The sequence below is a fragment of the Thunnus albacares genome, chromosome 23, assembly GCF_914725855.1.
Source record: "Thunnus albacares chromosome 23, fThuAlb1.1, whole genome shotgun sequence".
NCBI lineage: Eukaryota > Metazoa > Chordata > Actinopteri > Scombriformes > Scombridae > Thunnus > Thunnus albacares.
In genome coordinates, this window is record NC_058128.1 from 24,056,371 (window position 1) to 24,128,459 (window position 72,089).

The 72,089-nt window shown below is 38.7% G+C and overlaps 1 long non-coding RNA gene across 1 annotated transcript; it reads left to right on the forward strand.

Annotated features, from left to right (window-relative positions):
- Positions 1–30,760: 30,760 nt before the first annotated feature.
- On the forward strand, positions 30,761–46,984 carry LOC122975558. The gene is made up of 4 exons (XR_006400702.1): positions 30,761–30,835; positions 44,921–44,927; positions 45,878–45,881; positions 46,973–46,984. It is a non-coding gene; the product is annotated as an uncharacterized LOC122975558 (long non-coding RNA).
- The last annotated feature ends 25,105 nt before the right edge of the window (positions 46,985–72,089 follow it).

Genomic DNA, 72,089 nt, shown 5'->3' on the forward strand with positions numbered 1-72,089 from the left:
CCAGGATGAATGAGATGTGCTCTGAAAGATTAGGCTCGTGCCAGAACTTGCTAACAGGATTAACAGCCGATGTGCTGAGCAGCTATTTTCCAGGATGAAGTGAAATAACTACTATATGAACATGCTCACCCCAACCTCTCATGTTTTCTTGTATCGCAACATCCTTCATCATAGGAACACTGCAAAGAACAAAGAAGTTGCTGAACAGTTCAAGAAGCTATCAGTTTAATTCCAATGGGAAAATGACAATGGGTAACTTGCTTTTTAAGTAATCCATGTGTTTTTAAGCTTATCAGGAGCTTAGTGATTCCTTTTTCTGCATTGTCCTGTCTGTCAGCCTTACAGACCAATATCAGTGGACTGGCAATTGTGTTCCCATCTGAATTTGGTAATTTGGTCTGAAGTTGCTTTTGAACCAAACAGGAGATTGTGGGGACAACAATCATTCATTGTTCATGCTTTGCATTGTGATCTGGATTGATTTTGCCTTGTAGACAGTGTCACTGACTCTAAATTGAAGGAGTCACTGATGACTCGTGAGGCAGTAACAATTATCTAGGATGTGACTGCTAGTAAGTGTTGTTGGGGAGGCCGTCTGAGACAATGATACTTGAACATAGCAGCCAAAGTAGATGATCACAGGTAACAACTTGGTTTGGTGTCAACATTAACATATGCATAGCTAGGGATAACATTACATGACTGCTTTGTTTTGGAATATCATGTCTCATTTGAATAGGAACGTGCAGGTACTAGTAAAGCAGGGACAGCAGGAGAGGCAGGTAGAGCCACAGTATCTCAGGTGAGATCTTACAATGGCTCAGTGATTATAGCCAACAGTGTGAGGTCATTACTTTGTGGTGAGGTAAGCTTTTATATTTGTAAGGTGTCTACATTATGTATCATTTTATCTGTAGGAAGCAAACAGTCAATCAGATGTTCAAATGTGTTTCTATTAAATTGACACAAACAAGCTTCACTTAGAGACAAAGCCTAAAAGGTCCTGCATACTATCAGTCTATTGTCTCTAATATCCAGATCAATATTAGATGTTTTATATTGTATAACAAATGAATGGACTCTGTAGATTATGCAAGTAAATGTGTATAATGAAGTTAAACTAATGCATGAAGCCCTGGTCACTGCAGTTCAACTTCCACATCTTTGACACATTTTCCTACTTTAGTTGCTCTTGTATGAATGTCTTGTGTGTACATTTGTGTGTGTGTACAATAATGTTACTTTTTAGTTCAAACTTTACTCATAATCCATATTTCTGAGGGGTTAGGGGGTATTCTCCTCTGGCAAGATTTTTTTCTAAATTTAAAACAGTTTTCACTTAAAAACTATTACTAAAAGAATGAAGCTTGTGTAATTTTATGAATTTATTATTATCAAATCCACTGAATTATGAATTTGACCATTCACAACTGTGTCTCTGAGAGTATCTCTGTTGTGAACTTGACAGGTATGCTTGGACAAATGGTTTGTTGTTTACACCAGTGTTGTAGTACTTGAGTCCAGGACTTTCACGCGTCTTAAAACTTAAGTCCTGATTTTAAGGACTTAAGTCGGACTATAACTACATTGGCTGCGTTCATCGTAATGAAGCAATGTGTCACCAACAGTATGCAACAGTATGTCTCTTTTATGTGTTTTTAATAGCTTCTAGACAACAGAAGAGCTCTATGGTCCAGATTTATAATCAATATCAGGCTTTGGCTCCAGACAGTACCTGTTCGTAGGATGCTGGTTTGGTGTCCTCAGTGGAGTTATTAATAGCACAATCACAGTGTAAGGAACAACTGAGTGACCACGAAGTTGTGCTCACAATGAGAGTAACTACAGACTCCCCAATCAGCTTTGTCCACTGACAGTTCCAATACAATTTATTCAAACAAGATGGCTGCATCCTCAACAATTTTAACCAAAAGGTAGGAAGGAAACGTTACTCTGCTCAGTTTTGCTGTGGACAGAAAGAAAGAAGAAAAAAAGGAAAAATATGAAGTTGCAGATGGCTGAAAGATGTAAATCTGTCTGTTCTGCAGTGAAGTTGAAGTGAAGTTTTATATCTCAGCAGTTTAATTCAAGCTCACTACACTTAATAACTTTTGACAGCAGCAATTTGGGAAATGGAACAGTGGAACTGCTCAACTGCAGACAGCCAAGCAAAATTTCTGACCTGCCAGATATCAGGCTGTACAGTATCTGTCCAGCTTTACTCTAGAGTCAAAAAAGCCTTGTCTAAAGCCTGAAGCTGAGGGTCCCTGGTGGGGATACTTGTCAAAAGACCCGCACAAGTTGTTGCAACTTGTCAACCTGTTAACTATCACTGGACTAATCACAGGAGTGTTGATTCTAATAACTTGATCATGATTTGGACTGTTAACTTGCCAAAGAAGGAAGCAAATCAAAGGATGATAAACCTGGATTCAAAACAAAACCCATTGCTATGTTCTCCACTTATCAATAACTCCACTTGCCGTTCTGGATGTCGTGACTCACATTTGGAGGAAACTCAGTGTTGACTTTAGCATGCAAAGCTTCTTGCATGCAATGTTAAAAAAATTAAGCTGTTGCTAAAACAGAATGATGAAGTATGACTATAGTAAAACACTGCTTTCATACGTCATCCTCTTAAATTCCCTTTGTTTGTTAGCATCACAGAGGCGATTGATACAATATCAGGTGCTTGTGTTTCAAACTAAATACTTGCTGAAGACGTACTGCAACAATGGATTGATGCATAAACACACAATATGTAATTTCTGCTGCTAGTGGTCTCTCAATCAAAACAATAACAAATGATGGAGTGTGATTACAGTGTAAAGAGGGATCGAAGCGAGGGATCATGGGAGTTGTTGTCTTCATTGTTATACAACCAGCGTCTTTGGGTTAGAATTACTCTAGTGTTCATTGTTCAAGGCGTTTTTACCGGGAGCTGAATTATCCACAGAGGTCTCCCCCTCTCCAAAACAAACGGACTCAATGACTAAAACACTGAATAAAGACACTGTTTAGTGGGCACAGGACATCCGGTAGGGGCTGCTAGCTGAGCTGCTGAATTATAGGCAGAGGTCTCCTCTCCAAAAACAAGCGTATATGGGGATTAAAACCAGTAAAAATACTGAATAAAGCTGTTTCACGTAAAAAATCAATGTTTCTCCAACAATGTTCGGCGAACACCGGACTTCTGTGAGGGGCTGCTAGCTGAGCTGCTGCTAACGTTTGCTCAGCTTGTTTCTATGATAACTTAAGATCCAGATGTCCAATGACTAAAATCCTTCATCCGGTTAAAAGATATAGTTAAAAATGACCAAGATCTAAAAAGTTTATCATAAAAATGTGGCTTAAAACTGAATAAAAGTCAATTTATAACAGTTTCTGTCAAACAACCATGTACCATGATCTTGTACATGTATATCTTTGGTAGACGCCATTGTAGCAAACAGCCGCAATGCCAATGTATTATTTTGTCAGTGTATGATCTTTGGTAGACACAATTGTAGCGGACAAACACAACACCGACATATATGCTCTTTGGTAGAGGTGGTATGACGCCATTGACAGGCGACCAAATGAAACAGACCATTACCTTGATTAAAATTACAGAATTCTCTGGGTTTGAAAATTGTTGGAGACATTTGGGATAATGTAAGTACACAACTCAACAAAATATATAATATGGGTCTAGGTGTTTTCAGACACTTTATTTAGTTGCATATTATAGCTTTAAAATATAAATAATTTATTTCAAATAAACACTCTCCAACCAAAAGCTGCACAGAAAATAATATTTAATGTGGTTAAAGCAGAAAAGTCGGTAAATCAGTCTGCATTGATCTGTAAAAGAATGTAGGTTATTCTTACACTATCTGCTGTCCACAGCTGTTTATACTGTATGAGAAGCTTCTTCTTTAGTTCATTAAATCCCTGCAGCATCTGAAGGAAGCAGGACTGTTATGTTGATAAACCCTGCTACGGCTGCCACAGTATAACCACACACACCTCTACACACATCAGACTGGTCGGTTATAACTCAATATTCTGAAGGAGATGTCAGGTTAGCAGGACTCATCAGCCTCTTTTCCAACTTTCCTTTTTGCAAAAGTAGTGTCTCATGTTTTATCCTTGAAACACATTACAATGCAAAGCTATTGTGTAACATAACTATGTGACCTTGTCTACAAGGTGACATACATTAGAATTATTGCTGAAGAGCGTCGGTCTGATGTCTTCATATAAATGGCTTTACCAAATCAGTTTCTTTATCGTTTATTTCTATCATTATTATAGTAACTAACTGATGAAAAAACTATTCCATCTGTCTTTTGGTGCAGATTTGTGGTGATGTGTATTCACGTCATAATGCTCTGAACCATCCAGACATTTCCTGACGTAAAGCTTTCTGTTGTTGTTTTTGTTGAGCAGTCGTTATCATGTTTAAATGTGATTGGCACAATTGTTTCAGAGCTATGAGAGCAGTGATGTGACTGGCTGAGAGAGTATTTAATAATCACCATACCTGCTGATATTCACCTTCACCTTTTGCACATTGCGCTGCTGCACATGCATGAACCACAATAGCACGTGCTCATGAAGACGCCTGCACAGTCCGTATGCCTAAGGCATTTTGCATTTATTATTCAAATTTAAACTGAGGGTGCAAAATATTAAACTGAGGGTTCAATGCAAGCTTTTGCACCCTTGTAGAACCGGGCCTGGCCACTGAGGAGAAAAATTTACAGACATTTACAAAAAAATAAAGCAAGATGTCATTGCTTGGGATAGATGATCCATCAATAAAGAGGCTGTTGTCTGATTTTACATATTTTTGTTACTTACGTAACCTAGTCTATAGCTAATCCTGTAGTAAGTGGACAGGTTAGACTATAATATCACTACCATTCAGACACATCGCCAGTGTGCTATAGAATGGCAATCTGGTTGCCATGGTAATGGATAACGTCCGACTATTAACCACTGCCCCATTCTCTACTTGAAAAAGAACGTTAATGTTAAACAAGAAGACTGGCTGGAGTGGAGCTTTAAAGTCTGGACGCAACAAACTGACCCTGACATGTTTGTTTTCTGAAACATGGTTATCGAACAAAGTTAAAATGCTGATATTTGTCTTGATAACTATAGAGTTTTTCAATGTGGTCGGCCTACAAAGGTTTTGCCATTTTTGTGAAAAGTTGTTTGTCTCTGTCATTACCTCTGTTTCTAAGCCGAAATGTTTTGAACTATTGGTCGTAAGCGTTCGTCTGGGGAAAAGTAATACTGGAAAGGTACGAGTTATTGGATTTTATTGTTCACCCTCTGCACTGCCGCAAGCCCACTCTTCAGCTACTCCACGCTATATTCACCCAGCCATCAGCCAAGCTCCACCATACTTCTCCTCTACAGCCTGCCTGCCCCTCGCCATCACCAGCCCCCCTCCCTTCTTCCCTCCACAACCAGTTTTGCTCATTAAAACCATCCCATCTTATCCATTCCTCTCTGTTGCCGTGTCTGCTTTTGGGTCCAAAACAACCTTAGCCTTAATATTCAGAACTTCTTATCCTGGGTGATATGAACATTAACTGGTTAACTAACACTTCTGATAATCTAAAAAACATCTGCAATGGATTCAATCTCACACAGTTTATTTCTTCCCCTACTTGGCCAGATCCAAAAAATGTAGAAAAGGCCACACTTCTAGATATTATTTTAACCAACAGACCTCAACATTATTAATCTAGTGGTGTTTTAAACACTCTTTTACACTTTTACATCTTTGTTTGATTTGTAGTACAGTAATATTGGATTTACCACTGCAATTCCTGATCCACACTGGGCCTTAGATTATTTTATGAGGTAATTTAATTCCAGGTATGTGCCTTTTGAGAAATTCAGAGTCAAAAACAAGAACAACACTCGGTTTTGTTCAGAGAGCACAAACAACTAAATCATCCTCAGATTGGCAATATTTTCGTCTACAACGTAATAGGTGTCTCGCTGTTATTCGAAATGTCAAATCATTTTATGTCTCTGCACTATCTGAAAGAAAGGGAAATCTGGCAATTTTTTGGAAAACGGTTAAATCATTGTCACATAATTCTTCTTCATCTTTACCCATTGAAATTTTTTAAGCCTCTACTACTATCTCAGTTGGAAGGAAAATATGTGATGTATTCAATGAACGCTTTATTTCTTCAGGTTATTTATTTGAAAATGCTGGATTTCCTCCCAATGTATCTGATCATAGTGCACCTTGCCAGACAAACAAATTAGGCACTCAGACCTTTTCAAAAAAGCCTTTTACGAATCATGAAAAAAAAGGCCACTGGGGCTGATCAGTTAGAATAAAGGCTTTTTTTATTAGCTGCTCCATTGCTGGTTGAATGCTTAAATTATATTTTAATCTGACTGTGGTGACAGAAAACACACCTGATCTTTGGAAGACAGCCTACATCCTACTTTTGAATGAAGGTGGTCAGAACTGACTAAGTCCTTAAAAGCAAAACTGGCATTCATTTACAGAAATAAGGCTTGTGTTACCCAGAATTGCAGAAAGCAAATTGTTCAGTCAACCGTTTTATGTGTTATGGACTATGGTGATGTAATTTATATGCACTCTCCTGCCTCTACTCTTAAACCTCTCTATGCAGTCTGTCATTCCGCCCTTAGGTTCATAACTAGAGGAGGCTTTAGATGGCTTCATTGTATTTTATATGAGAAGGTTGGGTGGCAGTCGTTGGCAGTGAGAAGGGAACAGCACTGCATTCTATTTATTTACAAAGCATTTATTGGAAAACTTCCTAGGTATCTCAAATGTCTTTTTCACTATAGATCATTGTCACACTGCACTAGGTCCCAAGACTATTTGTCCTCGAAAATCATCATGTTAGTACTGAGATTGGGAAGCTGGCTTTAAAATACTGTTCTCCACACAAGTGGAACAAACTGCAGAGGCCTGTAAAATTAGACAAACTAATCCCTTTTAATCAATTTAAATCTCTTTTGACTAACATAGAGCAGTGTGAATGCATATTTTTGAATTGATGTTGTCCCTTACGTTAATGTCTTTGGCCTGTTGTATAATCCGTTAATACTGTAATTTTTGTGTGCTTTTATTGTTATAATATGCACTTTGTTACATTGTTTCTATTGCTCTTATATATGATTTGTTGTTTATGTATACTGTAACTTTCCTGTGCTTTTATATGTACTGTACTCAGGGCATCCTTGTAAAAGAGAGCTTGCTCTCAATGGCCCTCCCTGTTTAAAAAAAGCAGCAATTGTAATTACATTCGCTCCCCACACTGATGCATGAGGGCTACTATACCATGACTAGAGCCAGTGTCAGGGATCCAATGTCTTCTCACAACAGTTAAGCCTGCTAAGTCTCTCAGTGCTTAGAGCCACCCCAGTGTCAAATCAACAAGTGTTCCAAGGGCTCTGGTTGTCTGTTTTAGCCACTTTCTGTAAGGGAGCAACTCTACAGACTTTGCTCGAAGGAATAACTTAAAATGCATAGCATTGAAACAATGCTAACCAGTACTATGTTGTTGTTGATATAGTCCAATGGCACCTTTTTACACGAAACAAACATCTAACACACACAGCAATTCATAAAACTACATACAGCACACGACATCTCTGTTCAGGTAACATGATGTCGTAAAGCACTGTCCCACCTCACACCCTCCCACTCTCAGGCACTAAGGGTGATGACGTCATTCAACATGTGCAAGCATTCAGTGTTTATGGCAGGACATTGGAAATAGGCATACTTCTTCTATCTGTGTGATGAGTCCAGTGTGTGCTACAAGCATCAAGTCAAATGTTCAGCATTAAGTCACAAGGGCTGATGTGTGTTGCACTTTAAAGTTAATTTTACATTCACATTTAAATTTATGTCAACTTTGTTCATTTGGCAGGAACTTTTGTCCAGGTTGAGGTACAAACCAAGCCATGGTAAATCAAGGAGATGCCTTCAGGAATAAGTGTCTCAACACTCACTTCTACAGTACATTCCACTCGACACAAGTGCCAAAGGGCTCACAGCATGAAGTAACATGTATGTGCAAATAACTACAGTGTAACTAAGAAAAAATGTCTCTATCTCTAAAGAACATATTAGGAGAGTAAGTGCTCCCAGAAGAGGAGTCTTCAAGCAATTTTTGAAGACAGAAAGGGAGTCTGCTGACTGAATCCTAACTCGTTCCATCACCACTAGTCATGTGGAATACTACTCATCCTGGTAAAACAGTTGGGATCTGGAAGAAGTTTATGAAGTCTTTGAAAATAAACGAGATGATGTCATTAGGGTTATCTGGCTTGAGCTTGGCGACCTGGGGCAGGGAATGTTTAATAAAAGATGCTATCGAGTTGCATTATGGGAGGTGTAGGATCCACTGTTTTTGGAACTTGACCCCTAGAAGGGACTAAAAGCCACAACATGTCCACATTTACTGCCTTGGTTTTGACATTTATTTTTAAATGTGACTCTTGCAAGTCCCTCGCAACATGAAAAAAATGAAATGAAAACAAAACAAAATCAGTGAGAAATCTAGAGCTGCAACTAAAGACTATTTTTACCATCAAATAGTCTGTCCATTATTTCCTCTACATTTTTTTGTATATGAAATGTCAGAAAATAGTGAAAAAGTGTCTCTGACCATTTCCCACAACCCAAGGTGACGTCTTCAAACATCTTGTTTTGTCCAACCAACACTCCAAAAGACCTATTCAGTTTACTGTCTTGCATGACAAAGAAAAACATCAAATCCCTACATTTGAGAGGTTGAAATCAGCACGTTTGGCATTTTCACTTTTAAAAAATGACTAAATCAATAATTTGTGAGTTGAAGATTAATTTTCTGTCAATCAACTTATTGACTAATCTTTGAAGTTCTATACAAAAGTGTTGGACTGAAACAGTCCATGGAATGTAATAAACAACACAGCATTGATTTTGCTATTCTTAGAAGCTTACCAGTAAACTGGCAAAGTTTGTCCATGTAGAGACTTTAAACTCAAACAGAGGTTGGGATTGTGCGCTACAAATATCATCTCATTTCGTTTCAGATTAGATCATGAGAAATCTTGTGCTCGGATTACATTTTGGTATGAGGGTGGTGCTAGAGGAAAGTTCATTGATGGACAGGGTTCATCCTCTGGGAAAGACTGGTTGTTTCATTTTGGTATGTTTGGTGTACAAGCATAAATTTTGGCCTAATGATAAATAAATCCAATAGAGGAAAGAAATAAATTGCTAAATCACCATTACGGCACTTTAAGCCTTTTCTTTTTGTCCGCTGAAGGTTGGCCAGTCTGGATGAGATCTCCACCTTAATGAAAGTATAATATCATGTAAATGGAAAGTGATATTTTCACACCAACAGAGAGGAAGAACACACTGTTACAGTGTGAAGAGGGCTCATGGAACTACTGGGTCACCAGTGGTCACATACAGTATTAGAGTTCTATCATTTCATCAAAAATAATGAGATTTCTGCACATGGAAACCTTTACATTTACTGCTGATTCTTCCAGAAGGACATTCAGAGAGGGAACTGTGGTTGGGTATAAATGGACTGACTGGAATCTCTCTCATTCAGTACTCATTTAAAAAGCAGCATCGGTACATGCAGGATTCTGCAATGGACCTTAATTTGTCTGTGATAGAGAACACAATACTGGATATCAATAGAGAACGTGGGCAGCTGGAGCTTTACTGGCAGATGAGTGGGTTTGTGATTGAATAGTAATCAATTTGCATTTGTGTATCAGCTCAGAAAATCTGAGTTGAAAGAAAAGCAAGAATCAGGCTCACTTCATTTGCCAAGGAAAATCTTGACAGTTCGCAGTATGTTTTATTGATGTTGGTGCAAAAACATTTTTATGATTTTACTGAAGTTTTAATTCAAGCAAATTCCTCTTGTTACTGATGTTACTGATGTCTTCATACACACAAAAAATAAAATGTTACTTTTTATAACAGATATTGCAATTCTAATGTATAAATCATCTCTACTCAAGTGTTAAAACATGTTTTTGCAAATCATAATCATAATTATAATTAAAATAAAGCATTTCTGCGGTAATGACATCTTGTTTTGGTAAAGACACAATGTTAATGGTAAATGTTAATAATGTAACTTTAACAACAGTAACAGACAAAAACAGAAGATATTACATGTGTCAAAGATAGAGATATTGCAGACTGGATTTACAGACCTGATTTTCATGTTTCAAAAATATTATGGCCTAAAGTTGATGTGGCATGAACATTAATACTAATACACTAACACAAAGCCATAACACTAACAGCATCTCACCACAACATTACATTTGTGTACCAAGTCCAGCTATTTCTCATTTCAGCCTGATAAGTAAACTCATTGCAACTTTGAGGCTTTTGGTGAATGTACAGGTAACTAATTGAAACGAGAGCAGAGTTTCTTCTACACTCAGTCAGTAAGCATCATGGGCCTTGACATCACTGTTATTGGTTCTTGCACAAGTCCAACCATACTCTCATGTGTGTACCAGATCACATCATCCTTCATTGGCCAATAAAACCTATTGACCCCAACCCTGTGCATTGTTATATATAAACTGGACTTTACATTTCACATCCCTCATTTAATCCCTGCAATTGTCACATTCTTATATTTCATGAAACTGGACTTTAGATTGTGCATTACATTCAACTTCCACTGTTACATTATTTAATTATTTATGCAAGTCACATTTAATTTTTGCCTTTGTCACTGTCATAGATTTCATACACTTCATTTCTTTGTCCATAGCACAGTCCATATTTTCTTTGTACAGTCAATATTTCATTTCAAGTTTTATATCCCATTTCAAAACTATTACTATTCTGTTCAGTAAATAGATTTTTAACAGAGAATCAACCAAAATACAAACAATCTCCAGGGTTGTGGAAATAGTAGTATAGCAGTAATGCCTTGTTAGCTGATAGGGATGTTTCTAATTTGATAACATAATAAAGTTCATAATGATAAATTATAAAAGTAAGTTTTTGTCATTTACACAAAGAGACAAATCATATATAAATATGAACATGGATTATTGTGTTGCAGGATTGCAGATAAATGTAGTATGTTGCTTATGAAACAAGATGTAAGAAGTGCATTTGTGTCTTAATTGCACATATTGTATTCTAGATGTCTATAAAAGTGTAGCCCAACAACTGACGGTCCTAAGCCAATAAAATGAGTTGTTAGGTTGTTTAAGTAATACATTTTTTCATTATTATTACTGATGAAAAAACCTACTCCATCTGTCTTTGACTGCAGATCTGTGATGTGTGTTCCTGTTGTGGTGCTCTGAACTGTCCAGACATTTCTTTGTTGAGCAGTTGTTATCATGCTTAACTGTGATTGGCTCAGCTGTTTCAGAGCTATGAGAGCAGTGATGTGACTGGCTAAGAGAGTATTCAATAATCACCACGCCTGCTGATCTATATTCACCTTCACTCAGCCCTTTTGCATGTTGGCCTGCTGCACATACATGAACCACAATAGCATGTGCCTAAGACCTACCATGCTGCACTTGTTGTGCTTGCGTGGTTAAAACAGGGCTGACTGTCTGCACATGAATTGTAGCTCCAGCAATGTGTTTACTTTGTTTATAACACCGACACACCTGCTGTCAATCAAACACAGACATGCCCGTCCATCCAGGTGAGACAAAAAGGAGCATTTTTTAAGACGTTTACTCTTCGTTTCAACAATAAGAAACAATGTAATACATTTTTAAAAATATATTGACATTATGTTTGATTGCAGGAAGGACTGGCTAAATGGCTAAATGACTTTGTGTTGGTACAAGCTAGTACAATGTGTTAATTTCCATCAAATTAACTGTGTCTGTAACACACATGCTTTATTCTTCTAGTATGAGTCTATAGTATGGACTTCCCAACATGTCCACCTAGTGATCAGCATTTAATAGTAGCAGGGACCTCAGGTGAGCCCTGCACTTCTCTCTCTGCACGGCAGCATGTCCACAGGCACTGTCTGCCACTCCTACACCCAGGAGAGAGAGCTCTCTGTCAGGCTTTGAGCTCAGCAGGAGAGCCCCCGGACGGCCTGGATGAAAGGATGAAGTCTAGCTGGCGAGATCAATCGCCCTGAGAGCAACGAAGAAAGGGCAGGAAACGCTGAGGAGAGAGAGAGAGAGAGAGAGAGAGAGAGAGAGAGAGAGAGAGAGAGAGAGAGAGAGAGAGAGAGAGAGTTGAAGAAGAGGCAGAGGCATGGAGGCGAGAGGAGACTGTGGCAGAGAGAGGCAGAGAACACTTGGGAGATATAGGATGCAAGAGAAGGGAAGAAGAACTGTAGCAGACAGAGAAGAGCAGAGAAAAATGAGCTCCTGGCAAACTAAGACTGTGCCACTTGTAGAAGCAAGAATTCAGACTAAAATACACACACGCACGCACAGAGAAGGAGAGAGAGAGAGAGAGAGAGAGAGAAAAACAAAGCCCACTAGATCCAAGCCATCAATACTTGAGACACCCACTGAAGAAAAAACGCTTTCTGCTGGAAAACAAGAAGCATTCTTCTGTGTGTAGGTCCTTAGGAAGGTACTGGATTGTGTGTGTGTGTGTGTGTGTGTGTGTGTGTGTGTGTGTGTGTGTGTGTGTGTGGAGAGGTGGTAAACAGTAAGATGAATTTATGGTGTGCATAGCTCTAACTCTTCTTATCATGTTTATCTGCTTCAGGTCAGAGCTGAATGCCGCCCTGGTGAGTCTGATGTTTGTAGGAGTTCAGTCACAAAGCTCCAAGGATCAGTGCAGCCTGTGTTTCAGAGGATTTATTAAGGTTTGTTGTTTGCATGCCAAAGATTCTTATGTAAATCTTTAAACAGGCTAACAAATATGAAGTTTTATTTTAAGAAATGTTCAGTAATTTCCTGAAACAGCTGGGTACTGTAGTTTTTAAAAAATGTTACTCAAACAGGAGGAAATAGTGCATTTGTTGGGGACTATTTTCAGCAGCGGATGAATCCACATTTGGTGTTCTAGTGAGTATATCTGGCAGCAGGATGATGTGTGTGGGACTGAGTCAAAATAAACTACAGTGTGTGTGTTTATGGTAATGAAGGAACATGTCACCCAGTCTAACGGTGCCACTATCAGGTTTTGGGTACACAAACAGTATTTGTTAGTACTTCTGCTTCTTATACTGAAGAGAAAAAATGAATTAAAAGAACAGAGGTGATGTGCATCACTAATAAACATCAATAAATCTGCTCACGTTTTTAAGTTTTCTTCAGTATCAAAGTCATCCAGTGATAGTTGTCTGAACATCCATGGTCACAGGAACAGGAAGGATAATAGCTGATTCAGCATTTTTAATGGTGCAAATTTGCCAGAATACAAACAAATATAGGCTTAAAAAACTCAAGTTGCCAACATATACCTGAATCCATAGCACATATTCCTCCTGTTTATATCCCCCAAAGCATTATGGGAACTCTAAGGAACAAAGAATGATAAGAGTGACAAAATCCATTAATATGAACTTTTTCAATATTTTGATGACATCAGTAATGCTCAGAATCTGATATTCCTGGAACACTGAGACTCTGCTCTATCCATTCATGTACAAATATGTGTCCTGTCAGACTTTGAAAAGCCCTTGGATAGAGGATGCAGATGCATTCTCTGGGACTCAAGTTGAATTAAAGGGACATTATTTGAACAAACAGCCAAAAGTCAAGCTTATAGAGAAAAAACAAGAAAGAAGTCTGAAGATGTAAACAAATACAACAGGTCAATAGTCTTTTTTATTTCAAAAGATCTGTGCCTGTAGAGTTGTTGATAACTATATGTTTTCCTGGTTCTAGCAGTTGAACAATTGATCAGTTGAGCGACAGAAAATTAATGATTGACAGATTAATCATTTTGAGCTATTTTTTAAAGAAAAAATGTAGACATGTTTTGGTTCCCACTTTTTAAATGTGTATATTTTCTAGGTTTCTTTACTCTTCTATGAAAACAAGACGTCTAAGGGATGTCACCTTGTTTTTTTTCAATTTTCATATAGAAATAGTGGAGATGCCAGAAATTTGAAAAAAAAAAGACATATAGGAGGAAAGAAGATGCATTCCCAATGATTTCCACCTCTACTGTTCTTAATGACTGTACAGATATATTTATTTGATTTAAATGACACATTCTGCTTCACTCAATGCTACCAGTTCTGCATCAGCACAATGACTTTCCTTTAAAAGCTAGCCAGAGTCTCCAATTCGCTCTCTCCCTGCCCTCTGACCCCCGCAGCCCTTGTGGTTATGTGAGGATTGGCTCTGTTACGGAGCCCAGCTCATGATCAGCAGAGCGAGATGCAAAGAAAATGAACAAGTGTTGGCCTGGAGCGACAGCAGGCAGTGCCACCGCTGCTGATGACCTTCACTGTCTGAGCCCTGCAGGCAGAGAGACAGACTACCGTCACTCTGTCTTTCACTCTCTTCACCTGAAACCTCAGATGCTTACACTGTCTCCCCTTTTCAATGTCGTCTCATCTTCATCCTTATCCTTGTTATCTCCTTTTTTCTTCTATGTTCTTTCCACCTGTTACACTCTTTTTTTCCTCCAGTGCATTCACGGTCTTTAGGACATAAATCCTTTCATTCATTTCAAAACACCTCATGGTCTTCCCTTTAGCACCACTCTTACACTTCTATCACTGATATTCCCCTTGGAAGATTTAACAATGAAAGTGAAGTGAAATAAATGAGTCATTGGCAGATAATTGGCTTACATGTGTCACTAAGCTGTTTGCATCACATCACATAGAAGGAATGGAATACATTATTCACATGAACAGACACTGAGCTCTGAGCAGAAACTAACAGCATCCAAATGTGTTCAGCAGTATTACTGACCTGTCATCTGATTGCCATACACGTCAAATCTGAACACACACACACACTTCATTCACACACTGTTAGAATTACAGTCAAATCTTCGTCTCATAATTATCAGCTTTAGTCTTTTTCTTTACTATCAAAACTAACACAGTGATTATTGAGCAACAAAACTAAAAGCTAACACAACATGACTTTTTAAGGAGCAGATGTGTAAAAAATATTATTGGCTAAAAGATTCTTCACTATAATGAAGATGATGTAGATCATTTCATGGTCAATATTCAGACATTCAGTGAGGTTCTGTTTAGTTGTGGTGGCAGGATCATGTTTTCATGTTGTACAGGTGTTGTTTTCATTTCATGATCTCACGCTGAGGTCAGCTGCTTCTAGAATCTTGGGTGACTCAGCTGTAAACAAGAAACTGATGAGCTGAAGTTCATTTAGCATCTTGCAAAATGGCCCGTAGAGCTTTTCAGATTTTTGTTAATAGCTTTCTCATTTTTGTCACTTCAAAAGAAATTTTATTTCTATGTGGACCTTCATGTACAAACTCCATTTTTTTTATTGATTTATGTAATGTATTTATGTAATGTATGATGTAATGTTTTATTGATTTATGTAATGTATTATACTATTGTAGCACATTTTTTGTCATCGGCTTTCTCTTTTTTTTTAGAACACTTCAGATCCTTTCATCTGAACCTCCTCCCATTATATTCTCAACTGCCATTTTTAAAAGAGAAATCATGCAACATGGTCCAATGACTTGTATTATATTCCCACAGTTCAAACCTCTCTTTGCTTTTCCAATCTTCATGTCCACTTGAACAACAGTTACACAGCTTTTATTTACTCAGCTAAGACTCTTTTTTTCTTCAGATGTCTTATTATATGATTAATTTTGTTATATGGCTCAAATACATTTTGTATTTTTTGTGAGCATCTAAACTCATTCATATATGAAGAGTATAAATGATAGTAGAAAACAACTGAACACTGACACTGAGGTAGACAACTTGTGAAGCAGTGCTCACTTACCTCTAGTGTAAGTCACAGATATTCATGTGTCATAAAACCTAACATTTGCCCAGGAGGAAGGATTTCAATCTAAAAACTGATGGTATGTTCTGGAAGCAGTCAGCAGTAGTGTAGTACACATGATTTGTGGTCACTTGTCTAAAACAGGAAAAAACACCACTTGGTTCTATAACGCTGGGTGTAAAGGGACTGCTGTGGATGTTATTTCTTTTATTCACCTCTGCCTCTCTGCCTTTCCCACTTCCCTTCTTCTCCTGCTGCTCTCTCATTCACTGCCATCAGCAGCAGAGTAACCAAGGAGCAGCAGCAGCGGCGTGACGCAGTCAGCTGCCTAATAAGAGGGTCAGGGAAGGGAAAGGAGAAGGCGCTGCAATTTAACACAGACCTAATTTCATTACAGCCCATCATACCGCTCTGCTCAGGCACAAGAAACACAAACGGAGCACAAGGCGAGAGAGCGACCGAGCCCCGAAACACACCATGCAACGTTTCAGCAGCTTACGCGCCTACGCAACAGGCAGGCAACTTCTGTTCAAACACACACAGAAGATAACACGTAGGAGCTTGTTATACATGAAGGGGCAGCTGGGTGAGAACAGAGCTGAAGTGCATTAAAAGGTTAAAATGATCTGCATCTTGTTTTGTTGGGCAGTGGATGCAGATTCCCTGCAGGGTGGACAATCTGTGTGCAGAGTCAGTGAATATGGGTGTAATTGGTTTGATTCACGCAATCTGCTAAACACAGATTATTACGCTAACCAAACCAGGCTGCATCAACTGGTATCTGTAACACATTTCTCTCATTTAACAAGATGCACCCTGGTAGGTGTGGCGTGTTTTTTTTAAAACCCACCAGTCTCATAAAAGGCACTGCTGCCATTTTACTCCCCTCTCCCCTGCCTCTGAAGCGGCTGACTGCAGCCTGCAGAAACACAGGCCTCTCCACATGTATGATGAAACATGTCTCTGAGAGGAGCAGATTCACAAAAAAAGCTGTGTGAGACAGCAGACAGAGGGGAGGTGTTAATGTCCTCTGTCTTTTCCTTAATTTGGCTGCGCTACAACCCCAGGATAAAATAATACAATTGTGACACAACAGGAGTCAACATGGATTTTTTTTATTGGTCATTTAGCAATTTTGTATTCTAAAAGTATTTGAATCCAACTTGAGTTTGAGTCAAATTTGATGTCCTAAAAAAAGATCTGTAGCGCGCACAGGATTCTAGAAGAAGAGCAGCAATCGTTACATGAACACTGTCTTTAAAGACGCAGTGATCAATTAGAAGTTGACGTAATACATTTAATTTGAATTGTTTTATTTGGTTTGGCTGAAAGAGTTCTGAAGAGTCCTGAAGTTCCCCTCACCTCTACAGAGCTCTTTAGCATCTTTTAGTCAGCTCATTTAATAAACTGTACACTACACCCAACAGCAGAAATACACAGTTAGAGACTAGCTGATGAACATAGTGGAGCGTTTAGCAGCTAAAAAGACAGAAACCAGAGTTAAAAGAGAATAAATATTGGATTTACATTTATTAGATGGACAAAAACATGATTGCATGCTGCATGAATGCTAACACTGTATCCTAACAGCAAGCGAACCTCCGACTTTCATGTCGCATTGCGTAACATCGGACGCTCTCTGTCCACACTGAATCCGTTAAATACACACCTCTGTTACATCATGTAAAAAAAAAAAAACACGTACCTATCAGCTGTGCACTCAAGATCAGACTGGAGACATAACCGCCCTAGTAAAAGATGGGTGAGTACTTGCTATCTTACGTTTGTGCTTTATAAACAGAAAACACACGTTTTATATTGTGATATCTAGATGTTTCTTTACTGGAAATAACATACAATATAGCCAACAGCAAACTAACTAGAAACTATCAGCTCCCTGGCATCTATTGATGCTTTACACTGTAAATATGGATAGAGCAACAATTGCATAGACAAAAGACAAAATTATTTGAATAATTTCAAAAAATCTATTCATCATTTAGCCTGAAAATGAAGACTAATCCCAAACTCAACTCTGGAGCCCGAACTGATGACTTCAATTCAGTTACAGCAATTCATGTGCAAATGTTTTGCATCTCTCTGGATGATGGAGTCAATTCTTGCAAATCACGTTTAGCACAAAAAAAGAGTGACAAAATCTGGAATGTTGACCAAGAGGCCACTTTGCCACCATACAGTATAGGTTCATGTAACACTGAATTATTAGTATAAATATTAACGCACACAATGTGATGGATCCATTCAGGACGACTGAATTCAATACACAACCACAAATGCCATTTGCCATTAACAACTGCTTTGTCTCTCTCTTTATATCGCTCATGGTTTATAGCAGTCACCTGCTCATACTGTATACTCTGTCGTTTTGCATGTTTGCTCCCAAATACAGTCATTATGTTAACAGTTTCTGAGAGTAACTGCAGAAGCGACAACAAGCCATGGCTCTACTCTCCGTGAATACAATGTTGGTGCTGCTGTTGTCCAACTGGCAACTGTACAAACAGTCCACAGCTTGCACACACAGACAGATATCTGAGAGGATATCTGCAGTATCAGGGAGGTTTATAGATTTGTATTTATAAAGAGACACAATAGAAATAGAAACACTTGTAATTGTGGTAAAACACTCCAATTCAGACTGTCTAACACTGATGTGATGATATCAGTCTCATGTCTGTGTGTTAAAGGAAAAATTTGCCACTATTTATGCAGATATCCAGTCAGTGTTGATGGTAAATGTAGTCAGTTGACAAAATAAACTCCTCAGTGCATGCTGTATTGACTGAGAAAACTGAGTCTTCCTGTTCGAGTTTTCCTGTTCGCACATGTACCAGGATGCATTGCACACGTCTCGTCCAATCGGCCACTGTTGTGGTTGTGGTGTGTTCAGCAGCAGAGCGGTCGAGTGCAGAGATACAAAGTTTCAGATACAAAGTTAATGAGCAGCATCATATTTCTTTACTGAGGCTTATTTTCATTTCATTTCATTTCCCTATGTTGTTTTGGGGTGCGTGTATATGCTGGGCATTATGGTAAGAGTGTGTGAGAACTGATTTCAAAATAAAAGCAACCTTCACATTTCACATTCATTCAGTCATTCTGCCAGTAATAAATGAATAAATAAATTTATATATATGTATGTATGTATAACAAAAATATATATATATATGTATAACAAAAATTATATATATAAAACAAAATGAAATTTATTTTTTTATAAAAATATAACTTTCACTTGCAAACTGCATTTCAGTGAAAGTTTGAGGCTTCGTCATTTCAATTGTGTGAATAATAAGCAAACTTAATAATACACACTTATTCTGGTGCAAAATAAAAGTACATTGTATTTATTTATTATACTTGGTATATTTAAATAAAAATAGGTATTTCAGTTATATTTAAACTTCACCACTGGGCTACAGTCAGACATTAAATAGCCTATTATTATTTTAAAATGATGATTAAAACATGATTTTAATTGTATTTTGAATATTAAACAGAATGGTACAATAAGCAGCCCTTGACCATAGGTAAAATAATCAAAATAGCACTTTTAGTACTCACTCAAGTCAACTAAAATAGAAAAATAAGTAAAATGTAAACACAAAACAATACTTTGCAGAACAACACAAAAGTGGAATTTTCAAATTCTGAAACTTACAAAGGCAAATAAGTTTTAAAAATAATACAATATTTAAATAAATATAAATATTCTGACTGTTTCACATTTATATTTTAACAGCACCACTATTGGAAAAACAAAAAAGTGTAACAGAGACTTGGAAACAACAGGACAACAACAGGGATGATGAAGTTGAAACAGAATTTGACTTGTAGCATTAATGTAAAATAAAATTCTCAAATGTTGACAACAAGAAGTACTAGGACATTAAATGCCGCAATCTATAAGGTTTTGTATGTGTTATGTGAAACAGAGCAGGTGGACCCAAATGCAGGAGACTGTAGGCTGAGCAAGGCTGAAAAATAACCTTTATGTTTAAGGCTCATGCAGGTCAAAGAAAAACTGAACAACACAGAACAAAGGATCCAACAAAGAATACAGCACTAAAATACTAACTGAACTAACAAGGAGATGAGGTGCAGCTGGGGAGATGGGAGAAGAAACTCAAATGAGGGGAATGAGGAGGTAAAACAGGAGAACGGGAGAGAAGCTGATAGGCTGGTGAAAACACTGGGTGAAGGGCAGGGCTAACGAAGCTGAATGCAGAGCAGCTGTGGAGGGAAAACAGGCAGTGGACCAAGCAGGCAGCTCAGGGTCTGAAAAGTGAAGCCAATGTGGAAGTGACAATATCACAGTTAATCACAGACTGTAAATGCACCGTGCTAACCAAGCTAGCAACTAGTGCTAGGGTCAGCTAAATTGCCGTCCAAATATGGTCCCTTCTGGCTCCAAAAATCCAAGATGGCAACAGTCAAATCCAAGATGGTGACGGTCAAATTGCTAAACTTGAGGCTTCGAAACAGTAGTCCACAAACCAATGGGTGACATCATGGTTACTACGTCAATATTTTTTACAGTCTATGCAGTGGACAGAGGAGGAAAAACACAGGGCAAACAGAAAACAAAAAACCCAGAGACACAATGAACACAGTCTAACTAATAAAGGCAACTTGAAATCCTTTAAGATACAACTCAAAACAGCCTATTCCAACTCCGTCCAGTCATAACATAATAAGGAGAAATGACTGAGAGTCACTGGTGGAAAGGAGAATAGCAATTCAGGAACACAGAGCCAGAAGGTGACAAGATGATGACAGTATCCCCCTCTCAAGGGACAGATTCCAGACGTCCCACCAAGCCAATCAGGCTGTGCCACTCTGGAGGTGGGCGAATAAGGCTGGGCCGCTCTGGAGGTCAGTCATTAAGGCCAGGCCACTCTGGAGGTCAGTCATTAAGGCTGGGCCACTCTGGAAATTGGTGATAAAGCCAGAGGTGAGGAAGGGCATCCAGCACTGGAGGATTCGGTTGCAGATAGGGGCAGGGTACAGGAGAGGCAGACTGCTGGAGTGCAGAGCAGGAGGCGGACAGCTGGAGATCTGGCTTGGCGGTCTGGCTGTGGGTCGGCAGAGAAGGCCAACTGATGGTCTGATCATGAGATGATCTAACACCAGCTGTTGCAATTGATTTCTCTTTGGTTTTAAGAGAATAAAATGCAAATTATACCTCCCCTGTTAGCCACTGGTGAGGTCGAAGTGTATGCAGTTCACTGTGGTGGATGATAACACTGTTTCCTCTGATGCGGGTGGGGACCACAGACACCACCATTGCTGTGTCTTACTCTTACAAGGAAGTGAGGTGCAGGTCATAAATGTAAACCAAACACAATACATATATGGTTAAACATAAGAAATCCAATATGTTTCAATTGCTTGTACCTCTCTCTCAGTTTTTTAATACATATGTTCCACCTTGTGTTTATTCTTCCATATAATAAACTTTGGAAGTTATTAGTATCACTTGAAATTGTTGGTGAATTTATTTTGGTGAATAACATAGGAGTTGAATAAATAAATGACAGTTAATCATATCTGTTCTCCTGGAGTTTGAAAACTACTTTGGGAAAGACTCTTCCAACCATTGTTAAGTGGAACACATGATGTTGACATTTCTGAGATGGAACCACGTACTCCAGCCTGTGCTTCCAAAATGTTGTCATTCTCCTCCTGCAGGGATGACCTTGGCTCAGTAGCCTCATTTAATAGTGTTTCCTTTTGTCTTTCTGTCCTGTTTTTCCTGTTTGCTTTCTTCTTTCAAAACAGTTATACAAAATTTTGTACAAGACTCACAAATTATCTGGATAAAGTTTCTTCCTGTTGTAATATATTCAGTATTTCTCAAATGATGAAGTAGCACAATATTAGTGTGAGGATGCATAAGGTTTTGGAAATACACTGAAGTAATGGATGCTGAAAAAGGTCCTTTGCAATCATATGTGTATAATGAATTTAAAAACGTTTCAGAAACTTTATTTGTAACATTATCAGTCCTGGCCAATAAAAGTATCAGGTTATTTCAAAAACATTTCCTCAGTTGATTACAAAATGTGCAATCCAAGTTTATGTTTTGATAGATACGACAGCATTACATTTACACTCTATCTTCTTGGTAGATGTTTTGAAGGGGAATTCCTTGCAGATTGCAGTTACGTACCTCCTCCTCTTCTTCTGCTGGCGCTCCTTCCAGTTTTCAAGGTTCGCTCTGAATGTCTGCATGAAGAAGTGAGAAGTTTAGATGGAAGCAGTCATTGAGAATTGACATTGCTTTGCAGAGCAGTAATAGACCAAGGCAGAGATAGATGCCATACCGTAGGACAACACTCATGTTTATAAGTCAAATCAGAATTACTTATAAGAATTGTAGAATTTATATAGTGCAAGCAATTCTTAGTGAGCCCAATTGGTGGATTTTTGCCAAATATGACACACAAACCTACTGTAACAGTGTTGAGAGAATTTGATTTACCAAGGTTGGTGTCAGTTGGTCAAGTTGTTACACATTTTAGATGGTGTTTTTTTTTTTTTTTTTTTGGAATGGATTTCTCAATTCCTTTGATAACTTTGTCGGTCCTTGAACAAAGCTGTTCAAGGCTGTCCAAAGCTGTGTTCAGTTTGTTTGATAGCAGGATAAACAAATATACAATGCATTATTTGGTTTTTCTGTTTTTTGTGTGAATTTGAAAAATGGAAGTCCATGTGCCGTTTTTGTCTTCAAATTGGCAATTGGAATTTATACGCATTTATGCATGAGGCACAACAACATAACTTTATTGATTATTTAAATTTCCCGACACAGGATCAGTTAGGATGTAATGGTAATTAATGTTCTGTGTTCTAGCCTACACATCCAAAAGATCAGCTGTTCATCACACACACACAGTCCAGGTTCATACAGTGAAACTGTATGGAGTAAAGCAGCCGCCCCCCTGATAAATCTTGAGCTCCATCAGAGCTGTTTATAAAATTTTATTTTAGAAGCTAAAAGGTTGACTGTAGTTATATATAAACTTGACAGGACAGAGGAAACTCTAAGGGAAAAAGAATTAAACTTTTAGCTTCTGAAATATTTTTTTTTGACAGCTCTGAGGGAGCTCAGCATTTATCAGGAGGACGGCTGCTTTACTCCAAACTATTTCATGAACATGGACTGTGTATGTGTGTGTGTGTGTGTGTATGTGTGTGTGTGTGTGTGTGTGTGTATGTGTATGTAACAGCTGACCTTTTGGATGTGTTAGAAGAACAAATCCATTAATTACTATTAGATCCTGACCGATCCTGTCAGCATGTCTGGAGATTTAAGTAATCAATGAAGTTACGCTGCTGTGCCTCGTACGTAAATGTGTACAGCATCTCTGCGGGGGGATCGCTGCATGTATTTCATACACTCAAAAACATTTTTTGCTGTTGTGTGTTTCTCCCGTGCACATAAAAGAGGTTGATTCATCACATCTGAAGTGTGTAAGAAGTTCTTCAGAGACTTAACAACTAAAACTTGAATTTCACCCACAGTACTCTGTTACGTAATGTAGATTAAAATTTTCTAGTAATTAAAGGTAATGCTTACTACTTTCTACACATCTCCTTGGCGTTCTTCATGATATGACGCGGGCAGCGATGGAGAATGGGCACCTCAAAATCTGCCTTTGTTGCTTTTCCATTGGCAGTGCTGTAGCAGTGGTTTATGGTATCATGCAGATTTTTCTCAGCAAATGATAAACATATAGCTTGAATTAACACCATCAACCCATCACAAACAAACATGATGGGTGACCACATACCCTTCTGTCCAGAGGTGCTTGCTACATCAGTCTGAAATACCTTCTCTTATTTTTGATGCTGCCTGATAAACAATGTCCTCCTGATATATTTCTATGCTCCTCTGAGACCACAGTAGAACACCTTTTGAGTGCAAAAACACCTTCTGGAAGACCTCATCTGGAGTGTTCTTTTTTTTTCAATCAGTATCTGCAGACTGAGAAATTCATTGCTGTGCTGACAACTTTTCTGTTGTACTTCCCAGGAGATATTATTTAACACCTGAGGAGTAGGAGCCTCATCTCTGCAGCCAGATTCCATTATGTCCTCATCTATTTTTGTTTATTTGTCTAGATACATGGCTCGGGGTAATAGTTTTTGTAAGTCTTGGCCTATTATATCTCTGTCACCCAATATTACAGGACCGGGCAGTCCTCAAATCAGCAGTAACCAAGAATAACACTAGAATTCAGTGCTTGCTTTTTTTAAATCCTAAAACCTTTGGTCTGTATCTTTTGAATGCAACTGAGCAGTACGGATGGATGGTCCAGTGCAGTCCTTTGAACCCTCTTGGTTGTCTTTGTCTTTTGATGATATTTCAGTCTTTCCAGTTAATGAAAAGGTATGATGGTTTCTGTTGGACTCTGATCCTGATAAATCTGTCTTCATCAGATGTGCCCGTCATGGTGCCCTAATGAAAATGCACAATGTTATTGCTCTGCCGTAAAATGTAATTTCTTTTTAAATTATGTTGATTACAGTAAATTAATAATATATTATATGTGTGCTTAAACTCTTTAGATTAGCCACTTTATAACTCTGCAGTGTGTTATTACTTGGCCTACATCTCAGAGTTGTCAAGTGTAATTGTACCATCACTAATTAAGTGTAATTGCACAATTGCGTAGGATATGCAAGGTTATTGTTCTTACTAAAAGGAAATAAGACAGGAAAAAGAGACAATAATACACTGCAGTTAAACATAAAAGTATTGGGTTGTTGGCGTGAGTTATTAAGTCCACTTAGAACCTACACACTTAGATATACTTGCAAAACCTGGCAATACAGCAAGGTTTTCCCCAGACATGTTGAATAGTGCAGAATCCAGTTTTTTAAAAAGTTTTTTAATAAAGGCATAAAACAGTTAAAATATGGGGTAACAGGAATGAGAGAGGTGAGAGGAAATGAGGAGAGAGAGAGAGAGAGAGATGGGGAACAACATGCAACAAAGGTCCCATGGTGAAATCAAAACGCAGACTTTGCAGCTATGTGGCATGCGTCTTCATCATTAGGCTACTGGGGTGCACCTTTTTAAAACAATTTAGCTGCACACAGGATCATTCTTTTTCTGCATGCACGCTGCCACACCGCTCACCTGAAAGCTATGCTGTCACTTGCTACCACTGATCCTACTCTTCATATATCATCCCAAAGTCCCACATCCACCCCAGCATTCACCTGTAGGCTCTACCTGAGTTACTCCTCAATCCCAAGACACCAATTATTAACAGGGTGCATATTCTACTTTCACATAATGCATTCTACAGTATGTTAGGGGGGTAACAGATATAAGTTAGTGTTCCCAGATTTCAGCAATTAACTTGATTAGTACAATGTTATTATTTATAATAGAATTAATGAAATAAACTACAAATATAAGACCCTAGATATACCACCTGATTAAGTCTCATAGTGCCCAAATAACTCCAGATATGAACTGTTTTGAATATCAAATCTTCAACAGTCATCTGAGGGGACATTTGAGGATTTGGGGTGTTATTGGGGGCTTTAACAAAAGCCAGCAGAAAAATCTTTACCGTAACTGACAATAAACCGTCTTTATCACCCTATTTACTTGTAATATTACTTAAATGCATCTCTCTTATTTGCTGTCGTCGTGTATTTTTTGCACATGACACATTGCCAATAGAAATTATATCACCAGATGTGGCTCCAGGGGGAATAAACAGAACTGAATTGAATTGAGTCATATTGGTGATGCATTTTATTTTTTTGCATTTATTTGCTGGCTGGTCTGTGGCCAGTAGCCAGCACTAATGCATGAGGTGGGAGATTATTAAAGAGACCATTACCTTCCTGTTTCTCTGGCAGACAGTTGATGAGAATCACATTTTCTATTGTGAATGGAGCCAATGACTGATCTGGGGTGAATTTCTGTTCCATAATATATTTCTCTCCTTCCTCCCCACACTGTCGTTTGCTCTCTCTGCCTCTCTTGCTCTTTATCTCCTCAGCTGCGTGCCTACTGGATATCCGATCTATTTCCCAGGCCCAATTTTAATTTCCTGTCCGCTGTCAGGTGTGGACCATCTCTCCAGCAGAGGAGGAAGAGAACACAGGGAATGAGAAAAAAAGAGACCCACAGCAGCAACTGCTGGGACTCATCCAGCTCTGATCTAACCTCATAGGGGACATTGTTAGAGTCACATCGTACATACTGTACATAGAAATATGGATGGTATAGTAATAAAAGACTGAATATAATTTGGTCATAGGAGAGAAATTGTGAATCATACATACCTCAGTAATACACTGAACAAGGTGTAGAGGTGGTGAAAAGTCAATACTGTGGGTGTGACTGATTTTTTGCTTTGTTTAAATTGTCTCTATATTACCAATTTGCATGATCAAATATATATCTGTTCTGCAAGATATTTACTCATTTTGTTTGTTTTCACATTAGCATTGTCATCATGGACATGTTAGAAACGGTAGAATTTAGCTAAGGGTGTGCCTAAATACAGCATCACAGGGCCACTAGCTTGGCTAGTGTTATCAGGGATGCACCATATATATAAGTGGCCAAAATATTATTCTTTCATAAATGAAATGAAATGAATTGTGGGGGACTGAGGATTTCACTGACTCACTGAACATTTGGACTTGTGTCTATAATATTGTAACCACACACATTAGCAACATGGTCACAACTGACATAAGAGACATCAGTTTTACAACTGACATATGGACATCTGATGTTAGCCCCACAAGCATGCTCAGTGTAACTGCTCAGAGGATAGATGAAGAGCTTGACTTGAAACAGACTATTCTGCATGTACAGGAATTCCCCGGGTCCTACACAGCAGCAGCGATATCAATCGCTTTGGAAAACATGCTTGGACAGTGGCACTTGGCAAAAAAGACACATTCCTCCATAGACTGAGCCACATGTGGCACATTGTGATAATGGACAATGCCCTTATCACAATGTGCCACATGTGGCTAAGACTACGGAAGAATGTGGGGTCAGTAGCGTGGGCTGTATGGCACACACTTTAATACTTACTGTGCATAAGGGTGTATTTAGCCAAAGTGTCTCTGACAATGTTTCCATCGGGTGATGATGGTCAGCTACTTCCAGCTTGCCAGCTGCCAGAGAAGTACAAACACAGCTGGGAATGAAAACAAATATGCTCTAACAAGACATGACTAAGCGGTGAAAGTACCTTTTGTTTGTTAGAGCAGAGATGAGCAGTAGCAGCTTATGGAGCTGATCATGAGTTGCTCACATCTCTGACACTGAATCACTAGACACTAAAAATATGTTGACACTCCTAGAGGAACAGTTTACCAGAGAGATGTGATCATTTACAGCCACAACAGCTCATGTGATCCCCTCTGTTGAAGTGCTGAAATGTATGTTGAAACAGCTCAATCAGACCACAGTGAACACACAGAAGGACCCAACAAACCAGTGATTCCATCACATTAATACAGAGCCCCTGTATTGTTCAACAACTATCCTTGACCTGAAATACAAAACCCTTTTTTTGACCAGGCAGAAAAGAACAAATAATAGAAATATTATGGTAACACCTGGAAAAGACAGCTTATGACAGCAGTGGCTTGGCAGGTGACAGGGAATCCACTGGGAAAGAAGCCCAGGACAGACTAGAATAATAATTCCTTGCTGGATATGTACAAGGTGATTCTCATGGAGAACGACACCGTGGCACAGGAGCAACAGAACAGCCCAGCAAATATGCAGGTAATTAATTCGATTTTTTTGCATCATCACAATTAATGGTTACCATTCTCAGTATCTTGTAGAACTTGTAGGAGCAACTGACTTGTCCTCCATTCCCAGGGATACTGGAAAAGAAACAACGGCCATTTCCAAGTTTGGCCGAAGCTCCTCCATCTAGTGTGCACAGTGAACAAACCAAGCAGCAAGCTCTTCTCTCTCTCCTCCTTGTTTTGCTTCCTGTCATTTCATGGAACATAGCACAGAACATGGGTACTGTATGCACTTTGCCATTACAGTCTAGTCATTTGCTGGGAAACCATTTCGTCAGGAGGAGTAATTATTGTTTCTCTCTTTATTATTTTGTTAATGTTCAATTTAACAATGTGTTTTGACTGGCTATCTTTAGACATTTTTGTGGGGACTTTCCAGCCACAGGATGTTTTCTTTTGAATGTTTTTGTGATTGCACTGACAGTTCAATTTTAAATTTTTTATTAATGTTTGTCTATTTTGACTGGCTGTCAATTAAACAAAAAATATTTAAAACATTAAACATTAAATATTCAGGCTCTCCAGCCATACAATTGTTTCTTTCGAATTTATTGTGCTGCTATCTGTTAGAACTTCAAGAGAGAAAAAGCTATTATTCTCTGTGTTCAATAAGAAAGGAAGTTCACACCTTTGTCAAATTGATACAGCTGACCTGTTTCCCCACAACAGGAGATTCAGTGTTCTATCACTAAAGTTGTCCATTATAGCTGGGGTTAGGCACTTGATTAAGTTCAGAGATGGACTGTGGTCTTGCAAAAGTTGGATATTTTGGGTGATACACCTTTTCACTCTCTTGCTGAGGGTTAGATCAAACCTATCCATGCAGATTGATCCAGGCTCTATCTCTGAGATTTATGACCCTACCCCAATACAATGGAGGTGAATGGAATTTAGTTTCTGCTGCTGAAAACATTGAAAAATTACAATTAAAAAGTTTGAGGGCATCATCTTTTTCTACATACAGCTTGCCTGATACTCTGGATAATTAACAATACTGTTAACCAGAGTAACATGGGCATGTCACCTCAGTTGTATTTGGATGAAGACAAAAATTCAGAAAGATATCCCAAAACCTGAAGAAATAAAACCAAACCAAACAAACCAAATGGCAGTGCAAGTATTTACTACACAGAGCATCAATAAAATACTAGTATAAATGTGTCAGTGCAAAGGAACAACACCATCTTTCCAATCTTACAACCCCATTTTTCTAAGAAACTGATGTATTCATTTTTAAATTGATTATACCATAACTGCTGTATAAATTCCTCAGAATATTAGCTTAGTTTGTCACCCTGTTTATTTTCTACACTTAAGTTTGTTCCTGTCTGTTTAATTTAATAGCAATAAATCTAAAAAGTACTTACGGTGTAATTTAATTCTTGGTCCATCCTAAACACAAATTTGTTACACCCATCTCCTTCTTCATTCCTTGAACCTGCTGGGAGGTACAAGATACACATACACTGTATTTGCAGGCTTTAATATGATGTGTTACAGTTTTTACATTTTTGCCATTTGACTGAACCTCTAAAAACTCATAATCATTCTATTGTAAACTAACTGGCTGTATCTATAGTAATATTAAAGGAATATTACAGTGACTTATGCTTAATTAGGCCACTATTGGCTACTTTAAACTAATTGTTAGCACTCACAGGTACACTATCAGCCCCTATAGGAATAGTATAGTGATATAAAGGGGACTTTTCATTAAGTTGCAGTGTGCTGTAATAACTTCTATCTGCTGATCTCAGTTATGACTGGCAGAGGTTGCCTAATTGTGTCTTCTAAATATAGATGATTGCAACATCACAATTTGACACATTCTCATTTAATGATCACGAAAAGACAGCTTCGGTTATGTGGAGTGATCATGACAAATCACATCATAATTATACCATGGCATCCCAGGATTTCATAGAAATGTAAATGTTGCACCAGATATCTACAGTTCTATTTAATGTTGCAGCCAAACATGCCATCTTGATTTTGAATATTTAATTGAATGGAAGCGTTATATACATGTAGCTTCGATGAAAAGAGCTGTTGGAGCAGCCAGATATAAAATATTATTTCTTTTCATTCTAAGTTGTTTAGGATTCAAGCATTGAGCTGTTATTTCTGATTATTGCATGGACTTTGTACGCTCTGGTTCAGAGCTTGTATGATTCTCATTAAACACACTCAGGCAGAATCCAATACTTTAGACTTTTAATGTTGCAACTGACAGACCATTGACAGACATTCATTCACTATGAGTTGCAAATATATCCTGAATGAGATTAATAATCAGGACACAAACTATACAGTGCAGAAGTGGGAGAAAATAAGTTGAGTGTTGCAAAGACTGAAACAACCCCGGCTCAGACACATCCTGCTCCCCATTATAGTGCTGGTGGATGTGAAGTTGATCAGAAACAAGACTGACAAGATCCAAGCCAACATGACCCACTTACAGAAATTTAGAGATGCAAGCATGGCCTTCATGGAGACATTGCTTACAAACATGGACACTGACTTTGATCTGACAATCAGCGGCTTTGATGTGCTGTCAGATTGGACAGAGATGCCTATTCCACCTGGAAGTCTCCAGGAGGAGGGGTCTGCCTGTTCAACAATATCACTGTAGGAGAGATTGTATATTCTCCTCACACTGAGCTGCTATTATTGTCTGTTCATTCCTTCTATCTGCTAAGTGAGTTTCCACAAATTTTCCTAACTGTGGCTTACAGTTCCAGTCAAACATTTGGACACAGCTGCTCATTCAAGGGTTTTTCTTTATTTTTACTATGTTCTACATTGTAGAACAATACTGAAGACATAAGAACTATGAGATAATACATATGGAATTATGTAGTAAACAAAAAGTGTTAAAAAGTAGCCACTGAGTAGCCACTGTTTGCCATGATGACAGTTTTGCACACTATTGGCAATATCTTAACCAACTTCATGAGGTAGTCTCCTGGAATGGTTTTCAGTTAACAGGTGTGTCTTGTGAAAAGTTAATTGGTGGAATTTCTTGCCTTCTTAATGTGTTTGAGACCATCAGTTGTGTTGTGCCAAGGTAGTGTTTGTATACAGTAATAGCCCTATTCCACTACTGTAGTAATCAATATTATGGCAAGAACTGCTCAACTATGTAAAGAGAAAGACAGTTCATCATTACTTCAGGACATGAGGGTCAGTCAATCTGGAAAATTTGCAGTTGCTAATGCCATCAAACGCTATGACGCAACTGGCTCTCATGAAGACCGCCCCAGGAAAGGAAGACCAAGAGTTACCTCTGCTGCAGAGGAGAACTTCATTAGAGTTGCCAACTTTAGAAATCACCAATTAATGGCACCTCAGATTAGAGCCCACATCAGTGTTTCCCAGAGTTGAAGTAGCAGACACATCCCAACATTAACTGTTCAGAGGAGTGTGAATCAGGCCTTCATGGTCAAATTGCTGCAAAGCAAACCACTACTGAGGGAGACCAATAAGAAGAAGAGAATTGCTTGGGCCAAGAAACAAGGAATGGACATTAGACCAGTGGAAATCTGTACTTTGGTTTGGCCTAACTTAAACTTAACACTGGAGAAAGAACTCGGAAAATCTTGTCTGAATCTTTTTCGTCATGGTCATTTGTATCAGTATGTTCTGACTAACAACAGTACTGCATGAAAAAAACACAATACTTCATGTGTGTGCCTAAAGGCAATGCAGCGTCATCCAGCATTGGCAGATCAAATACATGAAGGTACATATTCCTTGTATCCTGAAAAATATACCAGGCAGTCATAGCAGGAAGGATAAAATGATGGTTGATAACTTTCTAGACTTTTAAAACATCTTCTCACAGCAAATACTCATTTGTAAATGCTCATGAGTAGTTTTAGAAGGCAACAATCAATTTTATTGTGTAGTTTGGAGGACTTGTTTGATGTGACCTGTGCACACATGGTGCAACACAAGTGAATTTATTAAACAAAAAATATCTGATAAGATTTTCAAAGCACCAAAGACATAAAAGAACTTAAAAGACACTTTAAGCCTTGTGACACTTTTCTTATTGTCAAAAAATTCCCCAAAACACAATACTTACAAGTATGTGTGTGTCTCAAAAGCTTGATATATCTTACGTCTTTGTCACAGAGCTCCATTTTTTGTCGCAGAGAAAACTATTAAAACATATCAATGAGTCACACTGTCGCACTGGGTGACATGTTCCTTCATTACCACACACACACTGTTGTTCATTTAGACTGAATCCCACACACACACTGCCCTGCTGCCAGAAATACTCACTAGAAAATTCTTCCCAACAAATGCACTAACTGCACTCTGAGTAAGGTTTGCTAAAGCTACCAACTATTTAGGAAATTACTGATCCTGAAATCACCAGCACTGATGGTGAGAAGTTTCATTCCTGCATATTTTCATATCTAGTGCTCGGACAGACTATATCACCAAGTTAACTGCAACAGGCGTTCCTGACCTGAACATACCTTACATCACAATGTGTAATTCTTCTCACCCAGTGAAGTTAGCTCAATATCTTCTTAACACCCACTAGTCCTCTCTATCTTTTTTCTAATGTGCCTCTCATCTAGCAGCTTGTCTGTCTCCTCCTACTTACAGCAACCGTTACTAGGCAACACTTCACTTACTCATCAGCATATTCACACTAATATTGAAACTATAATCAGTAGTCTGAATAGGCTGTAGTTTTAAAAGCATCGTGGAATAATTATGTTGGAAAATGCATAATCCAGTTCTGTTATGTGATAATGTTATTGAGAGGGCAGTGTGATTACAGTACAAGATCTGATGATCATAGAGAGAAGATTACATGTTGTCAGTGTGTGACAGGCAATGGTAAGTTTGTGTGTGTCTTGTCACCGATTATGCTTGTAAATTTTAAAGAAACAGAATCTCCAGGCACAGCTGGGGCATAGAGAGTCCGATATGGTGGCCTCAGGATTTTCTGTTTTTTTTTTTTTTTTGTGGATGACATGGCTCTGCTGAGATCATCAGACATGGAGTGCAAGATCGCCAGATGGATTGGTGTGGCGTCTGCAGTAATGTGGACATTGTACCAGACTGTCGTGGTGAGGAGGGAGCTGAGACTTGATTTACCAGCGGAGCTACGTTCCAACCCTCACCTACAATCATGAGCTTTGGGGAGTGACTGAAAGAATGAGATCATGCATAGAAGACACCAAAATTAGTTTCCCTTGCATGGTGGCTGACTCACCCTTGAGACACGGTGAAGAGTTCATATATTTGCAGGGGACTAGGACTAGAACTGCTGCTTCTTCACATTGAATGGAGTGAGTCGAGGAGATCTGGGCATCTGATAGGATGCATCCTAAATGAAGTTTTCCATGCATGTCCATCTGGGAGGACACCTCAAGGCAGGCCCAGAACATGCTGGAGGTTTTACATAAACCATTTAGAACAAATAGCTGGAGGCTGCAGCATGAGAGAAAGACATGTACTACCTTGCTAAGCTTGTTGCCACCACACACTGGGTCCACAGAGCAGCAGAAAAAAAACTATGAATCATAAGATCATGCAGTATGACTTGCATTAAAACTGAATTACTTTTAATGCCAGATAAAAGCAAGCTTTGATGTATTTTTCTCATTTTCTCTTCACAAGATGTTTTAAAATTAGTTTTTGCAAAATCAATACAGCTGGAATGGAGACTGCAGGAAGACTGACTGCTGGCTCCTGGCAATTGTGTATGTTTGTGTGCGTGTTTGAGCATAGTCATACTTCATATCCTTCTAAGTTACATGGTGAGCACAAACGTAAAGGAGACAATGCCTTGGTAATCTCCAGCACAAGCAGGCAGCCCATGCTGAATGTTGAATGGCATAATCACAGTGAGATGACTTTGATTTCATGGCCCATTGAGTGCAGAATGTGCACATGGCACTGTTTGGACAGCCGCCACGGCTCAGCAGGCGAACAGGCCCGGCTCTCCTTCCTGCCACATGGCGAAGCAACAGGGTACAATTAGAGGGAACACATTCATATCCAGCCTGTGATCCGCTGCTTTTCATTCTGATGGAGGATGTACAAAAAGGACCGTTTGTGTCTGTACCTTAATGTCAGATGAGCACCTGTAAGTTGGCTAACATTTCTTTTACGCATGCAAATGGTTGCACGCTGAGTTCTATCTGCACTTTTCATCCATGACTTGTCATATTAGATAATGCTTCATATCAGAAAATATAGATTTTAGGAGAATTCACACTCCCCTGTGGTGATAACCCATTGAGTGAGCTCAGTTCATCTGGCTGCTTTCCAGTATCTCTCCATCCTCGCACAAAGCTCCCGAGTGTGAAACTTTTTAAAAAAGAAGAATGTGAAAGAAGTCCAGAGCAATAGGAAATGGAATTTTAGCAGTGTATTTTATGCTTTCGGACTGTTGAGGGTGAACCGTTGAAGCACGGCTGTGGATTATTAGCCTGGAGGGCTTGATGGAGGGAATGAGAGGAGAGCCGCTCACTGGCTTTACTAACTGATTTCTCTTAGAGAGGTAATTTCCCACTGCTTTCTGTGCCAGGAGACCTTCAGAGCTCAGTCTCCCCACTTACTGGAATATTTAATGGTGCAAGCCAAACACTCACACACAGCCACATGACTGTGCAGTGTGTGCAGTGCAATGTGCTTTTACATTTATTAGAAACTTCTAAATTAAATTAGAAGTTACATCGACTTCTAAATTAAATTAAAAGTCACATCTACTTTTGAATTAAATTAGAAGTTACATCAGATTCAAATATTAGAGAGATTTAACATGGCTTAAGGACATTTAAGGATAAAAAAAACATTATCTCTGCTGTGTGGCCTGAACACCTTTCCCTGCATAGGCTGAACAGAAATCTGCAAATTGCCTTGCCTATTTTAATAGAGCTGCATTCTTTTTAACAGGGAGATAGAGACAAAAGTTGGTGTTTTAATATATCAGAGCTACGTGCAGCTTGTTCAGTCTGTCTGAAAAGCTTTGTTCCACATAAGTTGAACAGTCACCAAATGGTATTTTATCAGCAAGCATTTCTGAAAAAACTGATGAGAAAGCTGGGACACATGTAGTATCTTGAGTTACTACAATGTACAATGTGGATATACAGAGAGTGGACACAAAACCATGAACACCTGTTTAATCCCATGCAGCCATGAACTTGTTTTACACTTCCAAACCAGTATATCTTAAAAAAGAAAGAAAAAAAAACATGTAAAGACCCTGCACACTGTCTCTCTTACTGCTAGTATACAGTTTTATGTAGGAAACTTCTGTCTGCACAACCTTTATCAGGTATAGGAACAAGCATCACACCAGTTTTATACCTGTGGTTACCAATTTGCATACCACTTAAAAAAAACAAGGCATCATTTACATTAACTAAATTTTTATAGAATTATACAAGTAACTCACAGTTTCCAGTTGACACAGTGAAGAAACAACATTATGGTACGTGAGCAAGAAGGAAAGACTGTCACTGGAACTTAGCCTTCATCTCAGTCTGTGACCGCCGAACCATCAGCTGGTTATATGAACTAAAATCTGACTGTGAAATCCACTTACCTATGGCTTTAGGGACAGGTTCTGTCTGCTTATGTGACATGGATATCCATCATTCCCCAACAGCAATCAGTATACTTTTACCATTCCCAACATCATACACTGTATGTTTAAGGTGGTTTCCTCATCCCTGCTATACATCGAGTCAAGGAATTGTCTGACAGTGGTGCTGGACCTACGCTGCACTGCTTTCCATCTCTCCCACATAAAGCAAAGCATGATTTTATTGTGAACCATAAATGTAAGATAATTTTACTTTTGAACAAAGTGAAAGAAATGCATTTAACCAATTAGCATAAGGATATTCATTGCTTGTTTTAGGTTCAATATTTATTGCATTCCATCCATCATAGTAGCCTAAAACTGATGATTGAGAATCAGCCTGTATTATTTTACTTAATGATAATGTTAGTTAATACAATATATGTCCCATATGTTACATTTTTCATTTATGCATGTTGTGTGGGTAGAGTTCTGCAAGGGGTGGGGTCTTCCATGCAAAACAAATCTCTTTGAAGGAGTGACCTGTTTCATAAAATTTTTGGAACCATAGATGCTGTATAAATGATCCAATCACAAAATCAGGTCAAATGGTGAATATAACACACACACACACACACACATAAACACAATGGGAATCATACAAGAACATTTTCATATTCTTATCCTAAAATCTCTTACTCTCTCTCACTTTTTTTTCTGTGAGGTTTACTTGTACGAGTGCCCCGAGTTGGATTCAACAAAGTCTCTTAACTGCCTGAACTTGTTGTAAATCGCATGTTTCAGCCTGATGAATGTCACCTGTTCATGAGGAGGTGCGTTCGTGAGGTGTGATCATGAGCATAATACACGCCCCTAAAGGTTTAAGAGTTTCATATATAATAAGTTTAAGATTGTCAATGGTAGAGGACCTGAAACAATTAGAAAATAATACGACATGTCATTAGAGCAGCGCTGTGAAATAAATATTTATAATAATTTAGTCCACAATGTGTGAAATCAGTCAACTTCCCCTTTAAGCGTTTGATGGACTACAGGAGTTTCTGTGGTTGTGGCACATTTGACCAACTTGTCGAAAGTTGAAGAAGTCTTTATGTGGTCTCCTGAATGTCAGTGAGCTTTTGAGGTTAAAGTTCTTGTGTACTGCTCTGATTCTGATGATCTGTTTCCACAGAGTCATGGGGGTTGGGGTGCTCTGCTTTTGCAGTCAGATGATAGAGGATTCAACAAAGCAGTCAGTTAAAAAAAACAGTTAATTCACATCACTATTGAAAAAGAAGAACTTCCATTGCTATGAGTCTTAAAGCATTTGGGACAAAGCTACAGTCGTCTGTCTCTGCCATGGCCTGTATATATGTGTGCCCTGCTCTTCTGCTAGTGTGTTTGCCTCCTGCTGGGCAGAGTTGGTAATATGAAACTCTCTATATCTCCTCTGTCCCTCTGTTGTTCACTGGCTCTCACCCATGCATCACACCTTTGACTGGTTTGGTTGTCTTTATTTCACACCATACACCACCACATAATGCATCCACTGACAGGCACCAGTGATATACTGACTAACCATTACACATAGTCAGTTAGTATATTCTGTTGCTTTTTACGTAAGTAAATTTGATCATTTAATTTTCACAGTGTGAATTTCTTTCCTTGTCACAGCCAATGAGCTGGATTTTCACAAGAATAAGTATAAGTTATTTCTTTATTTTTTGGATAGTGTGGGGTCTTCTGTTCTCATTGCCCTGATGTCATTTTCAACTTTGTTGCTTGTGGAATTGTTATATGGATATTCTATACTATAAAAGTCATGTATGCAACAAGTCCTCCAAATTAAACAACAAAATACATTGTTGGTTCATACACTCCAGAATGACACACAAGTGTTATCTGATCTCACGCCTCCATCAGCTGGATGACATCATTTGTCAGAAACAGGACACAAACAACGTTAAATGTTAAATTCAGCTGTTTTGTTGAACCATTCATCTATCCCGACCTCCTTCTCATGCAGACTTTGTCGCTCTATGATAACCACATGTGAATTCCTACTCTACTCGCATCATAATTCCTACTGTTTATGGCCATAACGGCCGTTAGAGGACTTTATCACTTGAACATAAACATGTTGATTTGGAGCATTTCCTGAAATGACAGCTTCTGTAACCTTGCTTGGTAGGACAGACTATGTTTGATGAAATGGTAAGATTGCCATTTATGATCAGTATTGGCATTTTTGCCCTTATTGTTGTTTTATAGATTTCTTTAGAAGAAATGTTTCTTTTATAACTTGAATGGGAACGTGTGTTTTCTAGAAGTATCAAAATGGCTATAATTGATGTTTTTTTATTGTAACAATGTATCAAATGACAATATGTAATGTGTTGTGCATGGCTTGTAGTTATGAACCTACAGAGAATTATCAGTGACTCTGCAGCTCCCCTTGGCTTTATGGAGCTTTATAGTGAGTTGCAGCTCATTGTTTAGTTGTCCGGCTGCAACTTTACTGTTTTGGTTCACTCTCAGCACTCTCATAGTGTGATTGTCGGCTGCAGCAGGCAGCTGTTTTCAGAGAAAATGCTCTAAATACCCACCATACACTACCTGCTCAGCACCAAACGGCCCTCAGGAGTTGGTTGAGAGCAAAACCAGAGCTAAAAAAGAGTGATTATTGGACTTACATTCAGCAGGTGGACAGAAACACGACTCCAAATGTTGCTAACATTGCTCTTTAACTGCTGAATGTGGAAATAAGTAACTGTTTCTTAACGAGTTCAGCATATCAACTTAAAAGGTGATGATATGTCAGTGTTGTGTTCACTATTTGTTTCAGCTGCCCCTAAGTGGCAAAAAGAAAAGGTAATGCAGGTTTAAATTCACCTCTTCAGTCCTCTGACAGTCCTGATTATCCTCCATGTGTTTATGTGCAACTGTTGTGATGCTTGTCCACATACCTGAGGAACGTTTTGTAGACCAAATGTCATTAAAAATATATACCAGCAATGAGCAACATAATGTGTGGGAGGTTTTTTACTTTCATTCTAGGTTGTGCTGCTTTCCAAACACACCTTCAGACATTCACCTGTGTAGATATTATATTTATTTTTTCCATATTTAAAAAAAAAACAAAACAGTATGTCAAAAATATTAAAACATTTTAAAAGAGGGTGGCTGTTCCACAGTCTAGAGGCTATGGCAGCAAAAGCTCAACCCCTTTAATCCTCCTCCTAAAACTCTAACTGGTTCTTACAAGGATACCTGAGATCATACACAGACATGATGAAGGAGTTGCAGTCCTTACAATCCTTACACCTCATTAGCTTGACTAAAGCAGTGTTTCTTTTCATGTGGACTGTTCACTACCTGATAGCTAGATTTATCTTCTACAGGCCACACACATGAGGTGGATGAACCAGCAGAGACACCGTGCACAGGGCAAATGAGGACACGTAGTAAAACACACACACACACACACACACACACACACACACACACACACTGCTTTCTGCAAGTGATAGTAAAGACTAGATGAATTTTATCAATAACTGCATTGCATTATTGTTCCCTGCTTGTCCAAAACCATAATGAGAAACTTATCTCATTCATGCTGCTGGATTCCTGTTAAGTAAACACACTTTTCATATCATAAGAGGACGGATGTTGGTAGGGAATATTAATAATGTCGAGGATGCTGTAGAGTGCTTCTTTCCTTCCGCTCTTTTCACTCATGGACTTATCAGCCTTTTCTGTTTAAATCAGTGCTGATTCTCTGCTAAGGTCCTGATTAAAGAAGTTATTTCAAAGGCTGCATTAGACCAGACTGCCTGTTCCTTTAAGAGCTTAACCCCTACACTCCATCCATCCCTACATACCTCTATTCCATCCTACAATCTGTTTCACCACCTTTCTTGCTCTCTTCATTGGCCATTCGTTATCCCTACATGCACCCCTCTTGCACCTTTTCCCCTTCTTCTCTTCATTTTTCTGCCCTTCCTCCTCCACCTCTGAATGTCTTTCCACTTTCATCCGTTTGGCTTCCTGCCAACTTGCCACCAGTGGCATCATTAGCTTCGGTGGCGCCACAGTAATGGCTCCAATGATTAATCTCACAGGAATACGACAGGTATCGATTGGAGGTGAAAAGCATAGAAATTCTCAGGTGCATTAATAACTCTGGTCCCCCACTGAGTTCAGACAAGGCTCCTCTTATCCGCCTGGGTAGCTTTGGATTTGTGACAAAGTTAGTTTTTCTTGACTGTGTCTTTGTTCTCTCTCCATTTGTCTAACTTCCTCACTGTCCTATAGGCTGTGTCTCTGTCTATATCCATATTCATAGCATCTGTCCCTCCACGAGTCACTGACAAAATGGTCAAAAACAAAACGCCCAAGACCCAAAGGACAGATGAGGTGATGGTGCTATTGTGCCACTAGCATTTTTCTAAAGCAAACATTTTTTTAAAGCTTATTTTTTGCCTTTATTGGACAATGGGCAGTGAAGAGGTAGATAGGAAACAAGGGGAGAGAGAGATGGGTATGATATGTAACAAGGGTCCCGCACTGGGATCAAACCAGAGACGTTGCAGATATGTGGCATGGTCAGTAACCTTTCAGCTAAAGTAAACATTTTCATCTTAAAATGAATATTATCGTGAACCTGTTATGCCAATAAACCATAAATGAGTGGAGGAGCTCAGATAATCATAAAGGTGATCACATATCACTTTAACTGCAATACAATTCCTCAGTTGAGTGTATTGACCTTTAAGGTTGCCTGATAACTGTGGGTGCAGCAGAGCAGAAAGAGAAATCATCTTTTTCTAATATGCACATAAATTATTTTCGGCTGCCTGTGTGGAGGAGCAATTAGAGTTTGTTCCAAAAATTACAGCAGATATTCAGAATTTGAAGATAGCTGCTGTAATGCCTGTTATCAGCATTTGTGTGACAGCAAAAGCTGAGCCAGGTTTGGGTTGGGATGTGTGTGTTAATGAACGCTTAATGCTTAATAACACCTCATTGTAGTGAATGAGGGAGTTGTGTTTTTGACACACTTCTACTGACAGTCTGAACTTGACTTCATATTGTATGGGTTGTCTAATAACAGGCGTTTATTATGTCTGCCCCTCCAGGGGTATATTATAATATTCCCTACTTCCTATGTGGTTTAGAGTTCAAAGAAGCTAACAGACAGATATTTCTGAAACACTGCTTACAGCACACTTGTTTGACCAGCACTGCAGGCCAAAGGGAGTGCATGCTGCAAGAAAACAAGGTCTGTTCCAGTTCACTGAATAGAGGTCTTCATGGGTCCAAAATATCAGACCTGACCCGAAACCGACCTGTGGAAAACCTACCTGAACCCAAAGTGCATAAATTAATTTTCAAAAAAGAAAATCCCAACAGCCAGACCTGAATAGACTCAAACATAACAGACCTGATCCAAAATGCGGTCGAGCCAACAGAAAGTTAACACAAACACTGTCAGCAGCCTGATGCCCTATCAATTAATATGATCAATTAACAAGCAGCCGCAATATAATAATGAGAACAAATGTAGTCACAGAAACAAAAATAATTTGTTAATATGGTTCATATTCAAGTTTATAACATATAATAACTTAAAATCCTGTTTCACCTTCTGTACCAATAATAAAATCTTGTGTAGTCAACTGAGTGATAGACCGACAAAAGACAATGTTCTAACTTATTTACTCTTTATTAATAAAATAATATAAATGAATTGTAAATGTAATATCTGTGAATCAAATTCCAAAAATCCAAAATTCATTAAACAGTATAAATCTTGTAGATGACTGATTTACCTATAATAAGTTCCCTTGTCAGAACTTTTTTTCTCATCTTTGTCGACTATTTGCATAAAACAAGAGCAAACAGCTGATGTGCTGGTTGCTTTTACCTCCTTGTTCTCCTTTTCCTTAAACTTGTTCCTCACGTCCATTCTTTTCACTTCACAGTTTACATTTTCCTCTCACTCAAAACACACCGTTTTCTCCTGCGGTGATTGTGACGTACCACATGATCAGAGCTGATAAGGGAGCACTTGGGTCCATTCGGATCCACTTGGGTATTGGACATATTGACATACAGACCTGAGATCTGCGACTGGTCTCAGTTCCTCAGAACCAAGTGGACCCCTGAAGACCTCTAGCTCTTATTTCACCATCATCTCATTTGATGTTTGGATACAAACATATAGAAGTGTTTTACAGGAAGAAAAAAGAAGCGGATTTTGATATAAAAATACTCAAAACAAAAAATTTTGACATATACTTGGAATATAACAAGAGATTACTGATAAACACAGGGAAACAGTATTAGAACTGGGAAATGTATGTAAAAAATGTTTTTTAATTTCACGTTAAGGTTGGGGAACTTCTGTCTACATGTTTAAACACTTGGTTAGGATTACAAATGGTACATGGACTGCATGTCACACTACTTCTGCCATTACTCCTGACAGACATGTCACATGCTAGAGGTGCTTGTCAGCTAAAAGTGCAAATATCATTTTTAGGCATTTCAATAAACAATGCTGTAGTTTAATCTTGTCAGTTGTGTGGAGCCAGAAGGGAGCAACACAGCTGAATGTGACAAACTGAGACACCTGTCAATCAAGCCAAAGATACTCCCAAATGTACCTTTTTTGAGCTGTAATGTCTCATAATAACTTTTTTCACTTATTTAAAGACATTATCTTTATATCTAACCCTCTTGTGGAACAAAACATTGAGTATATACAGATGGGTGACAAATTAAAGGAAAAGCTGGTACAGGTCTGAATGCTTGACCCCTACAGTGAGGGGATCTGGTGGCTCTGTTATGCTGCGGGGGGCATTTTGCTGGTATAGTTTGGGTCCACTTGTCCCCTTAGAGGGAAGGGTCACTGCTAATCAATACAAAGTTGTTCTGAGTCATCACCTTTATCTTATGATGAAACATTTCTATCCTGATGGGAGTGGTCTCTTCCAACGCCCCAATTCACAGGGTACGAGGGGTCACTAAATGGTTTGATGAGTATGAAAATGATGTGAATCATATGCTATGGCCTTCACAGTCACCACATCTCAACCCAATTGAACAGCTATGGGAGATTTTGGACTGGCGTGTTAGACAGTGCTCTCCACCACCATCATCAAAACACCACATGAGGGAATATGTTTTTGAAGAATGGTGTTCGTCCCTCAAGAAGAGATCAGAGACTTGTAGAATCAATGTCAAGGCTGTGGAACACCACCTAATTAGAAGGCTTCCTTTTTTGCTGGATCATCTAGTGAATAGCAGTCAATGAGTACTGTTTCAATTATCTGACTACGCCACCCATAAAAATAGAATAATTCTTGCCTCTTGTTTACTGTGATCATATTGATAAGTCAGAATTTTTGAGTGGCATTGCATTTTGCAAATGTCAGATTGCGAGCAGTGAGCAGCTCCTCCTCTTTCACTCAGTGTACAGCCTGCGCATTGCACAGAGGAACAGAAGCCTACTGTCCGCTAGCTAGCTGCTTTTAATGTAGGTTAAGATAAAGATCCTGGAGAAACAAAGCAGTTTGCTTATGTTTGTCATAAAATGATGCAATGAGGAGCAGGAGGGAGAAAATTCAGTTCAACCCAGACACCTCCTCCTGTGCCACTTTCTCCTCAACAAGTGCCAAGTAGTAACAACATGTACGTGGCTGCTAATTCAGCCCTCTCCCCATCAGCAGCAGCAACAAGCTGTACTGATGAAAGACTCTTTTCAACTGTCAGTCGGATAAAAACTGGCAACAGGGCATCAGTGATGACATATAGACTGAACTCTTTGTCCCTGCTCTCCTTTGACAGAGAACTGACTGAGGCATTGTAAAGCTGCTGTAATCATCGAATGTAAGCTAATTTACAATTTTGGACTATATTAGCCTATTGCCTGTTTCAATATTATTATTTATTGGATATAGTTTTCATTGGGTGTACAACTGGATTTTACACTGATGTTGCTGCATCTGCCATCTGTGTGTGTCTGTGTGTGGTTTATGTTTATATGACTACACTTCCAGGCTATGTTCAAGTGTCATGTTGGAGCTGGTGTATCTCTATCCAGATGCTGTTGCATCTGTATGTGTTAATATGTGGCAGTGGTGCCAGGCTATGTGATGCTGTCAGTGCTGTTCAACTTGGTTCATGTGACAGTACCTCTGATGATGTATAAGGCTTGTATGATTAAACTGTGGTGTTGGTTAACAGATGCATTTCTGAACCTATTAAGTATGACTGGTCTTTGACAGGCTAGGCCCGCCTGATTTTCTCTGTGTCCACCCACACTGTGATTTCTGCCTACACTACTGATTTCTGTTAAAGAATAGAAACTGAGAGCAGCAGAGTGATAACATGACAGAGAGTATATCATGACTCAGTGGCTGTACTGTTGGGATTAGTGCTGTATTATGCAAAATTTACAATGTGAGCTGTTGCAGTATGTTACAGGTAATTCCATCCCCCTCAATGTTTTTTTTTTACCAACGCTTTTTTAACGACTGGGCTTCATTTGTTCATGCTGGACACACCCTTGCCTATTATTACAGATGGACATTATTTCAATACTGGCTTTTATATGAGAATATATGGTATATAAAAAAAGTTGTATAAAGACTCCAGAGGGAGCCGAAAAATCTGGAGGTGTGAAATTAGAAAGAGGTGAGGTTATCAGACATCTGTAGCCTGCCCCTCATCTCCGCTTGAGGCTAGCAGCTCCAGCATAACATGCCTGAATCACCGACCACACTGATGACAGTTGCATTGTGGGTAATGTGCCAGGTTTTTGACAAAGAAGACAATGTCTCCGGTTCTGTTTCAGCGATTCTGATCTTTTTTGAACTGTCCATCATGAGTCCACCAATGATATTGTATTGTATTTATCAGGACAGTGTACAGGTTTTAACATAAATGATGCACTGCACCAGAGTTAGCTCAAAACTAATTTACATCTGCAGTCCCCCAAAATCAAAACATACCACAGCACAATAACAAGCAGTACAAAGCAAAAACACACAGAACATATTATCCTTAATACAAAATACAAAACTACACACGACAGCACATCACATACACCCACGATGTCAACCAGAAATCAACAATACAAGCATGTCAAACCAAAAGCAAGATTATTTGAGAAGACCATTAGATCAAATCCAGACTTAGTGGTCACAGAGCTGAGCAGCCTTCAGCAGATTCTTCAACCTGGTTCTTAATGCACTGATTGAACTGCAGCTCTTCATATCATCAAGTAGGACATTCCACTGAGTTGTTGCTTCACAGAGAAAGCTGACTGTCCAAATGCAGTGCGACGAAATGGTATGGTACGATTACGTATAGAGGATATTCTGGAGGATCTAATAGAGCTCACTGAGTGAGTGTACACAAAGTCACATAGTGGAGGAGGGGCCAAACCATTTAAAATGAACTAGGCACAAATTTGAAAATAATCTAAAATTCTCAAAGCTCAGTAAATTGTATTTCTCCAGTACCCTACAGTGATGGAAATGCATTGGCTTTTTGTCCAGAGTTTTTAGAGTTTGATTGTATAAGGACTCAAGTGGTTTTATAGCTGTTTCTCCAGCCTGCCCCCAACATGTGATGCAATAAGACATATGGGAAAGAATCATAGCGTGCATAAATATCTTGGCTGCGTCCAAAGAGAGACAGTTAATAATATGTCTTAAGTTTGCTAAGTTGTACTATGGTTTTATCCGTTTTTTAAACATGTTTCTTAAAGTTCAAATTTGGATCCAGTGTCACACCAAGATATTTGAAATCAGTAACTATGTCAATCTTTTCACCTTTGATGAGAATATCAGCGTTTGTCTTGTTTACATTCAGACTCAGACATGATTGATCAAGCCAATGTGTGATCCTTTCCAATGCAATTGTTAGCTTAGCAGCAGCTAACTCAGCTGTTTTTGCATGTGTTTACACAATGGTGTCATCTGCATACATTTATAGTTCTACATCATGACACTGTTGAGGGAGGTCATTAATATATAGGCTAAATAATAGGGGACCTAACACCGACCCTTGTGGAACACCCATTGTGCACTTCATGTTATTGGACAGTGTGTCACCAACTTTAACACATTGTATCCTATTAGATGGATATGACGACATCCATGCCAATGCTCTAGATGAGAAGTTAAATTTATAGAGTTTCGATATTAAAACATCATGATTGACTGTATCGAAGGCTTTATGCAGATCTAAAAATACAGCACCAACTACTCCTCCTTTGTCAAGTATTGATTTGATTTGCTCTATTAAGTGCAAGGTAGCAGTTTCAGTGAATGATTTACTCTAAAGCCAAACTGCATACAATGTTGATCAAAATTGCTTGTATTAATAGATGTTGTCAGTTGTTTAATGACAACTTTCTCAGCAACCTTTCAGAGTACTGGCAGTGTACTTGTTGGTCTGTAGTTACTGGCTTTAAGGCGGTCTCCAGATTTAACAATAGGCATGACAATGGCACATTTCCAGTCATCAGGACAGGAGAAGTGTTTAAAAGACAAGTTAATTAAATGAGCAATAGGGGGAATTAAAAAATCTTTCTGTGATTTAACAAATATGGTGTCAAATTGGAAAGCATCTCTACTTTAGGAGCTTTTTAAGGAGCTGATGATTTTGTTTACTCATTAGTCTCTACCAGCTTGAAAACCTGCCCTGATAGCATCAACTTTTGGGCCATGTAAGGTATTTAACTGGCACACATGGCTGAGATATGGCATGGCAAAAAGCATGTAGGCCAAATTATACTACATATGTTTCGCCATATCTTCAAAATTGGAGGGAATTTCACTTCAGGATCACCTCTGAAATTTAGGTACCTGGCCCAAATAAGAATTGACAGCTTGGGACCATGTGTGGCGTGGTAATGGAAATCATGTGAACTGACATGCATTGATTTTCCCCAAATGGTTTGCACCTGTATGTGGCAAGCATGTGGCAAGCCACACCTTCAGCCTAACCTGTTGGTTTGAATGCGGACCATTTTAGTCGTCCATCTTTCTTCGACTAGCTTTAGGTAAGAGACTTTTTAACATTTTTAAATCTTGATTTACTTATGTTGAGCTTTTGTCTACTTTGGGTTGCGCCGGCAAATATTATTTAATGGCAATTAAATCAATGTTATGTTTGCTGTTCCAAACCTGTGTCCAGCCAGCAAAGGCTAAATTCCAGAACAAACACGTACACACTATTTTTATTTCGTTAAATCAGAGTTGTTCTTTTTTTGTGGGTCACATAAGGGCCATGAGGCCTTAACAGAACTCAGCCATACAAAGATTCCATATCAGGCCCAGCTATGGGCCATATCAACTATTTGTATTTGGCTTACTCCTGGTAGAAGTCTGGCTTTGTTATGATTCACTTATAGCTGTTGTACCCTTGGGCTGGATATAGCCCGTCATTCACTTCCAAATATGGGCCACATCTTTGCTGTTCATTTGGCCCACATCCATGCCAAAGGAAATTTGCTACCAGGGTGGCCTGTAGCATCTATAGGAACAATATCCAGTTTCCTTTTTGTAATTTTTTTTCCTAACTCATATACAGACTCAAGAAAAAAATTATTGAAAACAGAAGCAACAGTAAGATGATCTTTAATTAACACATTGACACATGCGCGCGCACACACACATACATACACTACTGTATCATTCAATGCTAAATGATTAGAGTATTTTTTTCCTCTGGCATTTGTGCCTTTATTTGACAGATAGCAGCGATATGGATAGGAGAGAGGTAAGGCAATAATGTTAGGAGAGAGGGAGGGATGATAGGCAGCAAAGGTCCCCAGCCCAAATCGAACTAGGGACTTGTCCTGGTTGAGTACTTTTTTAATTAAAATGCAAAGGTTAATTGAAAGTCTGAATGACAGTCTGAGACAGTACACACCCATCCACCACCCCATCATCCACACCATCACTTCCCACCTTGCTACATAAAGGGCACACTATTTCCTGTATGAACATTTCCTGAACATTGGCACTGGATGTACATTGAGAGGTAAATTGTGAGGTGCAGAATTTGGATATAATTCATAGGGATACTGGGGTGGAAGTATACATGCCTGGCACATCTCCAATTCTATCTCTAACCAAAGAGATGTCACAGTGGTGTGAAGAAGGCTATGGGCTACAGTTAAGCGGACTTTAGAGTGGAACTTGTCATTGTAGTCATCCATGACAATCATACAGTACACAGTCACTTACTGACAACGGCCAAGAAACGTTCACAGTCTCACTGTTTTGTCATAAAGACATCCAACAGTTTATGTGACTGTATTAGAGAATATAACAACAAACAGACCTTTACCTCAACAAGTACCCCCAACAAATATTTTCCACCATGCTTCACAGAGTTAGAGACCGTTTGAGGACTGAAATGATCTGCTCTGTCCTCTTGATCACCTTTGAGAGAACAGGATGAACTGCCAGCCGTTTTAGGCTCATTAGCAGAGAATATATGGAGATGGAGCCCTTTGGTGTGTTTGACGCAGCCACCTGACAGATGACAGGGAGGACAGCATTGAAGGCCTGCAGAGCCTCTAAACCCTCCACCAGAGATTAAGGAGGAATGTAGAGATGATGATGAGCCTGATGGTGTGTAGGCGTTTTTGGTAGTGTGTGTGTGTGTGTGCATGTGTCAGTGAGTTTCAGAGCAAAGATAGGATCACTCTCAAATGTAACCAGACCCCGGCTGGCTCAGAAATGTTTTTTTTTGGTGCAGGGCTCCATTCCTGTGAAATTCATGAAAAATGCATTTTTATAATCTCTTTATTCTGACAGTTAATGTATCTGTAATTTTAAAAGCTTTCAAGTCCAAGTGAAACAGCACTTTGAGAGCATCAGTGTGACACATTTGCTGTTGAAAGTGGATGTTGGGATGGTAAAAATCAGAAAGGGTCATTCAGAAGTGTGAACCACTGGGATTTTAGTTTAGAGAGAAGAGTCTCACAAGCTAAACTTTTGCCTGTCAGCATGAAGTGACTTCAAAGCAACATCACAGCCTTGATATTCTGTTGGGTTTTCCAGTTCCTATAGCTAAAGTTTGAGCAAACAGCTTCCTGCTCACAAAGAACACAGAACAAGGCTGGAATCTTTAGGCCACCTGTTGCCTTGCCTTTTAACTCTGGCTCTGTTCATCAACTCCTTTGAGACAAAAAAAGGTTTTCTTAGCTTGCCAAATGTTCACACTGGGCCTACTCTCTCCCTTAGAAATTCTGATTATGTACTAACGATGCTTTTAGTACAAGTTCCAGTCATCTTGTCACCACTCTTGGATTCCACCTCTGTTATTATCCAGTGATTTCACTGGGATTTGTTTATAGGCTTTCCTTTCATCCAATGATCATCTTAGCTAAAGGATATTCAAACTAGCTTACCTGTTTCATCTCTCTGCTGTCATTGTATATGCAGCTTCACAGCATCCCACTGCCACCAGTGTCAAAGCCTTGTATATAGGGATCTCCAATTGGGTGTTTTTTATCAATCCAACACCTATCCAACACACCCTTTCAATTTGGTGGTCTATTTAAGCTGACAGCATTTCTCAGCTGTCCCTCAGCTCTGCTGTCAATACGGCCAACTCAAGAGTGGCAATTATCAACAGTCTAATGGGATGTTAAACATGGTCATGCTTTTTAAGTTAATTCATTTTACACACTACTTTCATTCCTGGTCATGCCAGTCATTTAGCTGATGCTGCCTCGCTTTAAATTTCGGGGGTTCAGAACCCCTGGCACAGCTGTCCAGCATGTCATGCCCTCCAACCAGCCATCTGATTCTCTCTTAAATATATCAAAGTCACTGTTGAACTTCCTGAACTCCACCACCAGTTACATGAGACTAGGTTGAGCCAAAAACACAATAAAAGCTTATGATTCAGTTTAATACTCTCATCTGTCATCCGTCTGCACTAGCCTCCTCATTAGTCTTTTGCCAATAAACCAACCCTGTCTTGTAGAAATTACTTTCATACGAAACTAAATTGATTTCCAAATTAGCAAAGGTAATCTCTGTCTGGATTATGTTCGCAGGTACCAATTTTTCAAATGAATGAAGCTACATTTATATATTGCTTTGAAGTCGGAGGGGGAAGGTAGGAGTGGATGGAGAATGTAGAAGATGCAGGAGTCACAACAGAGACCTGGGTTCACATCATGACTCCCCCATATGGTTAGATTTAGGCAAAAAAAGACCATGAGCTCTCCTCAACCTTAACCAAGTGCTGCCACAGTCTTAACATAACCATAAAAATTGAATATTGCTGTAGTCTCTACTAGCGGATATTGTACTGCAAGATTGGATATTTTGGTTGAAAGAAACCCTGACTAGGTACGTTGTCTCTGAACATTGCAGTCATACATTCAATCAACAATCAACATTTTTGCAACTTGCCAAATACATTAATAAACACCATTTTCTCATTATGTTGAAAGAAAACAAAAGCATTACGTCCATAGCAAAATGTATTTGCTGTTGCAATTTAGTTGTGATGTTTGTGCGTATGAATGTCATTTCTAGAAGACAGAGTTGAATATGTTTGTAGTCTATGCATTTAATGTATTCTAGAATGTAGTTTACCCCCACAGCATTACACAGCTCACTCTCAAAGGATCTGCGCAGCTACTACCGCAACCCTGCCATCTGCTTACCTCTACACTAAAACCCATAGATATCGTCTGCTTATCAACGTTACATTTCACAAGAAAAGAGATTTTATCTTCTCAAAAGCTCGAGCAATTTAAGACGTTTTTTGTTGGGGGAAGATATTTGCTATCATCACTCCACAGTCTGTATCTGTGCAGGTGCATGCTGTGAGGAGTGACAAGGTCAGAGCCAATATGAAAAAACATTAACTATACTGCTGTGCCGTATGTGAGTGAACAAGCTGAGTGACTGAAACATCAGTAAACGTGTTAAATCATCATTCAAGTCACTGTTGACTTTTTCAACATTGAAGAGCACATTCCTTCCCTAATCTTAACTAAGTACAATGAGTTTCTTTAACTAAACCATAAAAACTATTGTCAAGCGAGACAAGGTCGAGCCAAAAGCTACAGTGCATATTGTGGGAAAACTAAAGGAAATACATAGTCAGTTAATTTTATAGATAAATTCATTATGGACATTTCCCGACTTTACAGATATGTTTATTAAAAACCTTTCTCATTATGTTGAGCAGCATTTTAATTTTCCTCAAAACATATTTTTTGAACAAGCCAAAAACACACACAGAGTTGAGGGGAAGGACAAACCCGCCTGTGAGTTTAGTTCAGTGTCCCCAAGAATTTACTTCACTTACTATTTAGCCTCATTGCTGGAGAAATAAAGAGACATATTAATTGTCCTAATTGGTTATTGCCTGCAGCTGGGACTGAACACAGCCACTCTCTCACTCATCTCAATACCACATAATCTCAATCATATTCAGTGCTGATTTACTTTCATGCTACCACATTTCAAATGATGGACAACTCATATTGGAATGAAGGCTTCATACGTTACTATGCTAATTATTGAAAATAATTCCCTCTTTACTCCATTTTCAAAAGCATCTGTACACTAATCATTATTCTTTCTCACTCACATGAGGTTGTTTTTAGTAATCTGATGGAAATGTTTCAGTTTTTAGCAATTCCTAGTTATGATGTGCAGTAACAGCCTAAATGAACTCAGACTAACAAACCACAGTTGTTCTAGCAATCTAAATCACCTTCTGGGTTGCCTGATTGTTTGGATAGCCAGATGTGCCAGATGCCCCACAGCTTACTCAAAGTTAATGATAATATTCATTCATTTTGGTTCTCCACTAACTCCACCACCTCTAGTGTATGTGAAGCCATCAGTAAAAACCTTTACCTTCTTAAATCCTTGCTTTGTTGCTTCAAAGTTAAGAGGTTAAGTTTTTCCCACTTTCTGCAACAGTGTCATATTTATTTTGTATTTTCAATGAGTAAATTTAGTGTGACATAATTGCAATCTCTGGAAACTTTTGGATCTGTTCATCAATTTAAAACATTTTTCAAAAAGTTTGAGGAAAGCTCAGCCTGCTAACATGTTTGTCATGATGGATCCATCAGCAGGGCAGGCAGGGTGGTGAGTGTTGCTCAGTTACCGTATGTGTCCAAAAGCTAAACAAAATTGCCAAAATGAGCTCTTTCCTCTCCTCAGCTGATCTGGAGAATCATCTCTGGTTTTATGCAGCACCATCACATTTCAACCATTGTATTGTAACCAAATTCTGTTTTTTGTGTGTAAACAGTATCTCCCTTGACCATCTGGAACTGTTACACCGCACAGGACTTTTAACACAGAATCTGAAGGACATTATGTAAATCAGTATCGGCAGGTGTATTGGAGTAAATGAATGAGCACAACATGGAGAAATGAAATAAAGACTAAAGCCATCCATGGAGAGACTGACTGACTGACTCCACTAATTTATATACATGTAGCTGAGGAGTTGCCAGCATAGTTATCATCTGTCATACTACTACTAACAAGTTACAAAATGCTTTACAATAAAAACAGATAATACAAGTAAACAAGATCCAAAACATAAGGTATAGACAAGATAAAGCCATTTAAATAGTACAACAAATACCATCAGTTAAAAAAAGCCATACGATAAAGGTGAATCTTAAGAAGAGATTTAAAAGAAGACACTGAGTTTGCCTGCCTCAGATCTCCAGGCTCAGAGTTCCACTGATGAGGGGCCCAAACAGCAAAGGCTTTTGGAACCATTACTACTAACTACCATTACTACGTACTAATGACTTCCTGTGCATCTCTCGGCAGGAAAAGGGCAGTACAGACAGGACCAGATGACAGGAGGCCTATACACTTTACAATTGATTATTAAATACAACATGTTACAAGGCCAACATGTGGCTTTGCATGTTTTAGCCCTTTAAATGAATATCACATCTACTTTACATCGCATTACATTGCTGCCCATTACATCAAAATGTTTTCTAATATTTTGTCCCTAGGGGGGAAAAATATTAGTAAACATTTCAATATAATGCAGTCCAGCACACCACATACTATGACCTCAATAATAAACATAAAGTAGAATCATCACTGTTCTGATGTTGCCAACAAGAACTGAACATTTATAAGCTTTGCAAACGTTATGACGGAGCTGTTGTAGGTTGCACATGTGGACCTACTTAAGTGGTGTATATGTTTCTAATTGATCTCATCTCTTTGCTATCCATTGTCCAATTTTCTCTTGTAAGGGTACATGGGACCTTACCATTTTGCATGTTTTAGCCCTGTATATTTAGCATTACAGTTGACCTTGGTGAGACTTAAAACTTTAAGCAGATCAGGAAGAATATATAGTAAGCTTTTTTTCTGTCAGTTATTTGAAAAATGACTGCTAAATGTTTACCTTTTTAAAGAGTAGGTGTATCAAGGCTAATAATCTAACATGTGCTGCTAGCAGGCAGTAACCTGATAATCAGTCTGAATTGCCATTTTGTTTCAGTTTGTTCATTCAGCCTGACATTATGTTCATGTTGACCAATTTCTTGTTGGCACAGGTTTTGTAGTTTTGCTTTGCTCTAATTAATCAATAGTGAGTAATGTATCTGTCCCTCTGATGTCATCTTCAGTTGACATGGAAGCTGCAGAAGTAGTTGCTAGAAGCAGCTACCTTTTTCATAAAAATCAAAAATTAACCAAAATATCAAAAATATTAAGATTTAAGAGTCATTATTCTGGAAAGTGACTTACAACAACCTCTATAGCTATGTCGATCACGTCATCATTTTCATGGCCATTTTCTTGTTGCTATTTTTCAATGATGAAACTTGGTAGCTAGCTAGCTGTGATGTCACTGTTCTTAATACCACCTACAAATTGGGTGGTATTGAATGATTTCCTCTCCATCTAGTGGAAATAGAGGTGAATGGGGTCACTCATTGCACACTATCATTAGGTGATGATTCAGAGGTGGGTACAGGCTAAATTACAGTTGCTACATGCTCTTTCCACACCCTGTGCAGTGTTGCACTTCACATTACACTGTTGTGCATTGCTACATCACATGTCGCCACAAGTACAAATAACCACACCTGAACACACCCAACTGATCTAGTGGAGTTCAGCCTTTACCAATGCAGCAACATTTTCCCTCCATTCAAGATAGAGTGTAAAGTTACTCTTTGATAAAAGGAATGACCAAATCCACACGATGCATTTCATAACATGCATGTTAGCTTATTATGTCCTGACAACATAAAGATAACATAAGATATTGTTTAATATGATGTTAGAGAATATTTTAAACAACCAACCAGGAAGAGTTTCCATAAAATCCCTGTTTTTGGTGTGATTACTGTCATGGAATACCAGTCTAAAGCAAGTTTGAAGTCCCTGGAAGTCAATTTTCATAATGTGCTGAAGTTATTGGAACTAACAGTTGGCTGGAAGTGAAGGAAATCCATCTAGGTATTTAGGCACAGCATAAACACTTACCACCTTGGTCCTTTTAGACTAAATGGTCAATATTTTGTACATTTCATTTCATTCTCTTCAATTTAAAATTTAAAGCAATAGCAGCTGTTCTCACTTAGAATATATTTGACATATTTGTATTGTAAATGTCTTTATTTTTTATGTTATTTAGATTACTTAATTTTGTGTATATTTTGACTGTTATGCACCACAACACCACAGCACACCACAAATCTACTTGGCAGGAAACTTGTTTCTGATTCTAAATGAGATCCAGCCTCAGCCCTAAGGTACATATATCTGTTGACTCTTGAATTGAGACCAGCCTGAGATCCTGGAGGCCATGTCTCTTTAACTGTCCTCCAATCATTACTGAACCTCATCCATTTTTTACTCTCAAAGCCCCTATGCCTGTGATCTGCCTGTCTGATGGACTCAGGTTAACAGAGTCTGCAGGATCTTTTAAAATGTGATATTTTTTATAGTGACCTTTCATATTAGTTTCATTCCACTCTCATGCCCTTTTTGGTTCCTTTTTATTGTCCATTCTTGGCAATTTAGGCATTTTTCAATTCAGATTAAATTCTGATTTGTTCTTTTGCTTTGACTTTGATTTGATTGACTTTGCTCATATCATTATCCTGACTTACTTCTCTTTTGTCTGCTTTCATTTCCTGTCTCACAGGACCTTGAATTAGTGCTGAAGTTGAGTTTGAAATTAAACTATTTTTCTTTTTGCCCAATTGCCTAGAATTTGGTCAGAGTGTGAGACAAGCTGGCATCAACCTGTAGTACAGTGACACTACAATGTATTACATTCATGCATATTAGCAAATATGGTATTTGCAATCCCAGCATTTTGTATTTGAGAGAAAAGCTATTTTCAGCCACTGAATAACAACATGCCTCCTTACTGCATACCCCATGTGAGACATGCAGGCAAACATATACACCCACATGCTGTACAAACACATCATACACTTAAGAATCTCACACAGTATGATTATGGACAAAAATCCCCCTCAGGGAGCGGTCACAGCAGACATGTTTGGAGAGGATTATTCACATGCTGCAGACAGAACAATGGGGGTTTGACAAGCTACAGTACCGTGGATGTTTTTCAGTCATTTTTGCAGTCATAAATGTTTTTTGTTCCCTGCCTCCCCACAAGCACCTTAATACATCACTAAACATATTTTTTGAGAGACACTTGCAACTGTGTAACCACATGGCACGTGAGAGCGTAAGTCTTACAAACCAGACATGAAGCTCACTGTGATGGATCGACTGTCTTAAGCAAGCTTCAAGTCTGTGCAAGTTGGTTTTCAAAGCCTTCTGTGACATGAACTGAAAGCTATGGGTGTCTGGGAGAGGCATGTTAATCTGTCTGATGGGCTGCCATAGCAAATAGTTGGCAAAGGTTGTCTTTAAGATGCTCAAAGTCTAAAATTAGCATCGATCCCACATTTTATACCGACGTAGTTTTTTAAAACTCCACAGGAAAACATCAGCTATGTCTCAATTCCATACTACAGTAAATACTAATTGTATACAATATGCACTATATAGTCATGTTAATGTATATGAGTTCTGCAGTTAGTATAGAATAAATTTACATAAATGCACCATTCCACATCAGTTAAGCTGTTTTTGACGGTGAATTAACCTTCAAATTCAGTGTTCCCTTTAAGTTTTCTTTAAAACTGGAGTGGGGGACTTTTGTCTCCCCCTTCTGGCAGTGAGAGTAATTACAAAGACACTGTTGACATGCTTACATCATAGGCTCTGCCGTAGCCTACTCTGAAGCCAACCCCCATGAAATGACTTGTTTCTCTATCAGAATTTGATCCTTTCGATCCAATGCCATTCGGAAAGTCTAGAGGAGCCACACAATCAAATTATTTTATCCCCATTCAAGTTATCAGCTGCTCAGCCAGTGGAAGTCTCGGAAGGTGCACATGCCATGCCCATACAGCAAATATTAGAAGCATGTCTCAGTGTTCAGCAGCACCACAAACTGCCTAAAATGGTCATAACAAGGGCAGCACCTGACAATTAATTTGCAAATAGTTTCACAATTAATCATTGGATTTTATAAATTGTCAGAAAATTGTGAAAAATCCTCATCAAGGTGATGTCATCAAATTTCTTGAATGGATATGGCCAATGTGTTAGTGAGAATTTGTTTATTTACACATCCAGCAGATGACATCTGCTGCAGCAACATAACCATTCATTTGAAGTCTTGTTTTGTATGCACCTAGTGAATATAAGTCCAATATTCACTCTCCTTTTAGCTCTGATCATCACCAACCCCTGAGAAAAATATCTGGCTTTTCAGCTGCTAAATTCTCCACATGGTCACAAACTTTGAGACTGAACCAAACAATTAACAAGTAAAAAGATGCTATATATCTCTGTGGAGCTGAGAGGAACTACAGAGTTGGTGATAATTCTATGTTGGTTCATCACTTAAAGTGACCCCTTTCACATTACATACAGTCATTTGATTAACGTTATTGAGTCATTAATTTGATGAAATTGGTGGGCTTCCCCTTTAATTTTGTCACTTTTCTAATGAACACACTGTGCTCAAAAATCTGTTTAGAACACTTACCCTTTACACCATCCTTTGTGAACAATGCCAAAGATAATAAAAAACAGCTAATTTAAATTCTGTGAATAAACTGAAGATTCAACTTAAATCTGTGAATTTAAGCAAGGTAGCAGCACTGGGATCAGATGACCTTGGTAAGCCTTTTTAAGCTGAGCAGTTAGAACATAAACAAGCCAAATTCAAATATGATCTAAATTGAAAATTTCCATGTTTCAGATCAGGACAAAACAGTGTAAACAAATGTAGAGGTTTCTCTTCATCTGCGTCACTTCTGTTGCTCCCTCTACAGCAGCAGCAGCACTACAGTCTCTGAGAAGAGCTCTCCATTACCAACTGATTAACTGCTAATTGTATTTGTTCAGGCTTAATGGGCTTGAAATACATATTTTCTGCTCCTCTCTTGAGTTTTATTCCACCATGATTAAGCCTAGATGGTTCCTGTTGATAACAGAGAAAAACACAAGTGGGCTGAGTGCTTATAAGTAGTGAAACACTAGTAGCTCACTTCTGGAGCAATATCACTTTGCTCACTGTTATTTTTCTCATTTGACTTGTCAAATGAGACAGTTGAGCTTGCTCTTAGATCTTAGTGTAGTATTCAACAGAACTGGCCATGACATCTTAACTGATTGGTTGAATGGGCTGGAGTGCCACAAGGTTCAGTGCGTGATCTGATTTTATTCTCCATTTACACTTTGGGACATTTTATACAATAGTCATGATGTCAGCTTCCATTTTTATGCAGATGATTCATTGATATATCTAAGCTGCCATATTGTTAATAACCTTGACACACATAAACGGATGTCTCAACACCTCGTGAAGTTAAATACAACTAAAACAGAAATCCTGGTTATTGCTCCTGATGGAGTGAAAACCAACATTTCAGCACATCTCCTGCTCTGTAACCAGCCACTGCAGGAATCTTGGTGTCATTTTTAATTGTAAGCTCAGAGAAACATGTTAAATCAGTTAGTTCAGGCTTCTTTCTATCAGGAACATTCTCTCCACTAAAAACCTGCTTCATGCATTCATCACTTCACATTATTGAGATGTTCTGTTTACTGGTATTACTGTAGCAAAAAATCCTTCTCATGTCTGCGGATTATTCAAAACTCTTGCTTTACCCAGAACAAAGACAGACCAGCACATTTCACCTACCCTTGTGTCCCTACACTGGCATCCAATTGCTTTTTAGAATTGATTTTATTTTTTTTTATTGGAAACATTTGAGGCTGTAATGGGCCTTGTGCCTGGTTATATTGCCAAGCTGTTAAACCTCTCTGTCCCCTTAGTATGCAATGAACAGCACCATCTCTCAGCACTCACACATTGCTTTTTTATATCTTGCTTTCAACATTTTTGTTTATTTTTGAGCTGTATGCATCTGTCTGTACTGCCTAGGTTAACAGCTAGTACACCACAGGAATCTTCTTCATGTTCACATCCTCATGAGAATAAGCAAAAGGTGGGGATACCATGGCATGATGTTGTTAGGTAACCACAAAACGTCTTCAGGAGGACTTCAGGGTGGATGCTTGGGTGTACAAAGTGAGTTGATGCTGAGACCCCAAGTCGCCCTTCTCCTACCAACGGTCAGTGTTGGTTTCTTTTAAACATGAATCAGGAGAAGGACATCACTCCACTGAAACTGTTTATTCATGCATTGCACGGATCATTTCGGACAGCTGCCCTTCTTCTGTATGCAAACTGGCAACAGTGTTACAGCTAAGCACAGGTGAGCTGTATAACATAATGAAGCTCAGTACTGTAGCTAGGTGATTTTGTATTCCAAGCAACTCTCGTTCAAATAAGCTGCTGGCAACAACAAAACAAATCTCACTAAACATTAATCATATTACAAAAAGCAGGACAATTAAAATTCTGCATTCAAGCCAGATGGTATTAAAGTGCCCAGATAATGAATCTAAGAACATTCTTTCTGTAGTAACTTTTTTTTTCTCAATTGAATAAAGAATGCAAACCCAATTAATGTTTGTTATATTATTAAAGTCCAATACAGCCTGATCCTGCATAATATATCAGTCTGGTATTACAGTGGTGAGTGAAATCTGATGCTGAACTGTAAATCAAAAGCTACAGTGTATGCTACACTATTTATGGTGGAACTATTTGCTTAAGAGGTGGCAGATCAGAAAACACATGTGAACCATTTTTGTAATTGTCCTGCTGACAGGGATACCAGATCAAAAACATATGTATGGGCTGTTTCGGACGGCAATGATGAACAAGCTATTTTGTAGCTTAGGTTGGAGGACTTGTTGTCCATTCCATGATGGCAGTGAAGGATCAAACCTTGTTGTTCTATTTGTGATTTGTACTGGTTGTCAAGTGCACCTGCTGAGAGGGGGGTGGGTGGGATCTGGGAGGACAGAATGAATCTATTGACACAGCACTCTGTTCCTGTGAAGCTCCTCGTTGTCAGGTAAAAAGTAGTGTCAAGTGACACCCTGTAAATCAGGGGAGACACATGGCTTCCCACACTCTCCTAGACCAACAGTGACATTAGCAGTGACAAGGAGTAAGATGCTGGCCATGAAAAAACAAGGCTAAAAAGACACCACCACTCACGACTGTGGCAACACATTAAGTCACTCTTATTCTTATTTGAACATGTTTTTTTCCTGCTTAGGCCTTAACTGTATCTATGCAGCCATCACTAAAGTCCCAGTTTTAACATATTCACAACATGCTTCGCTGCTCAATCCTCATGTCACAGGGATGCTGTCTGGAAAACTTCATCTGTAGGTTTAAAGCTAATCAGTTTAACCATCTAGATATGACAAAATTGTTAAGTTTTGTTCTTAATAGTCTGAGACATCTCCAACCATGGGCTTCTTGCTAATCCACATTGAGACCATATGATACTGGCAGAGAATGAGAACCCAAATGCAAAAAAGCAGACAGGGGACTGAGGCAGTTACATCTTCAGGAATTTACTGAAGGCTTAAGGCAGACATACAACAGACAAACCTTAACATGGTGACAATGAGGAAGTGACAGGTCTTCTGGTCAGCCAATTGCAAAGCTTCAAATTCTGGATTTCAAATTCAAATCATCCCTGGGGCGCTCTAAAAAATGTTTTTTATTGAATGAACATCATCAAACAGTTACATAAAACAACACAAATAACATAACAGCTCAGAAAACTACACGACATCCAACTACGTGGTTTCAGCATCAGCAGCATCCATGGCAACCACCATAGCAGTGATAGAAAGCCTGGAAATATCTAAAACTAAACATCATATACATTTACTGAATGAAGATTATGAAAATAAAATGCACATTTCTCACTAGAAATGTTATCCAAATGCATTTTAATGCTGAAGCTATTTTAAAATGTTGCATTTTCCATTGAGAATAAAAGGAATTACAGCCATTTTGTTAGTTTTCGCTGCAATGAAAGAAACTTGGGATGCATCTGCTCTCCAAAGAAGTTAATAGGAAGGATTGACATATCACCTGCACAAACAATTAGACTTTGGCGTATGCACTGCATGCAATTTGAAAGTGTAAAGTTGTGTTATTTGTACGCAGACTGAAGAGACTGGGTTGACAATAGACACAGGCTAAGAAGCATTGGAAAACCCATCTATAGTTGTGTCAAGAGCATGAGTGTGGAGATTTATCAGAGTTCCCAAAAAACAAATAAGATTGATCAACCAAACAGCATTACAGTTACAATAAGATGAGTGCAACACACACATCCAGGAGCTGGGAGGATTAATACTTTGTCTTCCAAAATAAGATTCAAGATGCAAAGGTTTATTTGTCTCATGCTCACATTTCCAATATGTGCAGTGAAATGCGGGGGAGGTATACTCTGGAGGAAGAGTTAAAAGGCTAATGAGTAAAATATAAGGATTAGCATATAGTATGTTGGTGTATATATATGTATGTCAGTAACAAAATGTCAAAGTGCATGTTTTCAGTGCAGGAAAAATGTAAAATGAGTCATTTTAATCTTCAAGTTTAGTTCATTACATTTACACATTTGTACACAACAAATATAAGAGACATTTTAGATTATTTTGAATGGTTTCTGGTTGATAACATTTTTAGGGAGGGAATGTATGAACAAAATCATTGATAAAATTATATGTTAAGATTTATAGTCTTAAATGTCTTAGGTGTGATTTTGTCCTTTTTATTATCATCAAGAAAAATAGATTTTTGATAATAAGACAGAGAAACGACTGTGGCAGTTATGTCATAACTGTGTAGTAATTGGACATGGATCATTTTCAGATTGAATCCAACATGTCATAAATTTCAGCTTCTTTGTTTTTGTTGATTTCTACTGGTCATAAAACCAGTTTATAGGTGCATTACCAACAGCTGACTGGTGTTGCACAGTAGACTGAGGTGAACTGTGTGACACATCTCAATGCCACTCTTATAGTAAAAGTGTGCAACAATTGTACAATGTGTTGGCATTTTTCCTAACAGAACTACTTGCCTATTACCTAAACTTCAGTTACAACCCATGTGAATGCAGCATTAGAGTGACAGATGTACTGTATCACGCTTCACTAAATTGTTACTGGTATTTTTATTTTCTTCCTCTTGTGGATGGAGCCAAAATCCACCACCAGCAGTTCAACAACCACATGGATGAGAAAGTGGGCATTCTACCACTGCAACATCTGTGAGCATCTAAATAAGACGGATCTATTTTTACACAGCAACAGGCAGTGGAACTGATTTGTTAAACAGAACTGGGAAAGAAATCCCCCCTTCCCACACACACACACACACACACACATACACACGACTGTAAAAGGGGATTCTGTGAGCTAAATGAGAAACCCAGAACAGCATCACTGTATTGCTCAGGGTAACAAAATACAGGCTGTATGAGAGCTAATATTAAACTTTTCACTTTTCTCACAAACCTCAGCTGCTGTAACCTGGCGGAGGAAAACTCACCTCTTTATATTGTTTTAGTACACCTGAAACACACAAACACACACTCGCTCATTCATGCACACAAACAGTCCAATTACAGTAACATCTATCGATCTGTTGTGAAGCGAAGATGTTGCTACAGGAGTGGATGCGTTATATTTAAGTCCTGGGAAGTGGAGCATGTGTGTGGGTGGATGTTTGAATGTAAGTATTTGTGTGTGCACATATGTATTAGAATCATTACGAGGTCAGGCTGTGTTTGGGCCTGAATCAAACAGTAGCTCGTTAGTATCAACATCTACAGAGAAAAACTGTCTTTACCCTGACTCTGCATTTCTGGATTCGTTCCTGTTTAGTTCTGCAGAAACGTCTGCTTCCTGCTTCCACATTGTCACCGGTGTAGTGTTTTATCAGGCAGTGTTCCAGAAACATAAATCCCCCAAGAGAGAAATCACAGAGTAAATAAAAGAGACTTCTGTACACAGCAGGAAGTATTTTTCAACTCTGTAATAGCTGCTTGTCAGAAAGCTAAAGAATCACTGCAGTCGTAGAAATGACTTATTCACATGCTGAATAATTTCTGACCACATTCATATATTACATTATATTTAATATATGAAAGGATTAATGACATACAGGATAATAAATTCTCCAAAGTTGGAGAGGATGATTTCTAATCATGTGGGTGATCACTGACTTTTCCTCTAGGTCAGTCTCCTTCATGTCAGTGTTCATTTTGTCAATAAAAACTATAATATATGTATCATTGCTTATAGTGGATGTGATTGTTGGACAGTTTATTTTAGAAAGGCCTGGTCACATCAGCACCCAAGTACCTGTATATACCTACATATGTACTGTATCTAAATATTCATTTATATCTCAACATTTATTTTGGATTCCTTGTCATATTAGATCTTCCTCTCTACAGACAGCTGGCAACTCATCCAATTGTGTTCATAATTTTATAATCACATTTCTATTAAATTCTGATTTTGTGGCATATTTTCTATCTTATGTTATGTGTAACTCACTGTTACTGCTGCTTATTTAGGCCAGGACACTCTTGAAAAAGATATCTCTTAATTTTAATGAGACTTTCCTGGTTAAAATGTTTTTTTAAATAAAGTTAAGCAGGACTAAGAGTCTACAGCCATGGTAGTGATAGAGCCAGTAACGAGATGACAGGACAGGAGAGAGAGAGAGAGGAAGATGCAGCAGAAGTCCCCAGCCAGACACCAAATGGGGATGTTGTTCACAATTTTTCAAGTCTTGCCATAATCATTCCTCCTGCTCATACTGGCTATTAAAAGATCCCTTCATCATGTGTGTGTTTACATGTGTACTGGTATCCTGGTAATGATTGGGTTTTTGGAGTATCCTGGTTATGTTTAGCACATGTTAACACCTATCCTTTTAAGGGAGTTTAACGGTTTCAGTGCTGGAAATGAATGCTTGCTGCTATGACTTGTGATGAGGAGTGAATCAACCTGAGAGCATGACCAGAGGTTATGTACAGTAACAGAGCTAAAATATTGCCTGTCAACACATACATGCTTACATACACATTTCAGAAACTAGGTCACAGAGTCAATATTAATCCAAAGTGTTGAGTAAATAATTGAGCGGCGGACAGGCCAGCTCTAAAGGTCTTCATGACTAAAACATTACCTCTGAAAGGCCCGGCCAATGAATTCTTCAGTGGAGGCCAGTCACACACACTTCACTGCTCCCACTGTGTGTATTCAGTGCTGGGAATCTATTAAAAAGTCTCTTAGCAGCGGAAGGCTTGGCTTGAATTCCCTGGATGAGGAAACCAGAGGTGGACGATAAGATATTTTTAGGCAAAGCTGCTATGGATTTCTTCTTTTTTGTCTTTGTTTTCAGTTCTCAGGGAATCTGGAGCTGCAGAGCTGCTGTCTGACCTGATCTGAGACACCTGAGAGTGGAAGTGGAAGTGACACAATGGCCTGTGAACTGCAGTAGGTTTTGACTGGGATGACAAACATGACACACACATACCTGCACAAACCTCCAGTCGCTAGATTGTTCGTATATTTTCTGTCCCACAGGACAGCACCACTTGTCCACCTCGTCTCTCTGGAATGTCAGAAGACTATTTCTACCTCTTCATGAAAGGTTTACTCTGGTTTTGTTTCATATGGCACTTTTTCTTGACATTCAACAACAGTCCTAAAACACAAAAATAGACACGGAACAGTTCCTCTATAAGAACTAAAGTAGTCTCCTGACAGGTAGCCACCACTGTGGCTGCACAAATGACCAAATAGATTTGTCATTGCCTTCTAATGTCACCCATATGACAAATAAACATTTACTTATCTGTCACCATACCACTATGGCTAAAGGAATAGTTCAATATTTGGGAAATATGCTCATTTGCATTCTTTCTGAGAGTGTGATATCAATCTCACACCTGTGTGTCAACTATGGAGTATTTTTATATTGTATTTGCTTTACTAGAGATAGGCACAAACTTGGCAAACAGTTGGGTGCAGTGACTGTGTGCAGTTCTGGAATTTTCTGTCTTCACAGTGAGGTTGCCAGGTTTGGTACCATCATCTCTGTACAAAAACCAAATCCTGTGCTCAGTGACTGTATCTGACAACCCATGCTATAACCAGGGACACTGGGTGAACTCTCATTCAAAAACAGAATTCTTTAAGGTTTGGTTAAGTTTAGACAACTTAAAGTACAGGGTTGATGGATAGGTTCATATTTTTCAAGCAATCACTCACATGCCCATACATTAAAACAGTTTTTGGTGGCTGTAATGTTTCTCCTGTTGTCATGAAGAGATCCATTTCTGATACAGATCCAATTTAAGAGATGAGGGACAAAATCCTCAACCTTTTTTTTCACACATATATTTTTGGGGGCATTTTTATGCCTTTACTGGATAGCAACAATTGAGATATGACAGGAAAACTAGGAGAAGGAGACGGGGTATATCTTGCTGCCTAATATGTATCAACAAGCCACAGCCTGAGTGACAGTGAAGACACACACACACACACACACACACATATTGATTCCCCATTTTTAGCCTATATTTTTGTACATTTTGGCAAATTGATGCCAATGTATGCCAAATTAGCCATTAGCAGTTTGTGTTTGACATGTACCCATAAATGTACAGACAACTATCACTGGATTACTTTGATGCTGAATAGGACTTAACAATGTGATGACTCTCAGGCAAGCTCTGCAGCCTCTTTTTTCTGCAATTTTGATGGACATCGGAGATAATGATATCCTCGGGAAGTGTAAGTCACACTGAGTGATATCAATGTGTTTCATGTCTGTGTGTTCAGATTTGACTGTGTTATGACCCCTAGGAGGAGGACGAGTTTTGACTCTTCTCCACGCAGTATCTTTGCCTCATCTTCAACTCTCCTAGGGAAGATTTTGGCTTTCTCTTTTGGCTTTGTCCTGCTGCATGTCCATGTCTATTATAGAACATATCTTGTCATTTCATGATGGATAAAATCCCGCCTAGAACCATGAGTGAAATTACCGAGAAGCACAGTGAATATTTCATGTAATGTTCCTGTAAAGTTAATCCCTTTTGAATGGGGCTTTAGACTACTGATGCCTCATTAGCTTTAGCTGAGCCTAAGAATGCATTTTTACACAAAATGAGGACTGTGGATTTACATTGAAATTATATTAGGAAGGGGTCCCATCACTGCTAGTGAGAACAGGAGTAACAATTACAGTGAACAAGAATGAGCAAGTAAGTATTGTTTTAAGACGGACTTGAAAGGTAAACCTATCATTTAAGGTTAGGAAAGGGAGTGGTCATGATTAAAAGAAACCACTGTTGACTGTTGGAAGGAAATGGAATGTGAGCAATAATCTCTGCAGTCAAAGTTAGACATTTTCCACCCAAAGAATTGGAATGTAGTATATAAGTACTGAACTTGTACTTTACATGAGTATTTCCATTATATGTTATTTTATACTTCTACTCCACTACAATTCAGAGGGAAATACTGTACTCAGTAATAATCATCCAATAATCTTATATGTATAGTAATATAACACTCTTAAAGGGATCATTTTGCATTATGAATACATTTACTTTGATACTTTTAGTACATTTTGCTGATAATACTTCTGCACTTTTACTAAAGTAAGATTTCAAATGTAAGACTTTTACTTGTAATGAACCATTGCTTTTGCCTTTGCCTCTGAGAGGAAAGTGATTATGAGCATGATCACAAGATCATGATCATAAAAAACATAACCCCTCTCCTAAGGATTGCTAGATACTGTCTAACTTGAGGATTCCATACAAAAATATCTCCCCTTGAAATCCAAAGTATTGTTCTTCCACAACTTAAGACAACAGCCAATTACCCTTCTTCAGTTGTGTGTCTGGGTACACATTTTGAGAATCATCATTCTGTTGGGAATATATTAAGACTGACTGACTGGCAGATGTGTGTTATTGGGACATTTCAAACATCTAGTGTAATCTCTGTTTAAATTAGTGCTCATGGTAGCTTAGAATATACTTTATAACACTGCTAGTAATCATAGTAACAATATTGATATTGATTCTTGTGCTCAACTCTGAAATTTCAAAATCATTCATTAATTCTAACTTCTCTTCCTCTACATATATATAATTATTAAATTGATATACAGTACGTTTAGCAGGGATATATCTATATTCAGTGCATGTCCCTCTGTCTCTTTATAGACCAGAGAAACCAACCATAACCTGGGAGAAACCAAGCAGGGTCTGCTATCTGTCATTTGCCCTTCCTTGTCTCGAAGAGGCATGAAAAAAAGACCGCAGGCTCCCTGTTGCTACAGGTTACAAGACTATGATGAGACAAGCAAAGAAAAAAAAACTGAAAAGAGGCATGGTTCAGCTCTTATTTCAAAGGAAGAAAAACAAGTCCTCACTTGCTAAGTGACCCTGTAGGCTGGCTGTGCCCTCACAGCTGGCCATCGCTTTAACGTGATTGGCTCTGAGGCAAGCAGGACTGGGCTATTGCGCAAATGTAACAGGATTGATTGGATTATGTGTGTACAACTGCTTGCAGGGTGTTCGCACATGCACAAGTATATACAGTACAAGTATGCATGCACATACTGATATCCATACAAGTGCCAAGACCCAGCAATGCTACAATCACCATGACAACTACAGCAGACTCACTGTTAAGTTAAAAATTATCCCATCTCAGAGCAAAATGAATCTAATGATGGACACACAAATGTGCAATTAAGTGATTAAAACAGCTGCCATTGTCTTCATTTTCATACCAAAAGCCTTCAATTCATTTCCATCCATAGAAATTGTAGAGCCAAGAGTAATCTAATAAGACACAATCAGACTTTTGCAGATGTTCATAGATTCAGTCATGGATCGCAACTTGTCTGGGATGGATTTACTGATTAAGGAGCCTAGGCAAACTGGGCAAATTCTCCCCCTTTCTCTAATTAAGAATATTGTTAAGGAGGTTACTGATTCTGTATCTATGGCAATCAATAAGATATATCAGTTACCTTGGTTTTTCCTCTACTTCCCCTGCCTGAGCTGTTTACTGGACCTGCCAGTGGTGGAAAGTAACTGAATACATGTATAGTTGATGCTTGGGAGCGGGCTACAGAGGTCTGGTAACCTCACCTCTTTCTATCTCCACAACCCTAGATTTTTTTTAATTTTCAGGCTTGCATTCTTCAGATCCAACCAACACTGATTCAAATGACATCACAAATATGTTGCAAACTCCTGTGCAAGCTCTCGTGTAGGTTGCAAATACCCCCACCACCCGCTAAACCCTGTATTGTGTTGACTGAAGTCCCAGTGTTCCCATAGGACAAAACAAAACATGTGTTTCTCTGTTCCAGCTTGTTCTCATCTGCAGCCACCCCCAGCTGCATTTCCCCATCACTTCAGTTTGTCTACACTGGACATGTAGGGTTAATTACATCGCTTTGAACTGCAGGTGGAACAATGCAGACTCAACTCATGAAATAAACCCACTCTGCTGTGTTACTCTGTCTTTCTTTAACTCATAACCTTGTATTTATGAGCTTCATAAAATATTATCCGATCAAATAATGCAGCTGATATACAGTAGATATAGATAAAGACAGGTATATCAGTTTTGTGGCAGGCCACAGACTTTGAGCTCATTCACCGGCTTTGTTCATGCTACCGCCACTCCCTCTCTACATTCACTCTCTAGCTCACTCAACCACTGCCACACTGTCTCTCTTTTTTTCTCTTGCTCTTTTTTAAATTGAGTTGGGAGGTCAGTAACAATGCCTTACTTTACTTTTAATGTTAACAGACAAAGAGAAATGTCCTCCCCTTGTCCTAAATCGATACTAGAGTACTTATTGTTTTATGAATGAAGTGGTACACAAATTGAAGCAGCTACGCTGTGTGTGTTTGGCAACGGTAGTCCCTGCAACCTTGACCCTAAAGTTCCTGTACTTTTGGAAAGTAAAACCCCCCAAGCAGAGACTTTAAAGGGGTAAAATAATCTCCCTGGAACCTAATTTAGACCCTGGTTCCTCCAGTGGAAATGCAGGTAGAGGAACTGAGTTCCTCAAAAGGTTTTTGGTCTGGGGAAAGTTCCTGCGAACGAAACACAGCTTATATCTCTTACTTCTCGTCCTCTCGCCTTCTTTTATGGATACTGCCTTTCTCCTGTTTCTCTTTACTTCTATTTGCTCCTCTCTGGATAGCAGCAGTCATTTTCTGTCTATCATAAAAGGCAAAGGAGCTTCCTTGAGTTAATGTGATTTATCCATGGACATACACAGCACTGATGCATTATGGACAATAACCTGAGAGAAGGCAAACGCTCTCTGAGTGCTGACAAGGTCAGTGAGCAGCAAAGCTGAACAAGATGAACACTAGCATGAAGACCTTCTGACACTCTTCAGCCTTTTCATGTCAGTTCTTCTGATCAGGGTTGCCATAGCAGCAGGTCAGAACAAAACATCCCAAAGCAGTCCTGGGAGATTTAAACAAAAAGTCCTTGGATGTGTCTAGAGTTGCTCATTCATAACTAGATTTAGTTTCACTACGTCTAAAAACTGATGGTTTACAGGAAGGAGTCTCCCATTAATTTTGTCACCTTACATGGACAATATGTTATATGTACATTTGGACTGGTGTGATTATAAGCTTGGAATTTTACAAGAACAATTCATATCAATCACCTCAGAATACTTGTTTATATGTCAATTACTCAAAAAGCCTTACAGGCATGATTCAGTAAAAACGCAATACTGGCACGCCCTGTTAGCATACTGGTTAAGAGGCATATAATAGCAACATCCCCATTTTGAATCCCTCTGTAGACCTTTGTTGCATGTCATCCCACATCACTCTTTCCATTCAACTGCTGTCATCTCTCCACTGTCACTATAATAACAGCATAAAATGCCCCTCCAAAAAATATTTAAGATAAAAAAAAAAAAAAATTAAATGCAGGGCTGGCTGGTGCAGACAGTGTTCAAACTATTTAAATCTTTTTGGAAAAAACAACTGTGATCAACAATCCAAACAAAATGTGATACCGATGTGTGTCAACTACAAATGATAATGTAACTTAATAGTAAAACAAATAGACACAAGACAGACTGCAAGCATGACATTCATATGTTTCAAACTGTCAGTGTGTCATGATGGGCCCTGTGTTTAAAGGGGATGAAGGTCACGAATGTGGTTGGCCACGATTGCCACAGTCTCTAACACACCCACCTACAATGTATGAAAAAGTCTTCTTTTTTTCCTCATTTGAAATTCCAGAATCTGTGTATACAGAAATTTATCATTTTAAAAGTTCAACTGCTGGACACAAGACTACTACCTACTTCACTGTAAAGTCCATTCTCAGTGTTCGTGCACTGGAGTTCACTTCAGGTTTCCATATCACACTTGTGTAATACTAGACCACAATTGGCTCCAAACTAATTGTGATGTCACAAACATAGACTGTAAAAAATATGGACGTAGTCACCGTGATGTCACCCATTGGTTTGCGAACTGTCGATTTGAAGCCTCGAGTGTAGCGATTGGACCATTGCCATCTTGGATTTGGCCGTTGCCATGTTTGATTTTTGGAGCCAGAGGTGACCATATTTGGATGAGAGGGTTGAGCTGATCATAGCACTAACTGCTAGCTCTGTTAGCACGGTGCATTTACAATCTATGGTTAATAGTGATCATGCTAATGCTAATGCTAATTTTCGCTAGCGAAAAAGAGGCCTAAAACCTACAAAATGTAGTCATCAGAAAAACTGATTATCCGACTCATTGATGAGTCTTTTATTAAAACCAAATGCTAAACAAAACTTTTTGTTCAGTTAACTTTAGGAACTGAAAACACACTGTGAAATAGCAGCAGCTAGGCCTATGGTTATGTTACGTAAGCAACGTTGTCGCCGTGGTAGCACCTTGTCAATCACAACGTAGTCATGCCCTAAAGCATACCCTGCTTTATCGTCAAATTTAAATTAAATGGGACCATAATTTACAAAATGAACATCATGCTGTATTGAAGAAGACTTGAAACTACCAATTCAGCTCATAAACTCATTAGGAAACAGCTTACTGAGGTAATAAATCAAGAGAGATGTAGGGTCATTCTCTCATAGACTTCCATACAGTCGGGCAGTCGGAAACATAAATGTGCTCAGTGAAACACTCTGGAAGAATCACGAAAAATCAAAATCACCACATTCTGAAATTTGTATAAAAGTATGAATCTTGAACTGATGATGGTAATAAAGGGGAGGTCAGAAGGTCACTGAAAAGAAATAATCTCATGGGGACCATGAATATCCTCAGTTAAGTTCATGGAATGTTAAATTTTCACAAAAATCTTGGTTAAAGAAAGATTTGACCTTATTGTGGAAAAATTATCCTCTCAGAATAGTGAATTGTATATTTCATGGCAATCAAGCCCATAGTTGTCCAGATATCTTGGTTTTGGCCAAAGTCTTGGAAAACTTAATGTACCAGGGTAACAACACCACATGTCATTTTTTCATTGAAACCCACATCTCAGCTGTCTGAAATCTAGAAATTATCTATTAATTCATCTGCTTCTCTTCCTTTTTCATTGCATTTAATAAGGAATTAATCTACATTCAGTGCATGTCCATCTCTCCTCCCCACTCATATAGTCCAGAGAAACCAACCATAACCTGGGAGAAACCAAGCTGGGCCTGCTATCTGTCATTTACTCTTCCTTGTCTCCTACAGGCAGCCAAACTACTTTCATACAGATAGATTCAAAAGAGGGAAAGACTGCAGGCTACCTGTTGCTACAGGTTGTTGGTACAAGGCTGTGATGAGACAAGCATAAAAATGTAATGGTTTAGCTCTCATGTCAAAGGCATTAAAACAAATCCCTGCTCGCTAAGAGAATTCCATTTCTGGCAATTTTGGTATTTAAGGTGGAAATGTGGGCCTGATGGTGGCGTTAAGGGGAAAGGTTATTAGGTGGTGGTATATGAAAGATCTGAGTGTCACCAAAATTGTTAAAGGTTTGGACACCCCAACAAAGTTTGTGTGCATCTGAAAATTCCACCCATATATGATAATTGATACTTGATGTTATTCCCAAACCATGGTCATTATTCTGCTGCCAAAGCAGCCTCCACTCTTCTGATTTCAGGCTTTCCAGCAGATGTTGGCAACTGGCTGCAAGGATTTGCTCCTATTCAGTCACAAGAGCATTAACGAGGTTCATCACTGATGTTGGGTGATAAGGTCTGGCTAACAGTGTTCCAAGTTATCCAGTGAAGGAATTTTCATGTATATCATATATGAATACCCATTAAACCAAGCAGGCAGAGAGGAGTGAACAACTGTCTTCTACCCGGTAAGGCTGACCTATCTTAGTTATGTTTTTTTTAGTGCCAAGGCTGTCTGGTAAACAAATCCTTATCAGAAGTATTACTCAGGGCTCTCCTTCAGACTTTGGGGTAGCATTCACCTTAAAGGGGACCCATTATGTTAATTTCCAGCTCTATATTTTTATTGTTGAACTCCAGTAGAATAGCTTTACATGATTCACAGTTCAAAAAACTCCTTATTTATCATATACTGGTCATTTATGCAGCCCCTCAGTTCAGCCACTGTCTCTAACAGACAGTCTTAGCTCCTGTCTCTTTAAGGCCCCCCTCCCAATGAGCCCACTCTGTGCTGATTGGCCAGCTTTCTGGAAGCTGCTGAGGGGCAGCTGTATTAGGGTCATGTTAAGTTGCAACCAATGCAAAAACATAACCTCCATAACAGACCAGTATAGATAACTCAACTGCCTGGCCCATGAGCAGCAGCAAATTACCCACTGAGCTTTACCTAAACTCTGTTTATGGACAGTCTATCTGTTGTAATCTGACAGCATGAGGCCTCGACAGGAAAAAGAGAAGGGTTTTGTTCCACTGTGGAAAAGAAAATCCATTACCCAAAAAAGTCTGCAACTATGTGACAGATTGCCTTCAAATTTGGAGTAAATATTCATGGTCCGGTCCACATACCATGCTCTATATATGGACATAGTAGTCCTCTGTGTACTTGGTTAGTTTTTCCTGGTTCGGGTATTTAGTTCCAAATAAACAGAAATCTTTAATAGCCAAAAGTTTACTTCCAACTTTGTGTCAACAGTTTGTTGAAAACTATGAG